This window comes from Molossus molossus, unplaced genomic scaffold (genome assembly GCF_014108415.1).
Source record: "Molossus molossus isolate mMolMol1 unplaced genomic scaffold, mMolMol1.p scaffold_m16_p_14, whole genome shotgun sequence".
Taxonomy (NCBI): Eukaryota; Metazoa; Chordata; class Mammalia; order Chiroptera; family Molossidae; genus Molossus; species Molossus molossus.
Window position 1 is genome coordinate 73,326,395 of NW_023425349.1, and position 72,089 is coordinate 73,398,483.

At 41.9% G+C, this 72,089-nt stretch overlaps 1 protein-coding gene and 2 pseudogenes across 1 annotated transcript; 2 read left to right on the forward strand and 1 right to left on the reverse strand.

The window, feature by feature from the left end:
* Positions 1-2,407: 2,407 nt before the first annotated feature.
* Positions 2,408-54,222, forward strand: LOC118630136 (methylthioadenosine phosphorylase). The gene is made up of 8 exons (XM_036261857.1): positions 2,408-2,526; positions 11,104-11,190; positions 12,483-12,541; positions 13,678-13,845; positions 36,409-36,511; positions 45,495-45,734; positions 49,873-49,995; positions 52,961-54,222. Exons 1-8 carry the CDS (start codon positions 2,494-2,496, stop codon positions 52,997-52,999), a joined length of 852 nt encoding a protein of 283 aa, XP_036117750.1. The 5' UTR covers positions 2,408-2,493; the 3' UTR covers positions 53,000-54,222.
* LOC118629335 lies at positions 53,732-58,647 on the reverse strand (annotated as a pseudogene).
* A 4,685-nt stretch (positions 58,648-63,332) lies between these two features.
* Positions 63,333-64,461, forward strand: LOC118630274 (annotated as a pseudogene).
* Positions 64,462-72,089: the final 7,628 nt, after the last annotated feature.

Here is a 72,089-nt window from a genome sequence, read left to right on the forward strand (position 1 = left end):
TTTTAACATATTTTCTTTCATTTTTAAGTATTTCAAATTCCTGACAGGAAAAATTTACAATACCTATAAGCAAAACAATTCTAAGAACTCAAATAATTTTTGGAAGAACATTATTTATATATTGACAGAATTATCTATGTTATTCACAACTATAGCAAATAATTTTCCACAGCTTACTGTTAGGACAGCAAGAGGATGCAAGGACTCCCATAACAGTAGCCACTTTCATACCCAGATATTTCCTACTCTATATATCCATCCCATCAGAAAAATTATTACTTTCGGACCATGAATAGTTACAAGAACCAAGAGTTACAAAAACTCTTAATTTCTAACTGGCTCATGTGGCAGTGTTTAAATTCATCCAAAGCAGTATATAAAATCATTGATAATCCTGAGATTATTTCTTAGGAAATCTGATTATCTGATAATTGTTGTCAAAAATAGTGTGGTTACCACTAATGAGTCAAAGCACTCCACCAAGTTAATGGAACAGCCCCAGGGTATGCCAACACAAAGGGCACTCAACTATCATGACAGAAATCCAAATATTTATGTAAATCACTCTGTAAATGTTTTATGAAAACTGTGCAGTCTTGCCATTTGAACTGTAAATTACCATATCTGAAGTAAAGTGACCAAGTGATTAGTTTATTGCTTATAACTGGGCATCTTGAACCTACAAAAGCTCCCCCTTGAAGACAATGACAGTAAGACAGACTCAGGAATATACTTGGCACCCTTTCCTTTGATCATGACTCCCTTCCTCAAATCCTACTTGTCCAACTCCCCTGTCTCTGCACTGTAAATTTACTAGTCAATGATCACATTGAGGTTTTTAAACCTGAATTTATATCAAGTTAGACACCTCTGAGGATTTTATCCCTGCCTGGGCTTGCCTGTCTGGAAATTAAAAAGGGGTAACATTTTTAAAAATTTATTATTATTACTATTAATTTTCTTGTTACCCTCTTAACATATTTTTTCACAATGTTCTGCTATATCCAGAGTGGCTGCTTGTTAATAGAACTTCTGGCTTTCCCCTAAGCTTCCAATGCCAGATTCTAATCCACTGACAAAATAGTGGCCAAAATGTTCCTACCCATTGTATCTGTGATAAGGAGTAGTGTGTGTGTGTGTGTGTGTGTGTGTGTGTGTGTTAGGGAGTGACCAGCCAAAGTGAAATGATGAAGATAGGAGTCTGGATTCCAGGTGTACTGGATGTTGCCCTGGGTGGGAGGGGTTAAGGATGGTCCTGGCCTTGTGGAGTCAGGTTGGGAGGTAGGCACTGCCTCATCGTATTAAAAGCCTCCCCTCAGCCCTGGCCAGTTTGGCTCAGTGGTTGGAGCGTTGCCCTGCAGTCCGGAGAGACCCGGGTTCAGTTCCCACTAAGGGCATGTACCTTGGTTGCAGTTTGTCCCCGGCCCTAGTTGGGTCGTGCTGGTGGCAACCACTCGTTTCACGTTGATATTTCTCTCTCTCTCTCCTTCCCACTCTATCTGTACAAAAAATGGAAAAATGTCCTCGGGTGAATATTAAAAAAATAAAATAAAAGCCTTCTTCAAGTTGGCGATAAACCATAGTTAGCTCCCTCTGGTGATGATTCACCCTCCCACCAGAACTGGAATGCAGACCAAATTTTATAGATAAGGCAGCAGTACTTGCCAGAGTGGGGAGTGCTGCTCTTCCTTGTAGGGTTTTTGTTAAAGTTAACAGAGCTGATTAAGGTGCAGAGCAGAGACTGGAATCATACAAGCACTTGTTGTAGACCGAGATGGACCAGATTCAGACTCCGAACTGGGTTCAAATTAAGAGAGCTTTATTAGCCATGTGGTGACTGTCCCACCCTACACAGAGGAGAGAGCAGCCCCCAGCTCAGGGGGTGGGTTGCTTACACAGTTTTCTTAGCCCCTGTTAAGAAATTGGGCTAAGGGTCTGTGAGGAAGCAAGCATGTACAGAAGCGAGTATCTGCGGTTAGCCATTATGTCTGAGGGGTAAGCCGTTCTATTTGCACAATGTAGTGGTCAGCTCCGGCTGATGCCTATCTCCCTCCTACCTAGTTCCTGTAATCCTCTTAGGGTCCAGGGCAAGATCTACCAAGTGGGAAATTTTTAACTATAAGTTTTCACAGTACTTTAGCTGTACGTTCTTTTTGTTTTATTGCCCTATTGTCTGTCTTTCACACACTCAATAACTGTCTCCATTATTATCAGTATCATGAACCCGTTAGTTATAACTGGGGGTGAGGAAGCAAACCAAACCAACGAAGAACCAAAACGGTCTACAAAAGGGGACGACCGGGAACCTCCATTTGAGGAGGGGGGTGGCGGGGGGAGCTCCCACGCCAGCAGCCAATCCAGCTGTCCCGGGGAGGAAGAGGAGGAGCCACAGCCACTCCGGGATCCGCACTGCTCAGTCCAGGGCTGCGCGCTCGAACCCGCTCCGTTTCTGCGCCGTGGGTGCCCACCCCGCAGCCTCTTCCCGACGCAGATATGGCCTCTGGTGCCACCCCCACAGCCGTAAAGGTGAGATCAGCTGTCCTGGCTGCGACTGTCCGCCCCTGCCCGGTGCCCTCTGCTCCCCCCCGCGGAGGACCGCGGCTCGGGCCGTGCGCCCGCCCGTGCGCCCCCGCCCGTGCGCCCCCGCCCAGTCAGGGAAAGTCTGGGGCATGGCACCAGGGCGGGGTCGCCCAGGGGCTGGGAGCCGGGCGAGGGGGGGAGCCTGCAAACTCGTCCCCTCCACTTTTGGTTTCAGCTGCACCCTCACCGCGTAGGGCGTGGGCAGGCCCTTTGGCAAGGGGCTGTGGGCCAGAGATCCGCCCGCGCTCCAGCCTTGCCCGAGCACTCGTCCTTCCCCGGGAGATGGGGCTGGTGAGACCGTCTCCCCTGCCCGGCTGGACTCACGCTTCCGCTCTCATTCCTCTCACTTCCCGCCGCCCACGTGGGAGACCCGCGTGCTTGCCCTTTTGCAGGCTTCCGGTTTGTTTGGTTGGTTTAAACGTAGGTCTTCTGAAGTTTTCCTCTGCGGCACGGTGCTTCAGGCGTTCTGAGACTTGCAGCACCGAAGTCTAGTACTGGCAGCTCCTTGTTTGGGGCTTCTGGGTTTAAACTACTTTGTTTGCGGTCTTGAAAGATTAGTTTCACTGTGGTCTGGGACTTAGAGGTCTCAGTGGAAGAGATCTTTGTAGCCAGGGGAGGGCACGAGTTCAGAAGGGTGCCCCTGAATTTCCCTGGGTCTTTTAAACACTTTCTTGCTGGTTAGTGCCCTAGAAGAGAGTGTAGAATCACAGTGCATAAGGAAAACTTGATAAAACGCAAGATCTCTTCTCTGTTTATGATTGGCTCAGTCGGTTAACTTTAGAAATTCTTGGCTATGGGATAGGGAGGAGGCTTGCTTCCTCGCTTTGTGTTTATTTCTCTGGGGAGGCCAATCTCTGCGGTCTGCGTGTAATCAGCCAGAGTAATTATTAGTTTATTAGACCCTTACAGTTTTTAATGAGACAGTTATGAAAGGGAATGAGGTGGGACTGTTGCAGTCACACTTAGATTTGAAACTCCTTTGGTCATTTTGAGGAGAATTGTTCTCCCTTGCCAGTTATGGAGAACAAGGCAGAAAGAGTTTTTATGAAGCTCATGTGCAAAGCAAGTTCCTTAAGGTGCCCATCTATAAAGTGGTGATTTTACTGCAGGGTTTGCTCGGGCGTTTAGACTTATATTGTCTGTCTAGCACATAGTTGAAACCTATTCATTGGTAGTGCTTTTAAATGGGGGAGCTGAGATTAATTTTGAATATCTTTTCTCCAACAGTTAATGAATGATGTTATAAATACCCAAATGGCCTTCAGCAGAGGAAAGTTTCCCCACCCCTTACAGTAAGGCTTACAGGAATAAACACAGTAATATTAAAAACAGAGAGGGATGGTGTTTAAAACAATCTCATTTTAGACTGTTTTATTATTCTCCTTGCCACACAACCTCCTGTAAAATTGGTGCACTGCATTTAAGTGCAGACTGGCCACTGTGATTGGAGCCTGATATAAATATTGAATGATGTGTAGTTTTGGTCCTGGTGAGCTGCTGAATATAAACTTAAGAAATACAAATAGTGCTAGGCCTGCCTGCTGCTTTCTGTTTTTGAGGTTAGAAAGGTAATGCCATTGCTTTTGAGAATCCGTGATGCCAACACCAAGTTCCCCAGACTGCGGAGGCACCATCCTGTATAGAAAACATGAGGTGCTAGTGTCCAGAGCAAAATAGGCTAATAAAAATTATGTTCTGTCCCCTGATCATGGAGTGTTGCGCTGGAACGTTCTTGAACATCAGAGAGCCACACAAACTCTTTTTTGTGGATATGAAGCTGAGGCCCAGAAAGTCAACTAAGGTGTCCAGCATTGTATAATAGGACCTAAATAGTGAGAACTGGGCTAGAGCCTGACATTCCACCAACTAGATGTGAGGCATTTCTGAACCTGACATGTTCTTATTGTGTGAGTAAAGATATCATGCAGCCTGGCTGATGAGCGTCGATCCATGCACCAAGAGGTCACCAGTTTGATTCCCAGTCAGGGCACATGCCCAGGTTGTGGGCTAAATCCCTAGTGAGGGGCATGCAGGAAGCAGCCAATCGATGTTTCTTTCTCTCTCTCCCTCTCCCTTTCTCTCTAAAATGAATAAAGAAAAAAAAAAAAAAAGATATCATGCAGCTTTAAGGAGGAGGGATTATAGAGTGAGTGCAAGAAGTCAGCTACCTTCCTGTGCCCACTGGATGCTCGTACTAATAACAGCCATTGTCTGGGAGAACGTCCAGCATCGGCCATGAGCAGGAGGTATGCTTGACCATGCAAAGGGCTGAGCAGATCTTTGGCATCCAGACAGAGCATTCTGGAGGCCTCCTTCAGTGGTGGGAGTGTGTGGGTCCCCCAGGCAGCTTCCTAGCTTTTGCTCTGGGGGATTAAAAATAAGTCTTGTTTATCATGATTGCTATGACAGGGAGGGGATGTGGTCGCATTGTAGGTGGGTAGTGGGCTGTTCACAACATGCTATTAAGGGGAATGGGTAAGTCATGGAATCTAGACTGGATTATGCTTACCTCTTAGCTGTCTGAATATGGGTAGCAAAGGCCTTCAAACTGAAGGTCCTTGAGTGACTCAGAAATGGGGACAACCCACATGCCCCAGTTGGAAATGACCAGTGAACCTTTCTTCATTTTTTGCTTAGGGACACGGGGCATTTTGGTGAGGACAATTCCTCCTTTGTAGGACTGTCCTTAGCATCGCAGGACAGAGGGTACTTATTGGGTCCTCCCATGAAGTGCCAGTAGCATTCCTTCAGGTCATTGTGGCAGCCTGAAATGTCCCCTGGGTTCTCAGGCACCCTCAGGAGAGCCAGTTCACACTTGGCTGAGGGACCCTGAACTAAATCCCTGAGACAGATTGCCTGGTGAGGAGATGGAGGAGCAGCCATCCGAGCTGCAAAGAAAAATGAGGTAAGAGGCTTTTTTGTTGCTTTGAGGAAGTTTATTTTGATTTTGTTTGTTTTTGCTGAAGGTGGGAAGGTGTACAGGGACAATGACATATTAGTGCATTATTTCCATTTGATTGTCATAATTCTTCAGATTTCTTACCCTCCCTTATACAGACAGAGATATTGCGGGTTTGGGTCCAGACTACCGCAATAAAGTGAGTTGTAATCTTTTGGCTGGTGGAAGGTCTTGCCTTCTATTTGTTTAAAAAAAAAACAAAACACCCACAATATCTGTGAAGTGCAATAGAGTGAAGCACAATAAAAATGAGGTGTGGCCCAGCTGGTGTGGCTCACTGGTTGAGCATCCATCGACCCATGCACTAAGAGGTCGCCGGTTTGATTCCTGGTCAGGGGACATGCCCAGGTTGTGAGCCCGATCCCCAGTGGGAGGCATGCAGGAGGGGGCCAGTTGATGTGTCTATCTCTCTCTCTCCCCCTTCCTCTCTCTCTAAAATCAATAAAGAACAAATATTTTAAAAATAAATAAAAAGAAGGTGTACCTGTGGGTACAGATGAAGAAATACATATGCAATGGACCCTAGATCCTTAACTATGACTACAATCATGGTTTTTAATCCGTGCTTCAGAAGCATCCAAAACAGTGGTTCTCAAAGGACTCGGTGTATCTGCACCCACCTGGGAATGTGTTAGAAATGCAGATTCTTGGGCCCCAACCCAGTCCTGCTGAATCAGAGGCTCTAAGGGGTATGACCCAGCCATTTAGGTTTAGAAGAGTCTAAGTCTATTCCTTTGCCCACTAAGGTGTGATAACACTGACCCAGGGAGCTTAGAAAGGGCTGAGCATCTGCATTTTAACAAGTTCTTCGGGCCATTCTTAGTGTACTGGTTTCCTGTGACCACTGAAAGAATAAGGACAGGCTGGGTGGCTTGAAACAATGCAGATGTACTTGCTTACGGTTCTGGAGGTCAGAAGACCAGAATGAATCCTGTGGAGCTCCCATCAAGGTGTCAGTAGGGCAGGGCAGGTGCTCTTGGAGCATCTAAGGAGGAATCCCTTTGTGTCCTTGCCTTTACCAGCTTCTAGAGGTCGCCGGCTGTTCCTTGGCTCTTGACCCGCCTCACATCGCCTTCTCCCTGGTGATCATCTTATAAGGACCCTCGTGTTATCGGGGATAATCTCCCCCTCCCCAAATCTTTAATCACACAAAGTAACGATCATAGCTTCTGGGCATTAGGACACAGGTGGGATCTTCTCAAGGGTCCTTATTCAGCCTGTGAAACTCAGCCCCTGACTTTAGAATTTCATGATCTGAGTACTAAAGCAGGTGCTCAGTTCTGGCTGCACGTTTGATCCACCTGAGCTTTAAGGAAACCAACTGTGCCTTGGCCGGCTCAGCAGAATCTCTGCAGTCTGTGGCCCGGGCGTTGGTATTGAAAGCTCCCCGGTGAGCAGCTGGTCCAGGAGGCACACTGCGAAGGATCCCGCTGTCCTCAAGTGAGGGAGAGCTTTAGAGAATGCAATTAGCTTTCAGGAAAATCTCAAAAAATAATTGACTTTCATGAGGGATGTCTACCTGCTAGGGGCAGTTGGTTAAATAAAAACCAGGATGTTCTGAGCCCTCAGTTATTCTGACCAAAAGATAGTATTACTCGTTTGTTTGCTAGGGCTGCATAAAAGTACCTCAGACTGGGTGGCTTAAGCAACAGAAATTTATTTCCTCACGGTGCTGGAGGCTGGGAGTTCAAGATCAAGGTGCCAGCAGGTTGATTTCACCTGAGGCCTCTCCACCTGGCTGGCGGATGGCCGTTTTCTTCCTGTGTCTTCACATGGTATTCCTTCTGCGTGTCTGTGAACTAGTCTCTTGTAAGGTCACCGGTCATAATGGATACCCTCCTCCCTCCAAAGACCTCATTTAACTTTATCTCTTCAAAGAACTTATTTTCAAAAATAGTCATTCTGAGGTATTGGGATTAGGACTTCAACATATAGGGTTGGGGGGCACAATTGAACCCATACACATCACCCACAGGGGGGCCTCACAGAGGGGTCATTTTGATAGAGATGGGCCACCAGCTGTCTCCGTGGACATTATTGCAGGTTTTGAATAGGCTTCCCAGACAGACATTTAGCCACTTTCTCCTCATACGACTGGATTTCTGGGGTTTTGCAAGGCCCCGGGAGACCTCAAAGCCAGTTTGGCTCACTGAGGAGAGCTTCTCTCTGCTGTGGCTGCCGAACATGTCGGGGGCAACCTGGGCTCGACTGAAAGGCTCGGGCCAGGGGCTGCCGCCCGCTCGCGCTCCAGCTCTCTTGCTTCGTGAACTTGAACACAGAGGCAGCCCACCTCCTGGCAGGAGCTAGTCTCAACTGCTCAGGGTTAGGGTGTTTTGAGAATGCATCCTGTAGGACTGGGTTCCTCAGGTCATATGTCCATTCCTCTAAGTGATGGTGAGTGGTCCTCGGAACCACGTGGGGTATGTGAAATCTTGTGGGTCCAGGTACCAAGGGAAACAGAGGGTAGGGGTTAGTGTGAACCCTTTCAACATTGCTGGAAGTAGCCATTCTGCCCAACTAAGCCAACATTTAAATAAAATGCTTTCATAGTCTCAGAAAGTCAGATCCCCTCCTCATGAGGAGACACTTGGTGCTGTGTCTGTGGGAGAGTGTGGGAAGACACTAGCTGTTAAAATTTGTCAATGGCCTTGATTGACCAGGGGTCCCTAGTGAGAACATTTACTTGTGTAATGAAATCCTGGCTGGACAGAATTGGCCCACACATTCCAACCATGTGCTAGAATACATTTCCTAGGCAGCCTGGGATTGCCTGGACTATGGGCTGATGCTTCTGGCCCAGGAGGCCTGGTAAGATCTTGTCGTTGCTTCCTGAGTGTGGATGAGGTCACTGATGGAGAGCCCCCCCACCCCCAGCTCTCCGAGGTGGTTCACTTAGATGCCCAGAATCACTGTTTCTAAGCTTACTCTGTGACCTTTGTCCAGAACTTGACTTCTTTGAGCATCAGTTTTCTCATAAGATGGAGACAAAAACTTTCTAAGGTACAGTGTTATAAAGAATCCCAGGGGATATTGAGAGGTAGCACATCATGGTGATTGAGTGTGAAAAACCTGGGTTCCTATTACAGCTTTGCTTCTTGTGACAAGTCTCTCAGTTTTTACACATTTTACACTTTCTCATTTTAATTTTGTAAAATGGGTATAATACTATAGGGTCTGTCCTGTAGGATAGTTAGATAGGGTCGCTGAGGCATCTAGCATAGTGCCTGTGACATGTAAGTGCTCAGACACAGTTCTGGTTTTTTTTCTGAGTTGAATGAAAAGTAGCAGGATTATGTCACCCTGTTTGGGCGTTTCATCCTAATGGAGCCAGCAGGTGGCGACATTGCCCCATCTTGGCACAGCTAGCCACAATGGGCCACTGCAGGAAAATGGTTAGAAACTCAGTTCCCTGGGGTGGCAGTACTCAGTTGCTACCTTTGTTCTGTATCTCTTGCAAGGTAAGTGTTTCCATAAACAACTAGAGCCAGTTGGGTGACTGGATGGACACTCCTGCACATATTTCCAGGGCCAAAGACCCTGCTTTCTGACTAGCAATAGCAGCTCTTGCTTTCATGCCCAGTACTATGTGTTCCTTGCTGAGGGCTGAATTACCAGCTACCTGATGCAGGGTTGTCACGGAGCCTAGGTGGTGTGGACTAAAGCTTGGGGCTGCTGAGGGTGGGCTCAAGGGCCCTGAACTTCAGCAGCCCCCCCATTAGCATTTCTTAGCTGCTTCTGTAACACTGGGCTAGCTTGCCTAAACTGAGAGCATGGTTTCAGAACAGTCAGGTTTGTTTTTACATACGACTCTGAGAGTCTGGAATGTGAGATGCTATGGCCCAGGGATCATCCAGAAGCAGCCAACTCAAAGTGCCACACGTTTTTTTAAAAAGTGAAAGTTTCATCAGTGCCAGAATCCATGAAGAACAGACAGAGGAATTTGAGTTGGCAGTTCAGTTCTGTGGGTGATGGCATGTGCCACACAGTTATTAGTCCCCTGTGATCTATAGGGCTTTAGAAGTACTTGCAATAAAAGATAAAATGGAAAAGCCAGCCAGACAAAGGGTTAGGATTGCACAAAACAGATATTTTAAAATTTCTGTTGAACTGGAATGATTTAAATATACTAAATTAAGTGAACATTTATGTTTATTTGAAAACTGTAAATGTGACAAATGTGATTTGAAACTGTAAGCGTAGCAAATGTTAGTCTTTGCATGGGGCGGGCAGAGAAAATGTAACCTGTGGTTTCAGTAATGTACCACAAGGTGGCACCAACTTCAAAAACTGTCTTAGCCACTTGAGTTGTGGGGACACAGAGTTCTAAATAAGGTAACAGGTAGTTCTTCAGCAAAATATCACCAGATTGCCCTTATTTTCTGCTTTGTTCACTATTTTCATTTTTAGGACACTGGGGGCCATGGAGGTAGCCATTTTTCCACATATTAATAATATAAATCAGCTTGCTGACATGATCTGAAAATTATTCAGATGTTCAGTTAACTCTTAACGAATTTTTTTCTCAAGGAGCACCTTTCTTCCATTTAGTGGAGATTCTACTTAAGTGACGATTTAAAGCTTTCACTGAAAAAAAAAAATGCCCAGGTCATTTTCCATTTGGTGTTTTAGTAAAGTGTCATCTCTCTTGTTGCCGACAATTAAATACTATTTCTCCTTTAGGAAGTATCATCCCAGGGAGAAACCTTCCCAACAATTACATTTGTCTAATTTTTAGTTAACTGACTAGTTACCATTTTATTTATCTTTGTAGTTGTTCTTGTTTGTGTTTCTTAGTCATCAAGTTGGATTGAGTCTAGACGGTAGTACCTGGTTTCTTTACCTCTAATTAGTCCCTGACAACAGGGACTGTTATTTTCTGGAAAATGCAGTACAACACTGGATTTTTTAAAAAAAACTTAGAACTACCTTTGAATTACCTATGTATGAATGACATTTGGAGTTCATAAATATACATGAGGCTAACTTTTCATGCTATCCTCGACTCTTCTATCTTTGGTCCCCTACAGCTCTGATTTTAGTGGCACAGGACAGAAAACCTGTCTTGTTTCTTTATCTAATGGGGTAATGAGAAGAAATCATTATGAAGTGGTTATATGGGATATTTTCTATCCCAGCAGTCTTTGGAACATTCTTTATTCTATAGCGCATTTAGTGGAGAACATAAAGTTGGTTAGAGGGTACTTTCTGCAACCATATTTGCCTATTTTTAGGTTTGGTTTTCTGATGAAGCAGAAATTAAAGTACCTTTCTGTGCTAATTTGTTATTCAAATTATCAAGAGTAAATGTGATGAAGTCCAGAAAGGTGACCCACGTTTTGGTTATTTCTGGAACGTAGATGGCCTTCAAATATTTGTTGAATGACTGTTTTTAAGTAATTTCTGATTTTAAGTAATGACTTTTTAAGTAATGACTGGTTTTAAAAAATAGCTAGGGCTTAGCGGGAATGGAGAAGAGCATATGAGTAAATGAATTTCCTTAAAATACTGATTTTGTTTCTATTGAAAACCGATCAAATATGGTACCTTTTTGTTGTCCCCCTTAGATTGGAATAATTGGTGGAACAGGCCTGGGTGATCCAGAAATCTTAGAAGGAAGAACTGAGAAATATGTGGATACTCCATTTGGCAAGGTTAGTACCTAATTAATGGAGATATACTAGCTTTTTCCTTTCTCCATGCTGACTTGATTTTTAAGTAAAAAAAAAAAAAAATTTAATTGCTTTTGTCTTGTCATCCGGGGCTGCCTGCTCTGGGCTGAGAGGGGCCAGGCTGAGTGGGTTCTGCCATCTGAGACAGTGTCCCTCAGGGCGCCTTGGACTTTCCTACATGGAAAGAATTACTTTTGAACATGTGCCAAGTACGTCTCAATTTCTGTTCTTAGAAGTCCCATACTCATTTTAGACATAGCAACTGTGACCTTCAGTTCTCTGCATTTAAAGTATTTTAATTAGCTTCTGATTTGGTGCACATTAGTCATGCCACACTAACTCAAGTCATAGACTGTCAACACATACAGTAAGCCCTAGCCCAAAGGGGGGGGATTTGGGGGATTCCTAATATGATCGCATAACTGAACTGGAAATAAAACCCTCCTTTTCTATTAAAAGGAGGCTGTTTGTTCTCCCAGCCCCCAGGTCACCAGCTAGGCTGAAGGTGGCTGCCTTCTAATTCCACAGCGCTCCTTCCAAACATCGCGGTTCTTTGATTCTATTGTGAAGATCCCTGCCTCTGACAATCCCGACCAAACTCTCTTTTTCAACCAAGGCCTTAGATTAACCTCATGTCCTCCAAGTCCTGCTATAAGCAAGGCTCACTTCTTAGCCATATGTTTTCTTAAGCCCCTAGATCCTCAGAACTTTTCCCTCTGTTACCTCCGGTCACCCATGGCTATTTTATAGTTGGCTAACAGAGCAAATCTTCAATGCTGAGTTCTTAAATCCCCTGAGAGTGGCCTCCTGTTCCTTCGTCATTTTACTCTCACACCTGACAGATACCAACACAGCTGTGTATGATCAGTCTACCATCAGAGTCCCCTGGGGTGCTTGCTTCAAATAGGTTTCGCTAAATGGGACCTACCCATCCACCTGAGGCAGTCTTCCAAGTCCTGTGAATCTCTGTGCTTATAGCAGGTTCAATAAATTTTTATTGAGTGATTATCCATCAAATCTAGACTCTTCTGCCCTGGCCGGTTTGGCTCAGTGGTTGGAGCATCGGCCTACAGACCAGAGAGTCCCGGGTTTGGTTGCTTCTAGGGGCACGTACCCCCCCCCCCCAAAAAAATCTAGACTCCTCTTTAAAGTGTATCATCAAACTCCAAGTTTCCATGAATCCTGTCATGGTTGAACAGTTGAAGTGGCAGCTTTCTAATTGTGTATATATGTTTTCAAATCACTGAGTTGTAACCATTATTCATTATATGCAGCCTTCTGATGCCTTAATTTCTGGGAAGATAAAGAATGTTGATTGTGTCCTCCTTGCAAGGTAAGGTATTTTAAGCTTTTCGAATGTTATTACTAAAGGAGAATTTAAATTTAATTTAAAATCAGAAAGAATAATGATGCAGGTATGTTGGAGCCAAAGCACCTTAGTCACTTTTATCTACTACTTCCTGTTTTTGGGCAAGTTAGAAGGACTTAGATCTCACCCACCCCCTCCTTTGTTTAGGAGAGTGGTTAGAACAATCCAGTGAGTGATAAGCTGAGTTTAACTAAAGTTAAAGCTCTGGTTTCCTCCATTTCTAGCTGCAAGAGGAAATGTTTTCATCTGTTTTTTGTTTGTTTGTTTGTTTTTTCTTTTTTCTAGTTAATGAGATAAAGAAAAAACTGCTTTATTCATCACCCCTTGTGAATGTTACTATAGTTCTAAGTTTGTGGGGAATGGGCTTTGGATCCCTGAAGTGAGTTCCCTATGATTTCCATGCCCGTTTCCTTGACAAGTCTACTGCTGTTCCAGGTTATAGAGGGAGAAAAGTCATTTGTATCACATCGTTGTTTACCCTGTTAAAGATCCTGTCTTCATATATGGTCACGTTCTGTTAGGACGAGGGGTCAGGAATTCAACATATGAAAGGGGGGCACAGTTCAGCCCATAACATGGGTTGTCCCTGAGGGGATCTGTTCTCAGACGAAACCTTCCAACAGTTGGGAACTCTCATATCTTAAATGTTTCACTAAATTATTTGGGTGATCAGGCAGAAGGCATGGAGAGACTCAACTGGAAACTTGAGTTTTCGTTTCTGTTTTGCGTCTTTCTTCATTGGCACCTCTTGTTTTCTGTGTCGTGACTCACATGAGGCCCGATGCCTCAGATTGGGGGGTTTGGTGCGCCGCAGGGTAGACCCAACACAGTGTCCTGGAGAGGGAAGTCTAAGTAAGCGAGTACCTACTCTTGGTAGGAACATAAATACACAGAACGTAAAGCTGGCCTGCCCTGTAAAACCGAATGGTTTACACTTAGAGTTGGCTGGTTACTTCCCAACCTCTTCTTTTCTCCTCTGCCAATGAAAGCACTGTGGTGGGAAGGGCTGGAAGGCGCTCCCGCTGGAAATTAGTTTCCTTTTCTGACACTGTTAAACCGTGCTGCTCACTCGGCTACCGTATTTGCTCCCCTTCCTGCAGGCATGGGAGGCAGCATTCCATCATGCCTTCCAAAGTCAACTACCAGGCCAACATCTGGGCCCTCAAAGAGGAGGGCTGTACCCACATCATAGTGACCACAGCTTGCGGCTCCCTGAAGGAAGAGATCCAGCCCGGAGATTTCGTCATCATTGACCAGTTCATCGACAGGTAGGCAGTCGTCTCTGCAGCCTTCGATGCCTGTAAGATCATTCCCAGCCCCGGTGGACCGCGTGTGGGCACTTGGGGGAGAGGGAGCGACAGGCCCAGAGACTTGCTCTAAACTTTTTATTGTGGGATTTTTTTTTTTAAACATATATAAAATAAAATAATAATCATAAACGCTCAGGTTCCTAATTCCCTGCTTCAGCATTTAAGTCACTACGGTTTGTAACTTTAAAAGGTAAAGACTCTTTAAAAAATAAAAAAAATTGCTTAATATTTCCTTAGTATTAGGCAGTGTTCTCCTTTTCCTGTTGTCTCACAGACTTTCTTAAGACCTGACCAGAACCAGGTTCAAATTCTTGGCAAGAGTCCTCCACATCATGTCAGAAGGGCATGTCATACCTGGCTGTCTTCTCCTGTCTTCTCAGGAGCGAGGAATTTTTGTTTACAAAAGTAATATATAATGTTTCTTTACTCCCAAATTAAGCAGTAATAGGCTGCCAAGGTCCTGAGCTTCTTCTGCCTTTAGAAGTAGTTGAAGAAATCACAAGGGAAGGTGAGGGTCTGGTGGGGTTCCTGGCCCTCCCCACCCCAACCCCATTCCTGGTGGAAGTAACCACCTCCCAGGATTCTCTGGATAGAGACAGGTGGCTGCACTCTGCACCTTGACCCAGAGTGGTGGGGAGAAGTGCCAAGGAGTGTAAACCATTTGGTTGTTCCTGCCAGGGTCCCCCATTTAGTCTCCTAGACCACCCCTCGGTCTTCCTGTTCCCTGCATCTGTTACCTCTGAGCTTACTCTACCCAGTGCCTCCCCCACATCTTCTGTTACAGGAGGAAGGCTTATGCAGGCCGGTTGAGTGCCTTCTGCCTCTCAGGGATTTGTTATAGTTTGTAGTCCATCAGGAGCAATCTTGATTGTTTCCATCTGAAACGAAGCTATCAGATTGCCCCATATGAAATTGGCCATTCTGTAAATTAGAAATGGTCGCAGAGCGGCAGCTTCGTGTGGCGCAACGTGATAAGTAATAGGAGTAGACTAAAATCATTACGTGCCCCTCCTCTGTCATTTTTCCTATCATTTTTTAGCACCTGACACTAAATGGGTATCGTCTGTCTTCCCCTCTAGAAAATAAACTATGTGCAAGTAAAGACCTTGTCTATCCTGTTGGCCACTTTATCCCAAACACCCACAATCCCTTCTGGCCTGTAGTGGCTCAGTCAGCGTTTGAGTGACTGAATGAATGTGATCATGTCAAAGGAGTGGGAGGCTGCAGTTTGTGTCGAGGGGACAGCTTCATCAAAATCGCTATGGCTGTCAAAATCCATGTGTTTGGAGATGAATAGTTTCAGAAAATAATTGGGCTACGGTTTAATAAAGCAGAGTATAAAACTTCATATTCAAAATGATCTGGATTTATAAAGTATTATAGATGATACTAGAAGGAAAAAGCTGACTTGGGGATTAAGTCTGGGGTTAATTTGTAACTTAAGTGTGTAACTTCACTGCCAAATTTCCCAGATCTTTTCCTCACGTGCCCCAAATGCAAGTTTTGAACGTACTGGCTCTTTTCAAGAAAGCAGTTGGGGCACAAAAGATAGAGAAAAGCGAACAGTCTTGCCATCAAATCTGGTCTCATTCTATCTTGGCATTTCGGGAACCGAACCCGGGTCTCTCCCGACCGCAGGCCGATGTTCTAACCGCTGAGCCAAACCGGCCAGGGCTGCTGTGTAACCCTAAAATCTGGTTATTTTTTTTCTCTCAGGCACCATGTGAATGACCGGTCTTCTTAGTCTTGCCTTGAAAGTTCAAAATTTCTAGCAAATGCCTTTTGTGGGAATCTGGCATATTATACCTGCCCAATACCTACCTGGGTGCCATTATTGTGAGTGGGGGCATGTTGGCTGGAGGGTCCATAATTAACATTACTTGACAACAGCAAATGAAAAGATCTGTTAAAAGGATCACTGCAGAAATATCCTTTAGAATGAAACTTCAAATTTTATATTGATTATATATTGCAATAATAACATTTTGAATATTTTAGGATAGATAAGATGTTAAAGCTGATATTACCTGTTTCTCTTTTACTTTTTCATGACATATGTAGCTTACACAATGTTGCTAGGAGACAGAGTCTTATAAATGATACTGCCACTGCTGAGCCTGTGGCTTCCAGTTAGCCAGGCTTGTGCACGTCTATGGCTCACTGTATGTTTGAATGTCTCGTAGGAGGAGAGACTCAGCTTTCTGCCTTGTGAGTAATGTGCTATGTGTGTTGTACTGATGGGACAGGACACTTTTTTTTTTTTTAATCCTCACCCGAGGATATTTTTTCCATATATCTTCAGATAGAGTGAGAGGGGAAGAGAGAGAGAGACATCGATGTGAGAGAAACATCGATTGGCTGCCTCCCGCACAACCCTGACCAGGGCTGGGAACTGAACTGTAACCAGAATCGAACCCGCAACTCTCTGGTCTGTGGGCCGATGCTCTAACCACTGAACCAAACCAGCCAGGGCTGGGACACTTTTCTAATGAAGTAAATTTTGGTGTGTCGAGGCAGGTGGCTGACACCTCCCCTTGGTGCTGTCAGCCAGCATGGAATGGCTGTGTTCTTTGTGGTCTGGGGTTCCCGTATGGCTGTACCCACTGCCTCAACTTCTTGGACAGAATTTCAGTGTTCTTCAAAGTTGCCCAGTGGATTATAGCCTAACCAGGGTAGCAGTAGCCCTGGGTTAGGTTTTATCTTGGCTCTGATTGGCCTTAGCCAAATCACTTTACCTGTGTGGCCCTTGGTCCTCTCTTGGGGTTGAACTCCACCATCATTAGCTCCTTTCCCCTACACTGCCCGTGAATTCTTCTCCAGGGACTGAGCTCGAAACACACACGTTTGCCTGTTGCTATAACTTTATCAGCACATCATTTTAGCAAAAATAGCCTTGTCCTAAAGCAGTCTTCAGAGGCTAAAGGGATTGTTTTAATCTCCCTAACATAAATTTGTGATAAGGAAAGAATCACAATAGAATAATACGGCATTACTTATTTAGTAGGTAGCAGAACCAAAGCATGTGGCTTTCTGTACCCTCAATGCCCAGCACCGGGGGAGAACACCAACCCAGCCTATCAGCTGTGCTGTGCGTACCATAGAGGTCGTAAGATCTAAGAGTGACAGGTGGCTCTGGTTTTTATGGTTGCTTTTCAAAACATTAGCTTTCTACTCTAAAAATGAAATATACCCTTGAAGGAGTCTGACAGGCTGGAAGCTCTTTTAAGAAAATCTTTCTTAAAATCTTTCTCCTGAAAATCTTTTCTTTAATTTTTCCTTCCTGCTACATACCAGCCTTTGAGAAGTTGAAAGGTCTGGGTATGAGAAAAGGGGATTCCTGGGTGTGCCTGACCTGAAGACAGCAGGACCACAGACAGGTGGGAGCAGAGTGGTTCCAGGTATTTCTGGGTGTGTTTAGTCAGTCCTGGCATCTGCTTCTCATACATGCAAGGAAATGCTTATCTTTTTTTATTTATTTTTCAGTTTTTTATCTTTATTGTTGGAAGTATTACACATGTCCCCCTATTTTTCCCCCATTGAACCCCTCCTCCCCACTCATCCCTCTCCCCACCTCCCCCACATTATTGTCTGTGTCCATTGGTTATGCATATTTATATATACATATAAGTTCTTTGGTTTATCTCTTCTCACGCCCCCACCCTCATCCCCTTCCCTCTGAGATTTGTTAGTCTGTTCTCTACTTCCACGTCTCTGAATCTGTTTTGATCGTCAGTTTATTTTGTTCATTATATTCCACAAATAAGTGAGATCATGTGATACTTGTCTTTATTTGACTGACTTGTTTCGCTCAGCATAATACTCCCCAGGTCATCTCCAAGGATAAGAGATCTTTCTTCCTCATAGCTGCATAGTATTCCATTGTGTAAATGTACCACAGCTTTTGTATCTACTTATCTACTGATTGGCACTTGGGCTGTTTCCAGATCTTAGCTATTGTAAATCACACTGCTGTGAACACAGGGTTGCATATATTCCTTCTGATTGGTATTTCAGGCTTCTTAGGATATATTCCTAGAGGTGGGATCACTGGGTTAAATGGCAGTTCCATCAATTTTTTGAGGAAACACCATACTGTTTCCATAGTGGCTGCATCAGTCTGCATTCCCACCTGCAGTGTACTACAGTCCCCTTTTCTCCACACCCTCGCCAACACTTGTTTGATGATTTGTTGATGGCGGCCATTTTGGCAAGTGTGAGGTGATACCTCATAGATGTTTTAATTTGCATCTCTCTGACGATTAGAGATGTTGAGCATTTTTTGTATGTCTCTGGGGCCATTTGTATGTCCTATTTGAAGAAGTGTTTGTTCAGGTCCTCTGTCAGTTTTAATTGGATTATTTGTCCGCCTTTCGTTAGGCCATATGAGTACTTTATATATTTTGGATATTAACCCCTTATCAAATGTAGCTTTGGCAAAAATATTCTCCCAAAGAGAAGGTTCCCTCTTCATTTTGATGCTGGTTTCTTTTGCCATGCAGAAACTTTTTAGTTTGATATAGTCCCACTTATTAATTTTTTTCCTTTGTGTTTCTTGCTCTAGGTGATGTATCAGTGAAAATTTGCTGTATATGTATGAGATTTTGCTACCTACATTTTCTTCTAGGATTTTTATGGTTTCACAGGTTACATTTAAGTCTTTTATCTATTTTGATTTTATTCTTGTGTATGGTCTAAGTTGGTGGTCTAGTTTCATTTTTTTTGCATGGACCTGTCCAGTTCTCCCATCACCATTTGTTGAAGACTCTCTTTTCTCCATTGTATGCTCTGGTCTCCTTTGTCAAGTATTAATTGTGCATAATGTCTTGGGTCAATTGCTGGGTTCTCTGTTCTGTGCCATTGATCTGTATGCCTGTTCTTGTGCCAGTATCAGGCTGTTTTGATTATGATGGCTTTGTAGTATAACCTGATACCTGGTACTGTGGTTTTTCCCAGTACTTTGTTCTTCTTTTTCAAGATTGATTGCTGTGGCTATTCGGGTTTTTGGTTTTTGTGGTTCCATATAAACTTTTGGAGAATTTGCTCTAGATTTGTGAATTATTCCATTAGTACTTTAGTAGGGATTCCATTGAATCTATAGATTGCTATGGGTAGTGTGGACATTTAAATTATGTTCATTCTTCCAATCCATGAACATGATAACATGCTTCCACATTTTTATATTTTCCTCTATTTCATTTTTCAATGTCCTATAGTTTTCTGAGAACAGGTCTTTTACCTCTTTGGTAAGTTTATTCCCAGGTATCTTAATTTTTTGCTGCAGTGGTAAATGGGATTGCTTTTTTAGGTTCCTTTTCTGTGTGTTCATTATTGGTGTATAAAAATGCCATCAATTTTTGGGTGTTAATTTTGGATCCTACTTTGCTGGATTCATTTTTTAAATCTAGCAGTGTTTTGCCCAGCTGGTGCGGCTCAGTGGATTGAGCATCGTCCCATGGACTGAGTGGTCCCAGTTTGATTCCCGGTCAGGGCACATGACGGGGTTGCAGTCCTGATCCCCAGTAGGGGGTATGCAGGAGGAAGCCAATCGATGTTTCTCTCTCACGTCAATGTTTCTCTCTCTTTCCTTTCCTCTTTTTCTAAAAAAATCAATAAAAACATTTTTTAAAAAAATCTAGTAGTTTTTTTGATGAAGATTTTAGGGTTTTCTATGTACAATATCATGTCATCTGCGAATAATGATAGTTTCACTTCCTCCTTTCCAGTTTGGATCCTTTTTATTTTTATTTTTTCTTGTCTAATTGCTGTGGCTAAGACTTCCAGTACTATGTCAAATAAGAGTCGTGAAAGAGGACATCCCTGTCTTGTTCCTGTTCTTAAGAGAAACACTTTTAGTTTTTGCCTGTTGAGTATGATGTTGGCTGTAGGTTTTTCATATATGGTCTTTGTTATGTTGAGATATAATCCCTCTATTCCTGCTTTGCTGAGTGTTTTTATCAGAAATGGGTGCTGGATTTTGTCAAATGCTTTTTCAACATCTATTGATATGACCATATCGTTTTTATCTTTAATTTTGTTTATGTGGTATATCACAGTTACTGATTTGTGAATATTGTACTAGCCTTGCATCTCTGGGATTAATCCCACTTGGTTGTGGTGAATAATTTTTTTTTAATGTATTGCTAGATCCGCTTTTCTAATATTTTGTTGAGGATTTTTGCATCAATGTTCATCAGGGATAATGGCCTGTAGTTTTCTTTCTTTGTAGTGTCTTTATCTGGTTTTGGAATTGGGATTAATTTCTGTGTTCCTTTCTCTCTGTATTCGTCCACCTCCTCCAATCCTCCCCCCCCCCCCCCGCCTTTAGTGTTTTTGCAGTGGTGGTAAACTTTTTTAGCCCTTTTTTGTCTGTGAAGCCCTTTATTTCCTCTTTAATTTTGAATGATAGCCTTGCTGGATAGAGTAGTTAGTCTTGGATTTAGTCCCTTGCTTTTCATTACTTTGAACACTTCATGCCACTCCCTTCTGGCCTGTAGTGTACCTGTTGAGAAATCAGCTGACAGTCTCATGGGAGCTCCCTTATGTTGGGTAACGTTTTTTTTGTTTTTTTTTTTGGTACGTGCCCCTAGGGGGAGCTGAACTCTGGTCCACAGGCCAGTGCTCCAACTGCTAAGCCAAACCGGTCAGGGCTTGGGTAACTTTTTAAATCTCTTTTGCTGCTTTTAAGATTCTTTCTTTGTCTTTAGCATTGGCTATTTTAATTATGATGTGTCTAGGTGTGTGTCTTTTTGGGTTCATCTTGTTTGGGACTATCTGTGTTTCCTAGGCTTGTATGACTTTTTCCTTCACCAGGGTAGGGAAGTTTTCTATTGTTATTTCTTCAAACAGGTTCTCTATTCCTTTCTTCGATTCTTCCCCTGTTGGAAACCCTATGATGCGAATGTTGTTATGTTTCGTATTGTCCCAAAGCTCCCTTAAACTCTTCTCCTGCTTTTTAAGTTTTTTTTTCTAGTTGCTACGCTATTTGGGTGGGTTTTTTCTCTACCTTTTCTTCCAATTCACTTAGTCAGTCTTCAGCTTCTTCTAACCTACTATTGACTCCTTCCAAAATATTTTTTATTTCAGCTATGTCATTCTTCATTTCCAATTGACTTTTGTTCATAGCTTCTACCTTTTTTCATGCCAATGTAGTTTTCACTGAGTTCTTTATCATTCTTATTGAGTTGCTTATAATTCTCACTAAGTTGTTTGAGCATTTTATAACCATTACTTTGAATTCTTTATCTGATAAATTGCTTGCCTTCATTTCATTTAGTTCCTTTTCTGGCAATTCCTCCTTTTCTTTCATTTGGGGGTTGTTTCTTTGTCTCACCATTTTATTGGTCCGGTGTTCTGGGGCCTAGTGGGGGCAGGTCGTGTATCCAGGGGCATGGAGTTGAGCAGTGACCCGGATCTGGGATCTGGTCCAGTGGTCTGGTGGCACTAACGGCTTTTAGCCTTGGCAGTGGGGCTGGTGGCTCTTTGCTTTAGCAGAGCCAGTAAGATGGTGGCTATCTGCTACTGGCAGTCCTATGGGGGCAGCAGGCCCCTCTGCTGCAGGTTGGGCCCACCAGGGCAGTGGGTTCCTCTGCTGCTGCTGCTGGAACCCCCAAGGGTGGTGGGCCTCTCTGCTGCTGCTGGTCCCATGGGGACTGCAGGCCCGTCTGCTGTTCATGGGTTGACTGGGGTGGCAGGGCACTCTGCTGCCAGGGAAGAGATGGTGGGGCTGGAAGTGTCTGTCTGTTGCCTAGGGTACTGGGTCTCTGCAGTTTCCTACAGCCTGCTCCCTAGGAGGACCCTATGGGTCTTTCAGAATGGCTATTCTCTGCTCCCCATTCAGAGAAGCACTGGGAGTGTTGCTGGCAGCTCCCCCTGGGTTCCCCACTGTAGGGCAGCTCTCACCCACGCTCTCTCCCACTCACACACACGCACCCATGGGCACTCGGCCCTGTCCACTGCCATGTTGGAATCTCACCAGGAGATGCTTATATTTAAAGTGAAAATCTTTCATTGTGTTTAGGGCAGAAGTGGAAAACAAAACATATCTTAATCTGGAATTCACATAGTAAAAGAAGGTGTTTTTGTCATTTTCACACTTTCATTGCACGATGATGTTTCTTGACTCTTCCCCAGCCCTGGGTTCTGGTCTCCATGTGCCATGTTCTTCACAAACCCCCAGTTAAGAATAGCGATTCATACCAAGAACAGGTAGCTCAGCCATGTCAGTTTCCTCAGAGCCTTCTGCTTCCCTTCATATTGGGTTTGATTCATTCACTTCTTGGTGGAATTCCCCCTCCTCCGAGCCACAAGTCATTGATTAAGAGGGGGGCTCGTTCCATTTCTTGACAGTCATTAAACAGTCCATTTGTACTGGGGAAAGAATATGCCTGAGCGTTCGTCTTTCCTAAGAGAACACTGGGAGGCTGTTTATAGTTTAAAAGGATCATCATAAGGGAGATGCTCTGAGATTCATAATTTGGGGGTTCCTCTCCTGTGGTACAAACCTTATCTGTGCAGGGTTCACCTGGCTCTCACAGTGTCACCTGTGGGGACTGGAGGCAGGCTGGGAGTGGGGGAGAGAAATAGACCTCCTAAGCCAGTCACTGGTGCTTCCCCTCCCCAGAATCACCTTGCTAGTCAGTTCTGCTGGTTCTGCTGTTAACCGTCTCTCCTGATGGTAACTGTTCTTTCTACAGAGGGCTCTGAGGAAACACCTCCCTGCCTGGGCATGGTGGGGCCCTTATCAAACTCTGAGACAATACTAAGAGAAATTTTGAAGCCTGACTGTGGATTTACTTAGCTTTTGTTTTTCTTTCTCAGCCTAACATTGGGAAGGTATGGCCATCTCTCCCGTCGCCATTACCCACCCCACTTTTAAAGCTTGACTTTACCCATGTAAAGTGAAGCGCAGAAGTGGTTTATAGGGAGGTGTTGGCTAGGCAAGGCTGCCCATTAGCTGCTTTTTTCACAGTATGAGGCATTTTGTTGTCTCTTCCTGTTTTCCTTCTGTTACACACACCCTCCATTGTTTAACCCAGTTACTGTTGAGATCATCTACAAATTTATTGTCTTGTGGGAAACCAGTTATATGGCCTTTCTTTCACCCAAACTACTGTCTGTGCCAGGCAAGATGCACGCGGGCAGAGAATTCCACCAATTTCCACTCATGACTTTTCTCACCTTCACCGTCAGTCATGATTATTATCACTGAAAGTAGTCCAGTTCACCATATTTATAATACATGTATTAACAGGAACAACTAGCCCTGGCTGGGTGACTCAGTTGGTGGAGCATTGCCCCTTACACCAAAAAGGTTACGGGTTCGATCCCTGCCAGGGCACTTATCAGAGGCAGCCGATCAATGTTTCTTTCTCACAGTGATGTTTCTCGCTCTCTCTCTCTCAAATCAATAAACGTATCCTCGGGGGAGGATTTAAAAGAAAAATAATTATGTTCTCCCATACAGTGGGTTCCATTTTGATGCCAATGATACATCAGATAAGGAGTTAATTTCCAAAATATATTGAGTACTCATACATCTCAACAAAAGGAAAGCAAAGAATCCAATTAAAAAGTGGGCAGAGGATCTAAATAGACACTTTTCCAAACAGGACATACAATGGCCAAGAAACATACAAAAAAATGCTCAACGTCACTAATCATCAGAGAGATGCAAATTGAAACCACTGTGAGGTATCATGTCATACCTGCCAGAATGGCTGCCATCAACAAATCATCAAACAACAAGTGCTGATGAGGGTGTGGAGAAGAGGGGACTCTAGTACACTGCTGGTGGGAATGCAGACTAGTGCAGCCACTGTGGAAAACAATATGGTGTTTCCTCAAAAAATTGAAAATGAAACTGCCATTTGACTCATTGATCCCACTTCTAGGAATACATCCCAAGAAGCCTAAAACACCAATAAGGAGGAATATATGTACCCCTATATGCATAGCAGCACTATGTACAATTGCTAAGATCTGCAAACAGCCCAAGTGTCCATCAGTAGATGAGTGGATAAAAAAGTTGTGGTACAGCACTGGCCGGTTTGGCTCAGCGGTTGGAGCGTTGGCCTGCGGTACAGAGAGACCCGGGTTCGGTTCCCGCTAAGGGCACGTACCTCGGTTGCAGTTTGTCCCCGGCCCTGGTTGGTCGTGCGGGTGGCAGCCACTCGATGTGTCACTTCGCATCGATGTTTCTCTCTCTCTCTCTTCCTCTCTTCCTCTCTCTCCCTCCCGCTCTATCTGAACAAAAAATGGAAAAATGTCCTCGGGTGAGGATAAAAAAAAAAAACTTGTGGTACATATATACAGTGGAATACTATACAGCTGTAAGAAAGAAAGATCTCTTGTCCTTTAAGATGACACGGAGGGACCTGGAGAGTATTATGCTAAGCGAAATAAGCCAGTCAGAAAAGATGAGTATCACATGATCTCACTTATTTGTGGAATATAATGAACAAAATAAGCTGATGAACAAAATAGACCCAGACACATAAAAGGATTCAGACTGACAAACCTCAGAAGAGGGAGGTGGGGTGGAAGGGAAGAGATCAACCAAGGAACTTCTATATATAAGTATAACCAATGGACACAGACAACAATACTGTGGGGTGAGGAGGGTGAGATTGGAAGGAGGGTGTCAATGGGAGAAAAGGAGAAACATCTGTAACAAAAATAAATTTAAAAAATGTAAACACAAAAAAAATAATTATAATAAATAAAAGAAACAACTAGATCTATAAACTGGAAAGGTGCCCCCATTACATTAAGTTTTTAAAAAAAAGATGCAGACCAGTGATAGGATCTCTTAAACTGCTTCTGTCATTATCAGACATAATCTCAAGGTGAAGCTAGCAAACAAACACCAGTCAGGATATGAGGATGAGAAATTTTCTTTTGAACTGTGGCCTTTATCAGGAATGCTTTGCCGAAAGGGATTTTTTTGTTTACAATGAGAAAAATACAACCAAAAAATTAAGATTTCAAAAAAGGAGAGTATAATTCTTAGTACAAATGTTTTCCGCAAAATGCTGTCATCGGGGTGGCCTCTTGTGTCTGAGGCCCCCGATTTGATTATGCTTGAAGAATGAGGACATCCGCACTTTTTCCTGGGTCTGCCCCTAATTTTCTTTGTCACTTGGTGTTCTCATCTGCTAAATGCGGGTATTGCATTGATCCCTAGGAGTTCAGCTGTCCACCCTCTGGAGAGAATTATTTTCTCGCTGGAATTGGGTGGGGTTGGGGGCCGGGGTGAGTTTTGCTGGTGATGCACGATTACTCATCAGGAAAGTCCCGAGGTAAACAAAGTGCTGAAGAATTATGTCAGGTTATTCCCCCTCCCGAAGGCTCCGCCCTGCCTTGGGCTTCCCCTCCAGTATTGTGAGTGCATAAGTGGAGTTATCCTTTCCCACCCCTTAAAGCACCAGCAACAGTGTGGGGGGTGCGGTGTGGGGGTGCAGGTGTGACCTGATACCAGATACATCATCACCTCCAGCCTCTTGGGCAGGGCATGGATTTTTTTTCTTTCTTTTTTTTATTGATTTTTTAGAGAGAGATAAAAACATCCATGAGAGAGCACATGAATTATCCGCCTCCTGCATGACCCCCACTGGGGATCAGGCCCACAACCTGGGCATGTATCCTTACCGGGAATCGAACCAGTGACCTCTTGGTGCTTGATTCGATGCTCAGCCACTGAGCCACACTGGCCAGACCTGGATTCTTAGTGAAGATGGGAGTTTACGGCGAAGATCACCCAGGATGCCTTTGCTGAGCATTCCTGTCAGCCACTATTTTAAACCCTTACCATTCTCTCGAAGCTTCTTGCCCATTTCTTTCCCTCTTAGTTGAGAGTGCACCTGTTTACAAGAAAGCAAATAGCTATTTCTTCACCCTGCCTTCGCCTGTCCTGATGGTAGCTACCCTGGCAGTCAGGACAGCCACTCCCCGCGGGAGGCAACTCCTCCAGGTTGTGCTTCGTGACTTTGTTCTGTTAACACTTCACCAATAACCTCCCTGTTCATGACAAGGCTGGTGAGCTCCCAGTGTTTGAAGTGGGTAGGTACCACTAATCAATCCCATTTGCCACATACTAGGGTAGATTTCCCCAGTTTATAGTTGAAGAAACTTCAGCTGAGAAATATTGGTCCTTGGCTAGTAAGTGGAACCTGAGGGCTTTGAATTCGAGTTAGTCGCCAAAGCTGATGTCTTCATCCACCACTCACACACAGACTTCCAGTTTCGCCTTTTCCCTCAAGAGCCACACTGCCTATAGGAGAAGGTCCTAAAGATACCTCATACTTTGTATTTAAGATTAAAATGTTCCCCTCGATTGTCTTCTGACCCCACACTCCTTCCTGTCCCAAGCTCCTCATTCTTTACCTGGTGAGTTGCTAAGTTGGTGACCCCAGCCCTGCTGTGCACCCCCTGGTCATTTCTTTGGAGCTGTCGTCCTCCATTCAATCGGTCTCTTGAGTCCTGCATATCTCACCCTCTCTACTCTATCACTGTCTTCATTTGAGTCAGTTCTTTACTTAACATCCTTTCTTCTCCCTAATTTGACTCCCCTTAAAGCCAGTTTCTATAATACTCCCTAGAACTCTAACAGAAACAAAGATACAGTCAGGAGGATGCTGGAAAAGAAACCAAGTGTCTGCTACCCTCTGTGGGTAGATCAAATCTGATCCTTGGGGTGTAACTGCGCAGTGAATGAGCACCAGCTAAAGCCAGACTTCTGAATTAACTGTAGTTGCGGAGGAGGGATGTCCTAATTCTTTATATATAATACCTCACTCAGCTCTTCCTGTCATTTGATGTCATTTTTTCCTAGTTCCTTTTTTCATTGATACCGGTGATCTTTGTCATGTACTTAAAAATATCTTGTCACCTTTGTGGTGCTTTCTTCTATTGCATTTGTACTTCCTATTCCTACTCATTTTCCTGTGCCCAGTAAAATATTAATATTTATTATCTGATTACATTTGCTCTTCTGAACATGAAGATGTTATTTCTAGATAATTCTGAAATAAAAGGAAAATTGAGCTCTTCCCACATGTGAGGTGTTGTTAGGCCCTGGATAATTAACATTCGTATACCTATTGCTGCTGGTGATAGTCAGAACTGTTTTTTAAAGGCAGTCTGGCTCATTAATATTTAAAGTATGCATGCTTTGGACAGCCACATGCAGAAAAATGAAACTAGACCACCAACTTACAACATACACAAGAATAAATACAAAATGGATTTAAAAGACTTAAATGTCACTCATGAAACCATAAAAATCCTAGAAGAAAATGTGGGCAGCAAAATCTCAGACATTACATATAGCAGAAGTTTCACCAATACAACACCTAGGGCAAGAGAAGCAAAGGAAAAAAATTAATAAATGGGACTACATCAAACTAAAAAGCTTCTCCACAGTAAAAGAAACAAGAATCAAATGGAAAGGGAACCCATTGTGTGGGAGAACATATTTGCCAATGATACATTAGATAAGGGGTTAATTTCCAAAATATATAGAATACTCATACAACTCAACAAAAGGAAGACAAAAAAAATTTTTTTTTTAAATGGGTAGAGTTACCAGGCTGGTCTGGCTCTGGTTGAGCGTCAGCCCGTGCACTAAGAGGTCCCTATTCCTGTTTAGGCCACCTGCCCAGGTTGTGGGCCAAATCCCCAGTGGTGGGCATGCGGGAGGTGGCCATTCGATGTTCTCTCTCATTGATATTCCTATCTCTCTCTCCCTCTACCTTCTTCTCTCTTAAAAATTAAAAAGACCTAAATAGACACCTTCTCCAAACAGGACATACAAATGGCCAAGAGACATGAAAAAATGCTCATCATCACTAATCGTCAGAGAGATGCAAATTAAAATTACTGTGAGGTATCACCTCACACCTGTCATCAACAAATCCTCAAATGGCAAGTGTTGGCGAGGGTGTGGAGAAAAGGGGACTCTAGTGCACTGCTGGTGGGAATGCAGACTGGTGCAGCCACTATGGAAAACACTATGGAGTTTCCTCAGAAAATTAAAAATGAAACTTCCATTAACCCAGTGATCCCACTTCTACGAATATATTTATCCTAAGAAGCCTGAAACACCAGTCAGAAAGAATATATGCACCCCTATGTTCAGAGCAGCGCTATTTACAATCGCTAAAATCTGCAAACAGCCCAAGTGTCCATCAGTAGATGAGTGGATAAAAAAGTTGTGGTACATATATATACACAAGGAAAACTATGCAGCTATAAGGCAGAAAGATCTCTTACCCTTTGAGACAACATGGAGGGACCTGGAGAGTATTATGCTAAGCAAAATAAGCCAGTCAGAGAAAGATGAGTATCACATGATCTCATTTATTTGTGGAATATAATGAACAAAATAAGCTGATGAACAAAGTAGAACCAGAGACATGGAACTAGGGAACAGACTGACAAACCTCAGAGGGAAGGAGATGGGGGTGGGGGAGTGGGAATATATAAACTAAAGAACTTATATGTATATATGCATAACCAAAGAACACAGACAATAAAATGTGGGGAAAAGGGGGCCATCTGTAAATACTTCCAATAAAGATAAAAAAATAAAAAATAAATTTAAAAATATAAGCATTTTCTTGCATGTGTGAGGGTGTCAATGGGGGAAAAAGAAGAAACATTTGTAACAAAAATCAACTAATTAAAAATAAATAAATAATAAAAGAAAAAAAATTGTTTTAAAGGACAATAAAATATACATGTCTTTCCAACCAGCCTTCTTTTGCACTTTGCAGTCTTATAAAAAGCACCCAGCAGTGCATTTTTCTAGGCACAGGTATACTGTTAACTGAGTAAGCAGCCTGAGGCAGTGGTTGAAGTCATCCTGTAGGGTGTTGTGCACATGTAAGTAGGATTTTTTGAAGCTTCATTGATCATCTGGAATGGTGTCCATGTCACTTTACAGTGATAACAGAACTGATACCAGTAAGTTCTTTTACAGTCTGTGCTACGATCCTCGTGCTAATTATCACAACACTACGCCATGTCCCGCGTCCATACCTTATCAACCTCATATACAGGCAAGAAAACTGAGGCCCACAGAGATTATTACTCACCAAAGGGCCAAGTTTGTGTTGTACTACTGCTCTGCATGCTGTTTTTACCGAGACATGATGAAAAATAGACAATATGAGTGGGAAACTATTTTACCTGTTTGTTGAGCAGTGTTGCCTCGTTGGGAAATAAACATTGGTTTTTCTTCTTTCCTATCACAGGGAGTGGGAGGATCTTAATGATATTGGTCCAAATTAATAACCTTTCAGTTAATTCTGGTTAACAGAACAGACTCATTCCATTTCTTAATTTGTTGCTGTTCATGCCAGAACTCCTTCTTTCCCCACTGTGGTTTTAAACTCTTCTCCTTTCCCTAAGTGCCCTTTGTACCCTGACTTTCTGACCTGAATCTTCTAGTATTTGACCCTTCACTTACATACTTGCTCTTGACAGCACTGTCCATAAGTGTGTGTGTGCACACCCACACAAATATACACCTAGAAACTTAGACGGCTTCTTCTTGATCCGGTTCATCTTGAAGTTCTACAGATGATTGCCTATAGTATAAAAATCCTTTTCTAACCAATTGGTGACTTAGCCTTAAACTTCTTTGCCATCTTGACCGATTTATATGCTTAAAAAAAACTTTGGTGTTCTGACTGAAATGATATCCAGCACGTCATCTGTGTTTTAAAGTATTTTAAGGGTAGTACATGATTGCAATAAAATAAAATGAAAATAGTATAGAAGGATACATGGTGAAAAGCAAAACTCTGCTATGTTCCAAGTAGGTATGTGCCTTGCTGCAGCCCACTGAAGGGAAATGTGGTGAGGTCGATCTGTTAAACTTACTCATGTATGTGGTCATTGACCCAAACATGTTCCTTTTCTTGTTTTTTTTGAGAAGCACATGCATGAAGGAGCTCATGCAGAGAAACTGGTGGTAACATTTTTAATTACCTTTATAGTATAATAAAAGACTGGTTTATCCATGGCAATCTATACAGTACTTCAAACAAATCAAGTAGGTTTATACATGCCGATATACAGACGTCTCCAAAATACATCATTAACTAAATCAAGCTCATTGTGAAACAGCCCATATTGTATACCACTTACATATTTTTAACACAAAGAAAAATGATATGTTTGTGTGACTATGTAGGAATTTTAGAAAACTTGCTGTCTTCCCTTTTAATCGTATCTCTTAGCTTTTCACACCACAGTCAGATGCCCGCCATGATGTTCCTTAGAGCCACACACTGTTCTATTGTTGGATATCAGATTTATTTCAGCTGGCCCCTAAGTGGGAAATTCAATTGCTTTCAGCTTCCTGTTAGTATTAACTGTACTACAGTTAATATTTGTGTGCCCTGTTATCTTTGTGTGAACATACCTGTTGGGTAAATGGCCAGCAATAGAACCACTGGGCAGCAAGGTGCGGTGACAAATTTGCTACTGACTGCACCCTTTTTCTCAGAGCTCAGGCTGTAATGTCAAGAGGGCTTGAAAAGTTTATTTATTTAGGTGATGTGGGTAGAATCAGTTCTCCTAAATTGCTGTCTTATGAGCAGCCAGCTGTTGGCCCCGCTTGCTGGCGAGCTTGCTCCTGCTCCTGCACGCGAGGCTTCTGGACAACAGGTGTATGGCCGTTTTTGCCTCGGCTGTGGGGCAAGTGTTTTCTCTCCCCTTTGCACCTCAGAATCTCCCCAAAGGAAAGAGGTTAACAAATGGCTACCACTGAGTCAGTTCAAGAGTCTTGATTTAGAACCAACCTACCAGTTTGTCTTTCTCTGGGCTTTCTTTCCCCTCTGTCTATAAGTGCCCAGTGTTCTCTCCTGGATCTTGAACTCAATTTCACCTTCCAGCACATCATTTTGTCTTCTTCACTCTTCCATAGGCAGTTCTTTGTTTGTACACTAACTTTTCTTAGCACACATCCTTGTCTGACAACCTTGAGCAGTTTGTTGGGTACCCTTGAGTTGGCCCAGACGTGTCATGCTCTGAGGTTAGCAGGTTTACTTACTGTAAACGGTCGTTAAAAGCGCTGAGCACTTGCTTCATATAAGCTTATTCATTCTTCACGTCGACCACAGAAAGTGGCTGGTATTAATTTCTCATTTTAAATATGAGAAAACTGGCCCTAGTTGGTTTTGCTCAGTGGTTAGAATGTCAGTCTGCAGACCAAAGGATCATGGGTTCTCGATTCTGGTCAAGGGCACATAACGTGGGTTGCAGGTTTGGTCCCTGGCTTCAGTTGGGGTTGTGTGGGAGGCAACCAATTGATGTCTCTTTCACATTGATCTCTCTCTCTCCCTCCCTCCCTCCCTCCCTCCCTCCCTCTCTCCCTCTCCCTCTCCCTCTCCCTCTCCTCTCCCTCCCATCCACTCTTTGTAAAAAAAAAGGAAAGAAACAAAATCAATGGAAAAATATCCTTGGGTGAGAATTAAAAATATATAAATAAATAAATATGAGAAAACTGGTATGAACTGGGGTGTAGAGAGATCAGAATGACTTTCTAGAGGTACACAGCTGGTGATTAGGCAGTAAAGCCAGCCACATCAACCAGTCCTTCAAGTCTGTTTTCCAGTGGATGTCCCAAGCTAATGGGGAGGTGAAATTAGCAGTCTCCTTACTGGGCTGGAAGGGTCAGGAATAAAGCAAGAATTGGGGGCAGACCTTCATCACTAATTTTTTATTACTGCAGAATCCATAACTGAATTAACTATATCTTAAACCACATACGCATGTGTATTCGTTTCTTATTGCTGTTATAACAAATTATCACAGCCCTGGCCGGTTTGGCTCAGCGGTTAGAGCGTCGGCCTGCGGTCCTGAGAGACCCGGGTTCGGTTCCCGCTAAGGGCATGTACCTCGGTTGCAGTTTGTCCCCGGCCCTGGTCGGTTGTGCGGGTGGCAGCCACTCGATGTGTCCCTTCATGTCGATGTTTCTCTCTCTCTCTCCCTCCCACTCTACCTGAACAAAAAATGGAAAAAATGTCCTCGGGTGAGGATAAAAAAAAACAAAAAAACAAATTATCACAAAATTAGTGACCTAAACAACACAAACTTATTATCTTATAATCCTGTAGGACTCTCACTAAGTCTCACTGACTAAAATCAAGGTGTCGGCACGGCTGCATCATCTTCAGTGCCAGCAGGGGTAGGTTGAGTGCCCCTCACATCTCTTCACTCTGACCTTGACTCCTCTGCTTCCTTTATTCACATGTCAGGTCTCTTGTGATGACATTGAGCCCCTGAGTTAATCCAGGATACTTTTTCCATTTTATTGTCAGCCAGTTAGCAACCCTAATTCCATCTGTAGCCTTAGTTCCCTGTTGCCATGTAACATAACATAGTCACAGGTTCTGGGCATGAGGATGTAGATATCTGTGGGGCAGGGATGGGGGCGCATTCTGCCTGCCACCTTGTGCCACTTTCACAAGTCAGTAGGACAACCACCACTCTTAAACTTTTCTTGTCCTTGGTCTGGGTTGCTTCTGGGAGGAATGGGATCCTTCTCATGCTTGTCACCCACAGCTGGAACACGGCTTCCCCTTAGGTCCAGCCAGTTTGACATTGTCTGAGACGAATTTAGCCATGGGCCCAGGAATAGGTTTCAGTTCTGTTTCTTGATGGAAGGAAGAACAGATCCCATTAAGCCCCCTCCCCCCTTTTTAATATGTTTTTATTGATTTTGGTGGGGAGAGAGGAGAAAGAGATAGAAACATTGATGTGAGAGATAGAAGGGGATGAAAAAAAAAATTGCCCAGCTGGTGTAGCTCAATGGTTGAGCGCCGACCTGTGCACCTGAGCATGGGGCGCATGCAGAAGGCAGCCAGTTGATAGTCTCTCTTATCGATGTTTCTATCTTTCTCTCCCTCTCCCTTCCTCTCTCTTTAAAATCAATAAAGAAAAAAATTTTTAAAAAGAAACATTGATATGAGAGAGATACGTCAATCAGCTGCCTTCTGCACATCCCTTTGAAGGATCGAGCCTGCACCCTGGGCATGTGCCCTGACCGGGAATTGAACCAGGATTTCTCAGTCCACGGGATGACTCTCAATCCACTGAGCCACATCGGCCAGGCTTAAGGGCCCCCTTTATCAGGAAAAGGTGCCCACCCAGGCACTGTTGCAGACCTCGTTTCTTCCTTCAAGAAACTATGTGCAGAGTGCTTCCATTGACCCACTCCATGTACTTGCTTCTGCTGCACCTGGGTCCGTGTCTAATGTGATTTGAGTGAATACTGTGTGCCCAGTGCTGGGTCATTTTCAAAGCAATAGTAGCAATAGCTCTTTGCACCAGTTATTACTGATCCCCAAATACACACATCTGCCATATCAAATAGAGATGTTATTGCATCCAAGTCTATTGGGATGTAACTGCTGGAGGTTTTGGGGGCTCTGATTTCATGTTTATACAAGGGCGTTAGTATAGATGTTGCTATTACTTGCCTTATGAAGAAGGGACTCAGGGAGGTTATTTGTTTAAGACCACACACAAATTAGTAACAAGATCAAATGAGTTACAAAATTACATTTCCTATGTTTTCTCCATATCACTGTGAAAATAGCATGAGAGTGAACTGTTCTGCTGGAAGAGTTGTGTTGGCTGGAGATTGGCCGTCAGCAGGCAGGCCATGTTAACACAGGCTCCACCAACTGACGGTCCCTACTGTGTGGGACTTGTCTGACAAGTGTATTCTTGGAAATTTGCTTATTTTTTGAAACTCGAACTTCTGTAATTAAAAACCAGCAGAGGGGGCGAGTAAGAGTTCTTAAAATTATACACACTAGCATTAGTCACTCTAGCATTTCCTTTGAGTGGTGTTCTCCACTCACTGCATCTGTGATTGTGAACCCCGTTGCTGAATTTTATTCATCATTAATCATGCCTCGTCATTTTTTTTTTTTTTATCCTCACTCGAGGACATTTTTGCATTTATCTTCAGATAGAGTGGGAGGGAGGGAGGGAGGAAGAAAGAGAAACATCAACGTGAGAGAGACACATCGAATGGTTGCCAGCCACACAGCCCCAACCAGGGTCGGGGACAAACTGCAACCGAGGTACATGCCCTTAGCAGGAACCGAACCCAGCACTCTCTGGTCCATGGGTGACGCTCTGACTGCTGAGCCATACTGACCAGGGCATGCTTCATCATTTTATACTGTACAGGAGTATTACTGTGTATAGTGATTTAACTTTAGATCACTAAGCATTTCATCAAATGTCTTGACACTTAAATTAGTCATGCAAAACACCACTAATAAGTGGAGAGGCTATGCAAAGAGGGGTTTCTCACCTGCAGCTTCCTTTCCAGTATTTTGACAGCATGGTCAACCCTGAAACCATTGCAAATGTTGATTTTTAAAGTCTTCATTTTCTCCAGGGGCTACCCGCTTCACTTGCCCTTACAAGGTGGGGTGTTCTGATACCCCATCCTCAGCCACAGCTTATCCTTGGTACTGGCTTCCAATTCTGTCTCTAGCCCATACTTCAGTTCTAAGCTGTAGTCCTCATAAAGCCCTTATAAGTGTGTGGATAATCACTATATTTTATTAATGGAAAATAGAGAACAAGAAGATATGATAGTAATTTGTTATAAGTCATATAGCTAATAGTTAGGGAGCTTTGTTTAAAGAGAAAAATGTAAAATGTTCCACTTGAAGGGATTAAAACTAGTCGAGTAGTATCACTTACTTATAGCCTAATAAAGTGTGAATAATGCATGTTATATCTTATGGTAAAAGAACAAAGAGGAGCGATAAGGCAAAGAAGGGATGGAGATAGAAGAGAGGATAGAGATAGATAAGATGGGGGAGTTCCCGCTTGGGGGACTAACGCTTTCGGTCACGGTTACTAATATAAGTAGAAATGTTATGGATATGTCACTCATTGAAGGCTGAAACCAAGCCAGAGCTAGAGTACGTGGCACCATTTATTGATCAGTTTTACACAAAGAGAAGGCCCCTGATAATACGGGCTGGAACAGTCGCTTGACTTTTCTTCTGCCCAAGTAGAATTGCTTCATGGTTAAGTTAGCCTGGGCTTTAAAACACTGACAGGGTCGTCATTCATCCACAGCACTGAGACTTTGTCTTTGAGCAAGGTGGCTTTGGTCTGCTAGTGTCAGGGTTCGGTAGGTGACAAAAGGTGGAAGTAACAGGATAATTTTGTTAGGTAGACATGCCTGTTTCTCAGTGCCATTTCCCACCTTCCCCTGCACTCCCCTGCAGGAAAGAGGAGGACTCCCTTTTCTGTGTTACTCATGAGTTCAAGTTAGAACAATGTGGTGGGCTCAAAAGTGGCTTATTCTGAAAATTTCTGGTGAGACCTTGCTGGGTGACTTGGCACGGGGTTAGTTTTAGCCTCTTTTTGTGTATTCAAAAATGTTTTATGAAAAAGTGGTCCTAAGAGACTTCAGAAAGAATCACGGCAGGTAGAGGAACAAGCCAAACAAGGCAGCAGAGAGCTAGATTCCTGGGTGTGCAGCAGGACAGTCTGCTCTCTTCGATCCAAGGCGTGGAAAATAAGATTGGGGATGGAGAGGAGGGATTACTCTCAATTTAAAAACATGACAATCAAATGCAAGACGAGGGCTTTTTATGGACCCAAAACTAAGAAAGCAACTGTTTTTTCAAAAAGGACATTTTTTAGGACATCAGGGGAATTTGCATGTGGTCTATGTATTAGCTGATATTGAGGAATTAATGTTATTTGTATTAATGTGGTAATGGCACTGCAGTGGAAATAAGCAGTATAGTTTGGTCCATCTGAAGTAGGGGTGAAATGACAAAGTCTGGGATTTGCAACCAAGGAAATGCTAACAGATAAGCACATTTGACACATTTTTGGAAATTGTTGAATCTAGGTGATACATATAAATGGGTTTCACTATGCAGTCTTCTACCTTCAAAATGATTGGGAATTTTCATGTTGACTTCCTAAGTGTTTTACTTGCCCTCTTGGGCCCAGGGTTGAGTTGTACCTGTAATGCGTTGTAGTTATCCTGTCATGGCCACCAGACCACAGACACTTTCCTGTTGGAAAGTAAACTGCCACCAGCCCAGAGCCAGGGAAGCCAAATACCATCCTGGAGCTGCTTTTTTACCAGTTGCCTTCAGCTTATCCAGAGCTATTGATTCTGGAGTGAGGACTAAGATGTTGACCTAGATACAGTTGATTTGCCAGCCCCCAGGGAATAGAGAGATGGCCTTTTTTATTATTTGTTTTGAAATACATTTTTATTGATTTTAGAGAGAGAAGAAGGGAGAGAGAGAGAGAGAGAGAGAGGAGAAACATTGATCAGTTGCCTCTGGTATATACCGCAACCAGGGATCAAACCCACAACCTGGGTATGTGCCCTGACTGGGAATTGAACCAGCGACCTTTTGGTGCACAGGACAATGCACAACCAACTGAGCCACCTGGCCAGGGCAAGATGGCCTTCTTTAAAACAAAACAAACCCTTTTCCCTTTATTTTGTAGGACCACCATGAGGCCTCAGACCTTCTATGATGGGAGTCACTCCTGTGCCAGAGGAGTGTGCCATATCTCAGTGGCCGAGCCGTTCTGCCCCAAAACGAGAGAGGTTTGTAATCTTTCTGGAAAGTACACCAAAATAAATCATGGCTTGGGGTGGCATCTAGAGTTAGATTAATTGGTTAATAAGAACGTGGTCTCTCTTCCCCTCCCAAGTTTACTCCTTTGCAAGGTTTTGTGAAGAGTCGTTTCCCTTGGCTAATAATTCCTCCATTACTGTCAGTCATTTTTAAGCTGAATCACTCGAAGTTACAATCTACCTTTTCTATAAGTTTTGATTTTACTATCAGGATACCTTTTAAGTAATTTACTATAGACTAGCATATTAGTCAAGAGTAAGATAGTCTGGAACCAGACTATGTGGGATCACATCTTTGCTCTTCAGCTTAATAGCTGTACGCCATTGGACAAAATACTTAACACCGCTGGGCTTCAGTTTCCTCATTTGTAAAATAAAGGTAATGATTACATGTTCATCGTGGAACTGTGTGAAGGATAAAAGAGTTAATATCTCCAAAGTGCTTTGAATGCCTATTAGTACTGAAACATCCAATGACTGCTGACTGCTTTTATGAATTAAATTATTGTTATTGATATTCTGTAAATTGTCAGATTCTCATCATTTGCCTTGGAGCTGAGTTTGGCCATTTCTCTCTGAGATTAGAGTAAAATCTCAGAACAAGGGGGGCAGCCCCACAGAGGTCGGAATCACAACCTTAGCTCTCAGAGAATAAAAATGGCTGCCACAATTCAAAGGTCCATCTCTTGGCCCACGCGTGGCACTTTTCATATAATCCCATCTTTGAAAGTTAGGTGCCACACAACAGGTTAGAAACATTATCAGTGGTGAACGACCTAATGAAACCAACTTTTGAATTAATTTGTGGAATATGAATACCTAAACATGTTAGTCCTTCAGCTCATTTTAACACCTGCATGTGAAAAGCAGACTTTTTATAGCTTTATATTCACCCCTGTATAACCATGTAAAACCAGCTTTCTTATAGTCAACAGCAAGGGAGCCTGAACCTCACCCTGGTCTCAAAAACAAAATCTAGAATGCAAAGTCAGGAGCTGCAGGGAGCCATTAGAGGTGTACCACTGTGCGCGTTCTCTCGGAGTTCAGTGAAAAGTACATGTTTTGCTTGTTTAAAAAAATGGCAGATTCAGTGTGTGTAAGTATTTAGATGTATATGTTTCTGGGTAGTTATCAGCAAAATGGATCAGAATGCTGCCAGTCTTCCCTCTGAAACACAGATCTGCCCACATGGTAAGTTTGCTCTCTAGAAGAAACTAGATGTGCATAAAATTCTTGTCCATTTCAAAATGGGGGCAGTTTATGAAGAAATAGACTAGGGAGAGAACATCATGTTAGTAAGAAACTGAAGATCTTGTGCTAGGCAGAAAATAGCGACTTACAGTATGAGAGGTAGAGGTGGACGATGGCAGTGCAGGGATGTGTACAGAGTCCTTGTAAATGTGGTGGTACGTGAGAACTGCCAGTAATAGAACTTGGCCTCCCTTGATGAACCATGTTTGTACCATATCCTTCCATTTGTATTAAAATACGTGTGCATGTATAAAGAGATGAATATGAGAAATATTTATGTGCAAAAAGAGTGTTTTGGGAAAGTTGACAGAAAACTCTGGTTTCCCTTGGGAAGGTGAACTGCATCGCTAGGACACAGGTAGGAGAATAATATCATTTTGTACCCTGCAACTTTTACCTATTCCAAAAATAGTGTCACTTCTAGTCATCTTAGGAAGTAATTTGATATACACCCTTTGGGAGTTCTGACTTATAAAATATATTTAGCCAAGTGATGTAGTATTGCCAATATATTTATGATAATGGGGGTAGAGTCAGGAGTTCCCTTATAATTACTCAAGACATGGAAATGCAGGCAGCTTAGCCTCAGACTCAGAAATCTCTCACCCTGTTTGTGTTTGTGTTTCTGATACCTAATCTATTCTCATGGTGGCGCAAAGTGCTGGTTCAAATGGAGAGACCCCAGAGCCCATCACTGTGGCCAGTCTACATCCAGGAGCCTCTGCTTCCTTCTCCTCCCATCATGGCCCCCAGAGCAATGGTGAGGACTTCCATACCACAGGCCATTGGCACAGAGTAGCTGTGATCTTCCTTCATTCATCTCTAGAAGCACTCTGATGGTTGACTGAGACATATAGCTCGGTTATTTGGGACTTTTAAAGACATTTAATGAAGACAGGACTAGGCTGGTTATATATTCATTTTTTTATTGTCACCCGAGCATATGTTTTTATTGATTTTAGAGAGGAAGTGAGAGGTAGGGGGAGAAAGAGAAGAAAGAAAGAGAAACATCGATGTGAGAGAGAAACATCACTTGGTTGCCTCCTGTGTGCACCTGAACCAGGGATCGAACACACAACCTACGTATGTGCCCTGGCCAGGAATCAAATCGGCAACCTTTTAGTGCATGGGACGACACTCCAACCAACTAAGCTACTCCAGCTGGGCTCACTCCATTTTTTTATATATATATAAAATGGGTCGATGCTCAGCCACTGAGCCACACCGGATGGGCTAGTTTGTACTTCTTAATTCCTTCACCTTTTTTAACCATCCTCTAAGCCCCTTCCCACCTGGCAGCCAACAAACAGTTCTCTCTATCTGAGTCTGTTTCTGTTCTGCTTGCTCATTATGTTTGTAGATTCAATTGTTGGTAGATAACTGTTTATTGCCATTTTATTGTTCATGTTTTTGTTCTTTTTCTTCAAGAAGACCTGTCAACATTACATATATTACATATGATACTGGTTTGGTGGGGATGAACTCCTTTAGCTTTTTCTTGTCTGGGAAACTCTTGATATGTCCATCAATTCTAAATGATAGCTTTGCAGGAGAGAGTAATCTTGGTTGTAGGTTGTTGCTTTTCATCACCTTAAATATCTCTTGCCACTCCTTTCTGGCCTGCAAAGTTTCTTGTGAGATATCTGCTGACAGTCTTATGGGAGCTCTTTTGTAGTAACTAACTGCTTTTCTCTTGCTGCTTTTAAGATTCTTTCTTTGTCTTTAACCTTTTGCATTTTGATGATGATATGTCTTGGTGTGAACCTCTTGGGGTTCATCTCATTTGGGACTCCTTGTGCTTCCTGGACTTGTATGTCTGTTTCCTTCACCAAGTTAGGGAAGTTTTCTGTCATTATTTTTTCAAATAGGTTTTCAATTTCTTGCTCTCTCTTTTCTCTTTCTGGAACTCCATGATATGAATATTGGCATGCTTGAACTTGTCCCAGAGGTTTTTTACACTATCCTCATTTTTTTTTTTTTTATTCTTTGTTCTGATTGAGTGTTTTTGGCTTCTTTATATTCCAAATCAATGGTTTGCTTGTTGACTTTACCTACTCTACCTATTGATTCCCTGTAAATTATTCTTTATTTTAGTAAGTGCATCCTTCATTTCTGACTAGTCATATTTTATGTTCTTGAGGTCCTCACTAAGTTACTTGAGCATCCTGATAACCAGTGTCTTGAACTCTGCATCTGTTAGATTTTTTTATCTCCACTTTGTTTATTTCTTTTCCAGGAGGTTTTTTGTTGTTGTTGTTCTTTCATTTGGGACATGTTTCTTTGTCTCCTCATTTTGGCTGCCTCCCTGTGTTTATTTCTATGTATTAGGTAGAGTTTCTGTGTCTCCTAGGCTTCCTAGGGTGGCCTATTTTAGTAGGTGTCCTGTAGCATCCAGTGGCACAGTCTCCCTGGGCACCCCAGCTGGGCCCTCAAGGTGCACCCCTCGTGTGGACTGTCCACCCTTCTGTTGTAATTGAGTCTTGATTGCTGTTGGCACATCAATTGTGTGCCCCCAAAATACATATGTTGAAGCCCTAGCCTCAGGTACCTCAAAATGTGCCCTTCTTTGGAAATAGGATCATTGCAGATATAATTAAAGATAATGATTAATACAATATCACTGTGGTCCTTATAAAAAAGGAAGATTTAAATACAAAAAAAACTGTACACAGAGAGAATGCCAATTGAAGATGTAAACAGAGGTTTACAATCCAAGAAATACAGACGATTGCCAGCAAACAACCAGAAGAATCTGGAGGAGAGGCAAGGAACAGTTTTCCCTCACCACTCTCAGAAGAAACCAATCTTACTGACTGACAGCTTGATTTCAGACTTCTAGCCTTCAGAACTGTGAGACAATATATTTCTGTTGTTTAAGCCACCCAGTTTGTGACACTTTCTATGGCAGCCCTAGGAAACTAACATAACCACCCTCTATTAAATCCTGTTTAAAGCTCAAATCATTCAACCCAACCAATCCTTCAGATCTCAGTTTAATGCTTAATGCTTTGAGGATACTTCCTTGATCAGGTTCTTTGACATAAACTCTATAGAATAATTTTTCTTCTCCTTGGTTCCCTCATTTACCTCAGTTTGCAATTGTATAACTGCAAGTGTTGTTTGATCAATATCTGGCTTTACCTCCACCTCCTAAACTTCATGACCCCAGCAGAATTTCCTGTTTTTCTCACCATCATATCCCCACAGTAGGTGCTCAGCAAATATTTGTTAAGTGAATGAAAACATTTTATTGTTTCAGAAGTTAATTCATTTTTGAAATGCAAGTAACCTTTGGTAAATATAATCTGCCACACTTCATCGGTCATCCCATACTTAATATGTACATATGTTAGGCCTAAGGGGGCTCTGAGTTCTGATATCAGATAATTGCTTCCTAAATATGACACTTGGCCTTTTTTTTTTTTTTTTTTAGTCCTATTTCTTGCTTTGTCTACTTTGATCATGATTTAGAAAAAAAAATTTTTTTTCCATATTGATTTAGAGAGAGAGGAAGGGAGAGGGAGAAAGAGATAGAAACATCGATGAGAGAGAACATCTATTGGCTGCCTCCTACATGCCCCCCTCCCCCACCCCCCATTTGGGGATTTGGCCTACAACCTGGGCATGTGCCTGACCGGGAATCAAACTGGTGACCTCTTGGTATATGAGTCGACACTCAACCACTGAGTCACACCGGCCGGGCTACTTTGATCATCATTTTATTGACTGTTTTCTGCTTATTTATTTGAACATTTTATTGACAGTCTTGTAGCCTCCAGAATCTTCTTCATAATTTTTTAGCAGCAGTTGCCTCAGATACTTTTGGGAGAATTTGGGGGCAAAAATTGCCACATTTTAATTTGTTGCAGCCATTACATGGCATTTTTACCATCCTCTTATGTTTGACCATATTTGTCTTCCAGTCAAGGTGTTAAACATTAAGGGGCAGACTTTACCTAACGTTATTTTTAGCCCCAGGTAGAGGAAAGTTACTTTCTTAAATGGTTATCAAAGACAGCTAGTACTCTCTTAAATGTAGTTAAGGATGCACCATTGTGCAGTTCCTCAGTTGTAAGTTGTGGATGCAAGGGAATGACAACCTATGAGGGGGTTTTTTTCTTTACACTTTATTAACTCATCTTTATTGTTGAATGTATTACAGATGTCCCCTCTTTTTTTACCTATTGATCCCTTCCTTCCCAATCCTGCCCCCCTCCTGCCTTTCCCACACTGTTGTCAGTGTCCATTTGTTATGCATAGACGTTCTTTGGTTTATCTCATCCTGACTCCCCTACCCCCTTCCCTTTGAGGTTTATCAGTCTAACAACCAATTTGTATTTCTTAATTCCTTCATCTTTTTCACCCATCCCCCCAGCTCCCGTCCATCTGGCAAGCAACAAAAAGTTCTCTGTATCTATGAGTCTGTTTCTGTTTTGCTTGCTCGTTTTGTTTGTAGATTCAATTGTTGATAGATATATATTAATTGCCATTTTATTGTTCATATTTTTGTTCTTCTTCCAGAAAACCTTTCAACATTTCATATAATATTGGTTTGGTGGTGATCAATTCCTTTAGCTTTTTCTTGTCTGGGAAACTCGCTATGTCCATTGATTCTAAATGACAGCTTTGCAGGATAGAGTAATCTTGGTTGTAGGTTCTTGCTTTTCATCACCTTGAATATCTCTTGCCACTCCCTTCTGGCCTGCAAAGTTTCTTTTGAGAAATCAGCTGACAGTCTTATGGGAGCTTCTTTGTAGGTAACAAACTCCTTTTCTCTTGCTGCTTTTAAGATTCTCTCTTTGTCTTTAACCTTTTGCATTTTGATGATGATGTGTCTTGGTGTAGACCTCTTTGGGTTCATCTCGTTTGGGACTCCCTGTGCTTCTTGGACTTGTATGTCTATTTCCTTCACCACGTTAGGGAGGTTTTCTGTCATTATTTTTTCAAATAGGTTTTCAATTTCTTGCTCTCTCTCTCTTCTCCTTCTGGCACCCCCATGATGTGAATGTTGGCACGCTTGATGTTGTCCCAGAGGCTCCTTACACTATTCTCATTTTTTTGGATTCTTTTTTCTTTTTGCTGTTCTGATTGGGTGTTTTTTGCTTCCTTATATTCCAAATCAGTGGTTTGCTTCTTGGCTTTACCCACTCTTCTATTGATTCCCTGTAAATTATTCTTTATTTCAGTTAGTGCATCCTTCATTTCTCACTGGTTCTTTTTTATGTTGTTGATGTTCTCACTAAGTTCCTTGGAGTTCTCCTTAAGTTCCTTGAATGTGTCATTAAGTTCCCTGAGCATCCTTATAACCAGTGTTGTAAACTCTGCATCTGTTAGGTTACTTGTCCCCATTTTGTGTAGTTCTTTTCCCGGAGTTTTTTTCTTTTCTTTCATTTGGGACATGTTTCTTTGTCTCCTGATTTTGGCTGCTTCCCTGTGTTTTTTTCTGTGTATTAGATAGAGTTGCTATGTCTCCTAGGTTTCATAGGGTGGCCTACTGTTGTAGGTGTCCTGTAGGATCCAGTGGCACAGCCTCCCTGATCACCACAGCTGAGCCCTTGATGTGCACCCCTAGTGTGGACTGTACATCCTTGTGTTGTAATTGCGTCTTGATTTCTGTTGGCACATCAATGGGAGGGATTTACTTGGGCTAATGAGCTTCAAAGACTGGCTATGCCCACTAACCACTGGCCTCTGACTACCTTGGAGGATCATCTCTGTAGGGCCCACCACACAGAGCAAGACTTACTTCAGCAGGGCTCTGGTACCCACTGAGTCCACTCATTGAGTGTGTCACTTGTGGAGGTGGTTGGGTGGTGGTGTTTTGATGTGGTCTGAAGCTGTCCACTGGGTGTGCTGGCTCTGGGGCAAGGTCAGCCACTGCTTATGTTTTAACCGGGGCCACCAGGCATAAGCTACCAAGTGATCTGCAGATGGCTGCTTCTTGTGCTGGTCTTGGAGGTGCCCAAGGAAAGCCAAGCTGTGAACCAAGGCTGACTGCTTCTAGTGCCAGGCCTGGGGCCAGTTAGCGAGAGGCATGGAGCTCTCTGAGGCCTGATGCTGTTTGTTTTAGAGAATTTAGGAAAATCTAAAGACTGGCCAATCCTGTGGTAAAGCCAACTGGAAATAGCTTAGATGGGCCTGAAAGTTGGATGCTGCACGGCCTTAGGGAATCACCAGGGCGGGGCAAAAACTGTGAACCAGATTGCTGGAGCCCCAGGTATGGGGGCTGTCTGCCTGCCTGTGGGGGAAGGGCTCACCAAGGAAACAAAGGCCTCTGCCAGCACATCTGTCCAAGAGAAAGCCGCCTCTCTAGCTCTCGTCCCAGTGCCAAACAAGTCAGTTGTTCCCCGTATGTCTCTGGTGCCTTTCAAGCCGCCTCCCCATGCTGGAGCCTGGAGGGAGCAGGTCCACGGAAGTCCATCCACGAGCCCTTTAAGAGGAGCTGCCTGGGACTCTAGAAGCCTCAGCCTTTCTCAGCCTTAGTTCCAAGTGGTTTTTACATCCAGAAGTTATGGGTCTTCTCTTCCTGGCACTGGAACACTGAGCTGGGTATCTGGTGTGGGATGGGGACTCCTCACTCTTCAAGGAGGACCTTTACAGTGGAGGTATTTTGATTTTTATCCTCCACATATGGGTGTGGGACCAGCCTGTTTGCACCTCCACCCCTTTTACCTGCCTTGATGTGGCTGCTTCTTTAATTTTATAGTTGGAGGACTTCCATTCAGCTTGATTTCAGGATGGTTGTTCTGTAGCTTGGTTGTTCTGTAGCTTGGTTGTAATTTTGATGTGGTTGTGGGAAGAGGAGCGACCATGTTTCCTACCTGCCATCTTGACTGGTACCAGATTTTATTTATTTATTTATCTATTCATTTATTTAATCCTCACCTGCGGACATTTTTCCATTTTTTGTTCAGATAGAGTGGGAGGGAGAGAGAGGAAGAGAGAGAGAGAAACATGGATGTGAAAGGGACACATCGAGTGGCTGCCACCCGCACAGCCAACCAGGGCCGGGGACAAACTGCAACCGAGGTACGTGCCCTTAGCGGGAACTGAACCAGGGTCTCTCTGGACCGCAGGCTGAAGCTCGAACTGCTGTGCCAAACCGGCCAGGGCTGGTACCAGATTTTAAAAAGCCCGTCTCATTTTTATTGTATGTTCTTGGAGAGGCAACAGGCAAAAGAGATTGTGAAGTAATTATTTTCTAACCTAAATAAATAAATAAATGAAAGGCTTTTACAGAAGTCTTCGGACATTTTACAAAAGAGCTATAAGAGTGCATTTCCCAGGAGCTTGGAAACAGTTGTGAGCGCCTCTCTCTGAATGAGGAGCACCACCTGAGCTGAGCCTGGAGGTGAAGAGCTTGGACCCAGGTCCTTGTTCACCACCCAACTTAGTCTCTTCAAGTTGTTAAGAAGTAGATGAGATCAAAGCATGGAATCAAATTCCTGGTGCTTAGAGAAAGCTCTCTGTTCGCTCTTGTAGCCGTGGGCTATATGTGCAGGGCTGGGAAACAGGATGTGTAAGTGTGTGAGGATCTTGGACACTGATCCTCCCAGGTTCTCTCTGAGGACCTGCAGCTACTAGGCTTTTATACTAAAAATCGTTAACTAATCAACTTCTTTGAATTTCAGGGGGAGAAATAAAATAGGAAGCTGTACTTAACGTTTTTGTATGCTTAAGTTTATGGTTCTTTCTCTTCTAGGTCCTCATAGAGACCGCTAAGAAGCTCGGACTTCGATGCCACTCAAAAGGGACAATGCTCACAATCGAAGGACCTCGGTTTAGTTCACGGGCAGAAAGCTTAATGTTTCGAACCTGGGGGGCGGATGTTATCAACATGACCACAGTTCCAGAGGTGATTCTAGCTAAGGAGGCTGGACTTTGCTATGCAAGTATCGCTATGGCAACAGATTACGATTGCTGGAAGGAGCATGAGGAAGTGGTAGGTGGCATTCTCTCCAGAGCACATATGGCCTGAGTTTCCAGGTATTAATTGCCAGTAAGAGAGGATCTTAACTATTTGTTTCCATTGCACTAGTTCCAGAAAGTATCTTTCCACCAGATTTTAAAGTCAATTTTTAATACATTGTCATTAGATATTACCCGAAATTTCCTATAGTTGCCTTTGGAAAGTAAGAATCAAGATCTTTATAGGAAAGAAAAAAGACACTTTTATGCAAGGATTAGCAGTGAACAGTACATTGTAGTCATGTAGGTGTGTTGGAAATCATATTAAGACTTGGGTTTTACTGTAAGGATAAAAGTCTTGGTTATAATTTTCTTGTGCTGTGCTACTGTTCTGGTTTTGTTTTGTTTTTCCAAACTGTTTCTTATCTCTTTTTCTGGTTAAGTGGACTCTTCATATTTTCTGTTTAGGATACTGTGCTTGGTGTAAGAGCATGACAGCAAACAAAACAAGTTTGTAATGAGCTAACATTCTGGGTTTTTTTGGGGGGTAGGGGATGATTAGAGATTAAGCAATCCAACGTGAGAAAGCTCAGGATAGTGAAGAAGTAGTGGGGTGAGATACAGGAGTCTGAGTCCAGTTGACTCAGCCAACTGCAGTCTGGGAAGCTTCCTCACCTGATGGGAAAGGTGGGCACGCTTGAGTGGAGTGGAGAGGAGGGAGTGAGACCGTGTGTTTCAGGTGGGAAGTCAGTGAGGGGTTTTAGGCAGGAAAGTCAAGGTCCAGCTTATATTTGAGGATACTGGACTGCTGAGGTCAGGCTTCCAGAACAAATGCTTTCTTTGTGGAAAACTTTGAACACTTGCAAAAGTAGAGAATCTAATATAATGAACCCAATTACCCACCACCCAGCCCCTCAACTTTGTGTCATATATACATCCGCACCCCCTTCTCTCCCTGCCTTCATTATTCTGAAGTAAATATTTTTCTGAAAGGTCTTTCTTTTTTTTTTTTAGAATAGTTTATTGAGCCCAGCTAGTGTTGCTCAGTGGATTGTGCGTCATCCCATAGACCAAGAGGTCACCGGTTGGATTCCTGGTCAGGGCACATGCCTGGGTTGCAGGCTCGATCCCTAGTAGGGGGCGTGCAGGAGGCAGGCAGTCAGTGCTTGTCGATGTTTCTGTCTCTCCCTCTCCCTCTCCCTCTCCCTTTCTCTCTCTATAAATCAATGAAATCATTTTTTTAAAAAAAGAATAGTTTACTGATTTTTAAAGAGAGAGGAAGTGAAAGAAACATCAATGTGAGAGGAGAACATTGATCAGCTGCCTCCTGCATGCCCCCTACCAGGAATCGAGCCTGCAACATGGGCATGTGCCCCTGACTGGAATGGAATTGGTGACTAGTCGGTGCATGAGAGCCACACCGGCCAGGGTGGCCTCTTAAAAAAAGAAAAGAAAAAAAAATTTCATGAAAATAACCACAGGACCATTGTATCAAGAAATATTGATATTAATATAATCAAATATCCATGCTGTTCACATTTTCTCTTTATTATCATCTTCAACTATTCAAATCAAGGTCCCTTATAATCTACACATTGCATTTGAACTATGTGTCTCTTTCGTCTCTTTTAACCTAATATTCCCCTCTCTTTGCATGCCTTGCATTTTACTTGAAGAAACCAGATCATTTGTCTTATTTTAACAGAAAGGGACAGAACTACAGTCAAGGAATTTTGAAGTAAGAAGAAAGTGTAGGGAGCACATTTAGAACAGGAGACATCTTCTGCAAGGGGACCTTGACCACCAGCTCAGAGCTAGTTGTCTCACCATCTGTTTCATGTAAAACAGGGTAGGATATTCTTGCTGTCTGTCCATCCATTTATATGGATTTTGCGTCATAGATGGACACAGGTTCTTTGTTTTGCGCGATTCCTTATCCTGACTCCTCCGTGTAATTAGCTACAAGGATGCTTTTTAATGTAAGAGGTTTGTAAATCCTGGCACAATATAATCCCTGACTTGGCAGCTTTGGTCACCAAAGGGACTGCGCATCCTTATGGTGTTAGGAAGCTGCTTCTAATGAGTAGACTTCAGTGTCTGCCGTTTCCTGAGAACACATTGTTTTCTGACACTGACTTTCTGCCCAATCTGAGAACATATCTCACCTCTGCAGAGCTAACAGTGCTTTCCTTTAGTGGACCACATGAGGTTTGGAAACCAGTCAGGTGGAACTACTTCAGTTAAAAGTAGAGAACCTAGCCCTGATCGGTTTGGCTCAGCGTTTGGAGCGTTGGCCTGCGGACCAGAGAGTACCGGGTTCAGTTTCCGCTAGGGGCGTGTACCAAAAAAAAAAAAAAAAAAAAGTAGAGAAACTAAGTTCTGTGTGAAGGCAAATAATATTAAATGCTACTAGGAAAGTATAACACAGATGTCATCTCAGCCAGCTATGTATATTGGGCTTCAAACCAAATGTACAGTCTGGCGTGGGTTGCCAACCCACATTCAACTTTCTGTTCCTCCATTTACTTGTGGCACTTGGCATGTTATTTAACACATTACTCTTCTGAAGGATGGAGCCAGGGCTTTGGAGTGAGGGTTGCAAGTTGTTCACTTACACTTCTGGTCTTGCTGGGTTACTAGGGGAATTAAGGCCAAATGGTATGTGTAGAGCAACTAGTACAGCGCTGGCTCCTAGGAGGGTGGTCATCTAATGGTAGCCATGAGGGAGTTGGGAGTGGAGAGACCACAAAAAAGTTTGTGAAGGAAACTTTTGAGACTTGAGCTGGTCCTTAAACAGAGGGTTCAATTTGATTGTGAGGAGGTGGATAGAAAGGCATTTTGGGTGGATTCCAACAGCAGGAACAAAGAGGTCAGTCTGCATAGAAGTATCAGTCACAGGAAAAGTGCAAGGAAAAGAGTAAATATAAGGTGAATCTCTTGCGTGCTTTATGCCCCTGCATTCTAAGACTCCACTTAACTTGTGTCCATCGTGTGCCTGACGGGCACCCAGCTGGTCACCACTTTGTGTTCCCGAAGTAATGGGACTCCCTCTGCTGCGGTACTGATCATTCTTTCTAAACACATGTTGGTGTCTGTGGGAGGGGTCTGGACTATATACTCCAGGAAAGAGAACGAAAGCTGTAATCATTGCTCCTGAATCTTGGATTTCTGCTAAGTATAGTGAAATGTGACAAGCACTCTAACTTTGATCGTCCAGTTTATATTCACAGCTTTGTCCACCTTTTCCTTATGAAGCAACTTTAGTTACAAAAGTAGACAATACTATGGGTTTCTGGGAACCAACTTCACATAAATTATCATATCAACTTGGAATCATATTTCATCTGTACTCTGATCCATAACTGTGTCCATAAACATGTTAGGAGCTTTCTGGCCTAGCCACATTGTTGTTATCACACTCCAGCCATATGCCTTACTATTCCTAGGCAAAGTTCAAGTTCCTAGTGCTCTCAAATATCGTCCAAGTTTCCCAGAAAGAAACCAAGTGATTTGACCTGTAGTTTCCCACAGTCTGAATTGCTGAAATCATCTCCTCAGGGTAGTTTAACCAGATTCTCTGTCCTCTGTATTTTATGTAAATTGGCAGCTGGATCTAGAGATTTGATCAGATTCAGATATTATACATAGTGTTCAGTTTTCCATCAGAAAAGTGGGTAGCTTATTTGGTATAGGGTTTATTTTGTTTTGTGGTGTTAGCAGTACATCCATTAATTCATTGAGAGCTGTTAAAAGAAAAAAAAAATGATACTTTGATTCCATCATTTTTAATTAGCTGGAAGACTTCTCTAAAGAAAAAATGTTTTTCTTCTGACTGGTTGGTTATCCACTCACTGTCGCAGCAGTTTTATGACTGGAATCCTTTCTGTGGACATGGAAAGCCACAGCTTTCTAGACCCTGCTAACACATTATGCACCTGAGATAGTATGTCAGATACCATATTAAAAATGGTACTTTTTAGAGTTACTGTTGGGTTTCTCTAAGACCTCCTCCGTGGGACCAAGACCATCTTGATAAATGCAAAACTTGGGCTCAGGGGATTGAAACTTGAATAAACTGACTTCACAGATCAGGAAGGAACTTAGAGAAATGTTCCACAAAAAGCAGTGCAATTGTTCATTGCTGACTACATCCTGTGCTGTTGTTTCTCTAGGTTTCGGTGGACCGGGTTTTAAAGACTCTGAAAGAAAATGCCAATAAAGCCAAAAGTTTACTCCTCACTACCATACCTCAGATAGGGTCCATGGAATGGTCAGAAACCCTCCATAATCTAAAGGTAAGTGTCCTGAGCCACCTGCAAGTAGACACTTCCATAGATCTCAACTGTCTTTCTCGCTATTTGCATTTCACCTTTGGTCCATCCCTTCATGTATTCTATACTAGCCTAGATATTTTCTACAAATTTTAATTCCATTTACTTCTAAAGTAACCATTTGTTAAATGGTGTAGTCATATCTGACTGGTAATGTAAAACCTTTGGAAGCTGAGGTAGGGAGAGTTTTGTTTTGTTTTTAATCTTCATCCGAGGATATTTTTTTCTTTTATCTTCAGATAGAGTGGAAGGGGGAGAGAGAGAGAGAAACATGAAGTGACAGAGACACATCAACTGGTTGCCTCCAGTACAACCTGACCAAGGCCAGGGACAAACCACAACCGAGGTACCTGCCCTTGACTGGAATTGAACTCGTGACCCCATTGGTCCTCAGGCCAATGCTCTACTGATGCTCTAATCACTGAGCCAAGCCGGCTAGGGCGAGGTGGGAGAGTTTTATTACCTGGTCAATGAGGTTCTTGACATTGTTTTGCTCTGCAGCGTATCTCTGTCTTCCTTCAGAAGATGGGTAGTGCTGGCTCTGCATGAGGCCTCCATTGCCGAGCAAGCTGTTCTTTCTTTGGCAGGTCCACGCAAAGTGTGGCAGCCTTTAAAGCTAAAACTGACTTAGCAGTAACAAAGCTGTGCCGAGGAATATCTACTTACTCTTAATGTTGCATCACACCAAGACAGTAATTAATAATAAAACATCAGGTGGGTTACAGATTGGTCACTTTTCAACTCCAGTATTTAAACTCCCAGCATATGTAGGTTGAGGCAAAAGTAGGTTTGCAGCTGCTCATGGAAAATAACAGAATAACTATTAAGTCATAATACAAGAGTAAACTCTGTTTCGCATACTCACAACTGTAAGCTTACTTTTGCACCATCCTGTAATTTAAACTGACTGCCAAGCTCAAAGAGGCATGATTTTATTTGGACATTTTGTGACTTTTTTTTTTATCCTCACCCGAGGACATTTTTTTGATATTTTGTTCAGATAGAGTGGGCGGGAGAGAGAGAGAAAGAGAAACATCAACATGAAAGGGACACATTGAGTGGTTGCCACCCACACCACCAACCAGGGCCGGGCACAAACTGCAACCGAGGTACGTGCCCTTAGCGGGAACTGAACCCGGGTCTCTCCAGACCACAGGCCAACGCTCTAACCGCTGAGCCAAACCAGCCAGGGACATTTTGTGACTTTGGATTAACCATATGGAGTTGCCTCAAACTGATCAAATATTACATTCACTTAATATCCAAAGAGGGTAACCAGTATATCTTAAGGTCTTCTAGGAAATACCTATACTCTTAGGTCTTATGCCGATCGTTGAGAGGGGATTCGAAAGGTTTATAAGCCCTCCCGACCCTGATTACCACTGAGGAGCCCTGGAATGACAGCCACAATTTTAGTGTGATGACCCAATATGGTAGTGAATGATTGACAACTGCAAGGCGTGGAGAAGCCGTGATTTTATAGTATTTGCCAGTTTAATCGGTGTAAATGCTCCAGCACAGCTGATTCAAGATACCAACATGAAGCCACTGATAAGTTGGGACAGGGTGCACATAGATGGTTCCTGTAATCTGGCATGAGCAACCTCCCGCACATGTAACGAGGTGCCGTTAGGACTGGTCAAGTCGGGAATGTGGGAATTTGTAATCTCTCTTTCCTGCTAGACTTTTAAGTTCATAAAGAGCAACATCAGTTGGTTTCAACTTACATACCTAGGAGACATAAATGTCTTTTAATGAATAAATAATAATCCCTTTTCTCCACAAAGTGTTTCATCATAATTAAAATATAGAAAGCCCTTATTATCATTATGAAGAAAAGGGGACTGGAAATATTAAGATTGGGGAATGTCCATTTAGAAATTGTTATATTCACCTAAGTGTGGTGAATGAGTATAATGCAGTGGAGTTGCACCACCTGAGCATGGTTAAGTGCGCATGCGTACGTTTCTCCAAGATGTAACTCAGACTTTTGCCTTAGCTGACGTTAACGTTACCTGCAGGATGTGAGTGAGTTTTGTGTTTTAGGTTTTAGGTTTCTCAACTGACCCCCTTTGACCATAGTCTCTTGAACTTAGATAATTTGTCAACAATAAATTTGTTATTTCAGCTTCATTTTTAAGTAAAAATGTTGGATATTAAAAATCGGTGTTTTCCTGTTCTTCACTGAAGCTTCTGAAAGTGTGTGTAAAACTGTTTTCAATGTATACATTTTTAAAGAGGGTGTGTGTCGCTTTCATCAGATTCTCAAAGGAATATGTGACCTGAAGAGAGAAAATGAAGAATCATGGCCTTTGTCCTACAGCATTAAGGAACACCTTACAATAATTTCTTATTCTGGGGAGTGTTTCTCAGTTCTCTCAACATTGAAGTGTGTATCATTCATTCAGTCACTAATTTATTTCAGAAATAATGAGTGCCCACGATACGGCAAGTTGTGGTTTGCAAAGATACGTACAACTTGCTGTCATGAAGAAAATCCTATTCTCTTTGGAGAGAGTAACATATTAAAATTCCAATGATTTTTTTTCAGTGGGATAAGGTGAAAAATGGAGGTTGCATAAACAAAAGTCCAGGCTGAGGGGTTGTGTATAAAATGTGTCCTAGTGCATATATGAAGGGTTGGAGATAAGTGAGAATCAGGGCAATCCCTGAGATAAGCATCATAAACCTCGTTTTACAGGAAAGGAGAGTGAGGAATTGGAAGTGATGCACAAAGTCCACATCTGGTTATGGTTTTTACTTTGATGAACATGGGGATTTTCTGGAGAGTTTAATAAAAATGTATGTCTCGTGAGTCCACACCCTAAAATCAAAATAGGGTTTTTTAACAGCATTTCTAGGTAAAATCATGCATAAAAATTAGTAAGTGCTTGGAAAATTGTAATCTGTGTTACTCTTTTGCTTTCAGAACATGGCCCAGTTCTCTGTATTATTACCAAGACATTAAAATAGCACAGCTTCCTAGAAGACAAGAAGACTTGAATTCTGATCATTTGGGGAATTCCTGCTTAATTTAAAATTTGAAAAGTTTTCATGCCCTTATCCACTAAGGAAGAACCTGTGATAAGACCATGCCAATGTGAAAGATGCCTTCTGAAAGACATGGACTGCTTCAAAAAATATGGAAAGCAAATGCAGTAAATGTGGGAAAATCCCTACACTTTAGAAAAAAGACAAGAAAACACCATTCACCCTTCCCCCATTAAATTCATAACAATAAAGTCTGGGGGTAACATTCAGTTTCCTATGGCAGCAAGGAATTGGAGAACTCTTAGACTGTTTATTGGTGTTGCGGTAAATTGGTACAATCTTTCTGAGAGCAGTTTGGTAGAAATGTATTAAAAGGGTTAAAAATACTTACACCCTTTGTGCTGGGTACTCCTTTTATCTTTACATTTTTATCCTTAAAAAGTTAGAAATGCATATAAAGAATAACGTATAAAAAGGGATGTTTAATGTAGTGTTCGTTTTAATAGCAAATTTTCAAAACAATCTGAATTATCCAAAAATTGGAGATAAGTTATGGTTTAGCTCTAATTAGATTTTGAAGCAGCCAACTGAAGATAATGTTTTTATATAATATTTAATGTCCTAAAGAATTGGTGGTTCTATAATATAAAGTGAAAACAGGATATGGAAGCATTTTACAATACTAATTTTGTTTTATTTTTTTATTTTTTCAGTGTCCCATACAATTGTATTTTCTGCCTTCAATCATAATAATGTGATATCCAAATTTGGTCTTAACTGATGGGTCTGTAAACACAGGCTTATCCAGCCCACTTACAGGCAAAGCAAATGCTTCTTCTTGAAACGGTCCCACGATGGACCCTCTGGTCATCCAATCCAAGCTGCCCCCTTGCCTGGCTTTATCTTCACTATGTTGTATGGCCACTTCATTGAATCTCATTCCAGCCTTTAACTTTTTCAAGGCTTCCATGATTTTTTTCCTGTTTTTCACACAAAATGTATCTGACCTTTCTGCAGTTGCCACCACCTTTGGGCCCTGAGACTCCTTGTCAGAACTGTCACTCCCAGATGCTGTTCCCCCTTTTCTTTATTTTCCAGAACCGCTTTTTTCTTTGGGAGGTATCTAGGAAACTTCTTAATTTTGTTTTAAAATTCTACATAAATGTACAAAGAGACTAGGAAGAAATATATTTTGTTATTGTATTTGGGAGGGGGTATACTGAATCATTTTCATTTTCTTTATATTTTTCTTCACATTTTTTTCTACATGAATATAATTAATTTTTAAAAATAAAAGTTAGAAATATCCGGTTGTTAAACACATTGTTTCTGGTAATGAATCAAGATTTAAGTTGGTAATAATAACAATACTTCTTTTTGATTCATCTTTATTAGTTTTTTTTGAAGGGTCATTAATGACTTCAACAATCATCTCAATAGTTGGGTTTGCAACAACTTTTTTTTGTTGTTACAGATGTTTTTCCTTTCCCCCTCTAGACACCTTCCTCCCAATCCCGCCCCCCACCCAAGCATTGTTAATGTCCATTGGTTACGCAAACATGCACATAAGTTATTTGCTTTATCTCATCCCTCCCCCCAACCCCTTCCGCTGAGGTTTTTCAGTCTGAACTGTACTCCTTCTATGTCTTTGCGTCTATTTTGTTCATCAGCTTATTTTGTTCATTATATTGCACAAATAAGTGAGATCATGTATTTGTCTTTCTCCAACTGGCTTATTTCACTTAGCATGATACTCTCCAGGTTCCTCCATGTTATCTCAAAGGATAAGATATCTCTCTTTCTTACAGCTGCATAGTGTTCCATTGTGTAAATGTACCACAGCTTTTTTATCCACTCATCTATTGATGGACACTTGGGTTGTTTTCAGATCTTACCTATTGTAAATAGTGCTGCTATGAACATAGGGTTACGTATGTTCTTTCTGATTGGTGTTTCAGGCTTCTTAGGATATATTCCTAGAAGTGGGATCACTGGGTCAAATGGCAGTTCAATTTTTAGTTTCTTGAAGAAACATCATATTGTTTTCCATGGTGGCTGCACCAGTCTCCATTCCCACCAGCAGTGTACTAGAGTCCCTTTTCTCCACACCCTCACCAACACTTGTTGTTTGATGATTTGTTGATGGCGGCCATTCTGGCAGGTGTGAGGTGATACCTCATAGTTGTTTATTTTGTTTTTGTTTTTGTTTTTTTTATCCTCACCTGAGGACATTTTTTCATTTTTTGTTCAGATTGAGTGGGAGGAAGAGAGAAGAAGAGAAAGAGAGAGAAACATCGACGTGAAAGGGACACATCGAGTGGCTGCCACCCGCACAACCCAACCAGGGCCGGGGACAAACTGCAATCGAGGTACACACCCTTAGCAGGAACCAAACCCGGGTCTCTCTGGACCACAGGCCGATGCTCTAACCACTGAGCAAAACTGGCCAGGGCCTCATAGTTGTTTTTATTTGCATCTCTCTGATGATTAGTGACATTGAGCATTTTTTCATATGTCTCTGGTCATTTGTATGTTTTTTGTGTTTTTTTTGGAGAGATGTCTATTTCAGTCCTCTACCCATTTTTTAATTGAGTTCTTTGTCTTCCTTTTGTTGAGTTATATGAGTACTCTATATATTTTGGAAATAAACCCGTTAGCTGATTGATGTATCATTGGCATTTATACTCTCCCATATAGTGGGTTTCCTTTTCATTTTGATGTTTGTTTTTTTTGCTGTGCAGAAGCTTTTTAGTTTGATGTAGTCCCATGTGTTCATTTTTCCCTTTGTTTCTTTGTCTTAGGCATTGTATCAGTGAAAATTTTGCTGTGTGGTGTCTGAAATTTTGTTGCCTACATTTTCTTCTAGGAATTTTATGGATTCACAAGTCACATTTAAGTCTTTTATCCATTTTGAGTTTATTCTTATGTATGGTGTAAGTTGGTGGTCTAGTTTCATTTCTTTGCATGTAGCTGTCCAATTTTCCCAACACCATTTATTAAAGAAGTTGTCTTTACTCCATCGTGTGCTCTTGCCACCTTTGTCAAATATTAATTGAGCATAGTGTCTTGGGTCAATTTCCAGGTTCTCTGTTCTGTTGCATTGATCTTTATGCCTGTTCTTGTGCCAGTACCAGGCTGTTTTGATTATAATAGCTTTGTAGTATAACCTGATATCTGGTATTGTGATCCCTCCTACTTTGTTCTTCTTTTTCAAGATTGCTGAGGCTATTTGGAGTCTTTTATGGTTCCATATAAACTTTTGAAGTAGTATTAATTGTAGTTCTGTGAAAAATCTCATTGGTATTTTAATGGGGATTGCATCGATTCTATATATAGCTTTAGGTAGAATGGACATTTTAATGATGTTAATTCTTCCAATCCATGAACAAGATATATACTTCCACTTTTTTATTTCTTCTTCTATTTCTTTTCCCAATGTTCTGTAGTTTTCATTTATTGATGTACGAATATTGTAACGGCCTTGCATTCCTGGAATGAATCCCACTTGGTCACGGTGAGTAATTTTTTTAATGTATTGCTGGATCCGACTTGCTAATACTTTGTTAAGGATTTTGGCATCTATGCTCATCAGAGATATTGGCCTGTAGTTTTTTTTTTTTTCTTTTTGTAGTGTCTTTATCTGGTTTTGGAATTAGAATTATGCTGGCCTCATAAAATGAGTTTGGAAGTCTTACTTCTTCAATAATTTGGAATAGTTTGAGGAGAATGGGTGTTAGTTCTTCTTTGAATGTTCAGTAAAACTCCCCCGTGAAGCAGTCCGGGCCCAGGCTTTTGTTCTGCTGGGGTGGGGGGAGGAACATGGATGTGAGAGAGACACATCGATTGGTTGCCACCCACATACCCCAGCCGGGCTGGGGACAAACTGCAACTGAGGTATGTGCCTTTAGTAGGAACCAAAGCCAGGACTCTTTGGTCTGCAGGCTGACTCTCTAACCACTGAGCAAAATCGTCCAGGGCTGCTGGGAGATTCTTGATTACATCTTCAATTTTCTTTGTTGTTACTGGTCTGTTCAAGTTTTCTATCTCTTCCCAGTTCAGTTTTGGGAGACTGTTTCTAGAAATTTGTCCATTTTGCCTAAATTGTTCAATTTGTTGGCGTATAATTGTTCATGGTATTTTTTAACGATCCTTTGTATTTCTGTGGTGTCAGTTGTTACTTCTTTGGTTTCTGATTTTGTTTATTTGGTTCCTCTTTCTTTGAGACTAGCTAAGTGTCCATCAATCTTATTTATCTTTTCAAAGAACTGACTTTTTGTTTCATTGATCTTTTGAATTTTTTTTTTAGTCTTTGTGTCATTTATTTCTGCTCTGATCTTTACTATTTCTTTTCTTCTGCTTGCTCCGGATTTTTCTTTTTGTTTGCTTTCTAGTTCTTTAAGTTGTGTTTAATTCTTTTAATTAAAGAATTAAAGTTCTTTAATTAGAAATTTTTCTTGTTTCTTGAGGTAGGCCTGTAGTGCTATGAACTTCCCTTTTAGAACTGCTTTCGCTGCTTCCCGTAGATTTTGTGTTGTGTGTTCATTTTCATTGGTTTCCAGGACATTTTTAATTTCTTCCTTAATCTCCTTGGTAACCCATTCTTTGTTAATAACATGCTATTTAGCCTCCATGTGTTTGAATGTTTTTACGCCACAGCTTATTTTTTTAAACTTTTTTTTCTTCATTGATTTTTAGAGATAGAGGAAGGGAGAAGGAGAGAGAGAATGAAACATCGATGAGAGACAATATTGATTGGCTGCCTGCTGCATGCCCCCCACTGGGGATCAGGCCCACAATCTGGGCATGTGCCCTGACCAGGAATCAAACTGGCGGTCCATGTTCAACCACTTGGCCACACCAGCCCGGCCCGCAACAATGTCTTGAGAAGAGCTGGGCAGTTAACACTGAGAGTCTTAAACTATCTGAGAAACGGCATACACACATTATAATGCTCCAGATAGTCTTAAAATTAACATTTTATTGTTAATTTTATAGGAATATGTTTTGTTTTCTTTCACAGGGAAATCTTTTTTTCTCAGAATCATTCATTTTCTTTTCACTGTGGTCTGTTATGGGGTCTTTTAATGATGTATCTTTCATGTGTTGAAGGAGTCGGTAAGGTCAGTGTGTTTGTGTTTATGAGATTGCCCTTATGATTTATAAGCTACTAACTATGAACAGTTAAATAACCAGTTTCCTCTAGCATTAATACTGAGCTGTTAGGTCTACATGTGATTATGTTTTGGAGTCTCTAATGCAGTGGTTTCAGCTCTGCTTGCCCATTAGAGACCCACAAAGGCCCCTGTGGATTTAAACCCAGGGTTCCCTGGCCTGTAACCCAAGATTGTTTTCACTACCCGGCAATATATACTATACCTTACTTTCCTTCATTCTTAGATGTCTGAAGATGTCAAGACAGAAACATGTGGGCATTTTTCTTGCTGCCTTCAAAAGTACTGTTCTCCTCCACTTTTAGAGAGGTGCTCGTCTTAATCCAATAGCCTTTTCTAGCAACCTCATTTCCAGACTTCAGTAATGGACTACACTCCTGTTTTGTGTTGCCCATCACTCACTCCTTATACAGGGCCAATACAGATTTCCTCATACCTCATTCTTGCGGGTCATTTTTGCTAACCATTTATTCCTGGAATGCTTCTCACCCCTCCACCCCCCTCCCAGAATTAAGTGAACACTGTGATCAGTCTTGAGCATTCAGAGTTTTCCCTAGTGGGTTATGGACATAATGGAAGAGTTCTAGCTTAGTGACTTAGGCACTTTGAAGAGTGTCCAGTTACTGATTATTAGTACATTTGCATTTAGGTAGAAAATTTGACTGCCATTATGAGCTGCTTATTATTGTTTTCCTGATTTTGAAGATGAGATGATCAGAATAGTATATGCAGAGTGTTAACCAAAAGAGTGGAGAAGGCTGGAACAGCAGAGTTATATCTGAGACCTAAAAATGTTTTTACAAATTAGCCTCAGTACATCTCGGAGTTGTTTGTACTAGGCAACTGAAAAATGTGTCATAGATATTTTGCTGGAGAGCACATGTTTACAGAACAAAAAGCAAAAGCATTTGATGATTTCATTTAGGGAAGATTAAAAGGAAATTGTCAGTGTTTTCAAACTATTCCCTCAGTTTTATAGATGATCAGGCTTAAAAAGTCTACACATTGGAATGTGATGACGCATTCATGAGCTGCCCTCTTTGACCTCACTAGTTTACAAATCACCCCCACACACATACGAATCAAGATGCCAAAGCAGTAATAAGAAAGCCAATTCTAAATATAAACAAAAAATACAAAGAACAGTGATGAGCCCCTATCTATCACCCAGCTTCAAGAATTATCTCAGCCAATGTCCCTTCCAAACTCCTACTTCCTAGCCTCCTCCCATGTTATTTTGAAGCATTTCTTATATCACATAATTTAATCCATGAATATTTTACTGTTACTTCTAAACAATAAGTATTTTTTAAGATAGCCTCAAAACCATTAGCACACAAAAATTGAATAAGAATTCCTTAATGTAATCCACTATGCAGTGATTATTTAGAAGTTCCAGTGTTTCATAAATGCTATTTTTTTTTTTTATCCTCACCCGAGGATATTTTTCCATTTTTTGTACAGATAGAGTGGGAGGGAGAGAGAGGAAGGGAGAGAGAGACAGAAACATCGACGTGAAGGGACACATCAAGTGGCTGCCACCCGCACGACCAACCAGGGCCGGGGACAAACTGCAACCGAAGTTCATGCCCTTAGCGGGAACTGAACCCGGGTCTCTCAGGACCGCAGGCCAACGCTCTAACCGCTGAGCTAAACCGGCCAGGGCCATAAATGCTATTTTTTACACATTGTTTATTTGAATCAGGATCCAGTTAAAGTTCATACATTGCAAGTTGATTGATATGTATCATTTATTTTCATCTCTGTTCACTCTCCCTCTCTCTGATTCTCCCTTTCTCACCTCTCTTTATTTTAAATCTTTTTTATTTTTATTTATTTTTTTCTTTATTGATTTTTAGAGAGAGAGGAAGGGAGAGGGAGATAGAAACATCGATGAGACCTTGATTGGCCACCTCCTGCATACCCCCCACTGGGGATTTGGCCCACAACCTGGGCATGTGCTCTAACCAGGAATCAAACCAGTGACTTCTTGGTGCATGGGTCAGTGCTCAACCACTGAGCCACACCGGCCGGGCTTTTTCTTTTAAATACTCACCTGAGGATATTTTTCTATTTATCTTAGAGTGGGAGGGAGAGACAGAGAGAAACATCGATTGGCTGCCTCCCACATGACCCCAACCAGGGCTGGGGATGAACCATAACCAAGGTACATGCCCTTGACGAGAATCAAACCTGCAACTCTGGTCCACGGGCTGATGCTCCAACCGCTGAACCAAATTGGCCCGGGCTATTTTTTATCTTTCATGTTTTCTTTCTCTATGTCTCTCTCCTTCTCTCCTGACAGTTTATTTGGTGAAGAAACCCAGTCTGTCCTTGAGAGTTTCATATATTTCAAATTCTTGTACTGCATCTCCATAGTGTACTTTAGCATAACACTTTGTCCTCTGTATTAAATCTAAATTGATTAATTGAATCTAGACAGATTTTTATTTCAAGACTACTTCATATGAGGTAGTGTGTTCTTCCATTAGGAGGTTCATAATGTCTCATCTCTTGGATGTTAGCAGCCATCAGCTTTTGATGCCTTTATCCAATAATTTAATGAGTTGCAAAAAATTATTTTCTAATTCAAAGTTACCTTCACTTAAACACATGAAAAGTAAGGTGATAACCTCCCTGTTTGATTAAGATTAAAAACAATATACACAGCCTGGCCGGTATGGCTCGTGTGGCTCATTGTATTGACATTGTCCCATGCACCTAGAGGTCACTGGTTCGATTCCTGGTCAGGGCATATGCCCAGGTTGCAGGCTTGATCCCCAGTAGGTGGTGTGCAGAGGCAGCCCTTTGATGTTCCTATCTCTCCCTCTCCCTTCCTCTTTCTCTAAAAAATAAAAACATATAAATATATATATATATATACACAGAATGAGTATTTCATACAATTTAACAGTTGATAGCAAACAAGCATAGTAAACAATCAAAATTCCTTAGAATTTAAGAATGGAGTCTGGTCGATGTGGCTCAGTGGTTGAGTGTCGACCCATGCACCAAGAGGTCACCAGTTCGATTCCTGGTTCGGACACATGTCCAGGTTGTGGGCCCAATCCCCAGTGGGTGACATGCAGGAGGCGGCCAGTCGATATTCTCTCTCATCAATGTTTCTGTCTCTCCCTCTCCCTTCTTCTCTCTCTAGAATCAATAAAGGGGCTAAAAAAAGAATGGATCAAATATACACTATGAAATACATATTTGATAAATGACCAGGAACAAAACCACTGGAAGAAAAAATGAGACTATCTTAAAATACTAGGAAAAATTTTTAAAAAACTAAATAGTCCATAGCTGATGTGGCTCAGTTGGTTGGGCATCGTCCTGTACACCAAAAGGTTGCCAGTTCTAAAGGTTGCAGGTTCAAAAAGTAGCCAGTTTGATTCCTGTTAGGGGGATAGCAGGAGGCAGCCGATTAATGTTCCACTCTCATTGATGTTTCTCTCTCCCTCTCCCTTCCTTTCTAAAATAAAAATGTAAAGAGTCCAGCCTGTGTGGTTCAGTGATTGAGCGTCAACCCATGCACCAGGAGTCGCCAGTTTGATTCCCGGTCAGGGCACATGCCCAGGTTGTGGGCCTGATCCCCAGAGCAGGGCATGCAGGAGGCAGCCATTCGATGTTCTCTCTCATCGATGTTTCTACCTCTTGCTCCCTCTCCCTTCCTCTCTCTCTAAAATCAATAAAGAAAAAATAAAATAAAATAAAAGGTATTTTTAAAAATGTAAAAAAAAACAACAACTAAATAATGCTGATGGAAATTTAAAATGTAGTCAATAAAATTCGAAACTCAGAGAGTTATTCAGAATATTAGAGTTGGAGAGAAAATTTGTGAGGTGGGTTATGAACTCAAGGAAAAAGCTAGGATGTATAGAGAGATGGGAAATATGATAGCCTGAAATGTAAAATATAGCACAAATTCTAACAAATCTTATTAAAGAGAATACATGTTCCAGAGGAAGTAAAGAAAGTGAGGAATGTGAATGACTTCAAGCATGATAGCATGAGGAACTCTGGGCTCACCAGCAAAACTAGTGAAAATTATTTTAAAACAGCCAGTTAAAATCTTGGTATGGTTGATTGATATACAGCAAACAAAGAAACATATTCAAGAAAATTTATTAAAGCTTGATAAGAACAGTGAAAGTCTGTGCAATTTGAACTGAAATTGATTTTCCCAACTCAGCAAGATAAAACTCCAGACTCATGCAGCTAAGAACATGGCCCCATCTCTGTCAGCCCCTCATTGGAGGGCTGTCATCCCAGGAGGAGCAGGATGTCAGTATTTCTCATCCTGCTCCCACCTGTCTGTTATTAAAACTAAGGTATGGGCAAGTGTAGATGAGAGGTGGGGTTTCTCTTCTGCCCAGCCTCCAAAGAGGTTCTACCCAGAGTGTGGTGCTACTAGGAATATTGGGGCCCCAATCATCTTTCTGCTGGTTGGTTAGGCAGTGATTCCATCCTGGGAGAGTCAAGCAAAAAAGAGCTAAAGGTACTGTCTCCCACCACCACCACTGAGCACTCAGCTCCCAAACTGGAAGTGTTATTCAGAGAGTAGCTTGCCACTGGCCCCACCTCCATCTCTGTGCAGAGATGTCGCCTGGAGGGAGAGCAGGTCATAATCCAGAGAGCTCCTATTTTTTTCCTAAAGGAACTGACTTCATCTGAAATAGTGTGAAGTTTAGGACTGAGGGTGCTCTCAAAAACAGCAGAGATTGCAGTGAAGGGCAATTCGTATGATATTGGTAGAATCATTGGATGTATAAGCTAATCTGTAGGCTGGCTAGTTTACATGAGAGAGCCTGGGGAGGACATGACTGGGAGGAAACTGTCTGGGGCCAGAACACATCTCAGTAACTCATTTTCAGGAGTATCCCTTTAAAGGAGTCTGAATTTTATTGGTTTATTGGTGAGCAAATTATGCTTCAGGGCATTATTTAAAGCAATAAAGCAATCACCCAGCAATTAGTAAAGCTTAACAGCTGGGTATGGTCAGGGAAAGAGACAACCAAAGAGAACCCTGTAAAAACCAGTGTCCCCCCCACCCTGTACGTAGGGCCCACCGCACTACGTACAGAGGGGCCCATATGGCCTTGTTCTCAGTTCCCACATAACTTGATACTTTTCACAATGTCCAGAGCCCTTGATGTCCTGCAAATGAAGGAGGAAGATGCCTCAATTTCCTTGCAGCAGGAACCCACTTAGGTGGTACCAACCTTGACTTTCAAATGGAACAGGTACATCTGCAAAAGAAAATTAATGGCATGTACATCATAAATCTGAAGAGAACCTGGGAGAAGCTTCTGCTGGTAGCTTGTGCCTCTGCTGCCTTTGAAAAAAGACCATTGACACCCTGGCCAGTTTGGCTCAGTGGTAGGAGCGTTGACGCGCGAACCAATGAGTCACAGGTTTGATTCCAGTCAAAGGAACATACCTTGCTTGTGGTTTGTCCTGGCCTTGGTCAGGTTGTGTGAGAGGCAACCAGTTGATGTGTCTCTCTCATGTCAATGTTTCTCTCTCTCCCTCCCACTCTATCAGATGATAAATGGAAAAATATCCTTAGGTGAGGATTAAAAATTTTAAAGAAGAAGTAGCAGCAGCCTGCTGATGTCTTCCATCGTCCAGGAACACTGGCCAGCTGAAGTTTGCTGCTGCTCCTGGAGCCACTTCTATTGCTGCCACTTCACTCCTAGAACCTTCACTAACCAGATCCAGGCAGCTTTCTGGGAGCCAAGACTTCTGGCGGTTACTGAACCCGGGGCTGACTACCAGCTTCTCATGGAGACATATATGTTACTCTGCCTACCATTGCTCCATGTAACACAGACTCTCCTCTGCGCTCTGTGGACATTGCCATCTGTTGCAACAATAAGGGAGGCTCACTCAGTGGGTTGATGTGGATGCTGGTCGGGAAGTTCTGCGCATGTGTGGCACTATCTCCTGTGAACACCCATGGTATGTCATGCCTCTCTTCTACAGAGATCCTGAAGAGAATGAAAAGGAGGAGCAGGCCACAGCTATGCTCCAAGGAGGACTGTGACCAAAGGAATTTCAGGGCAAATGGACTGCTCCAGCTGCCAAGTTCACTGCTGCTCGACCTGAGGTTGCAGACTGGTCAGAAGGCTTGCAGGTGCCTTCTGTGCCCATGAAGGAGTTTCCTACTGAACATTGAAGCACTTAGTCAGCCACTGAAGACTGGTCTGCAGCCCCCACGGCACAGGCCACTGAATGGGAAGGAACAACCTCTGAGTGGTCTTAAGCTGTTCTTCCACAAACTCAAGCAAAATAGAAACAAGTTCGATGGAAAATATAATTTCTAAAAATTAAAAACAAAAACAAAAAAAACACTGTGTAACCAGGATGACAGTGGACATAACCCAAAGATGTGCTCCCTAGAAGCTTACCAGTGCAGGAAAGAAATAGACTCTGCTAAAATGATCCAGCCAGTTGCTAAACAACCAAAAACAAACCAAAACCTAGCAAATAACATGCACCAGAGGGGAGGCACCATTACCCCTACTTGCTACCACATAGTATCTAAAAATATCCAGTTTTCCCCTGACTGTTGTGGCTCAGTGGTTGAGCTTTGACCCGTGCACCAAGAAGTCACTGGTTTGATTTCCGCTCAGAGCACATGCCCAGAGTCAAATCCCCAGTGGGGGGCATGCAGGAGGCAACCAATCAATGTTCTCTCTCATTGATATTTCTATCTCCCTCTCCCTTCCTCTTTCTCTAAAAATCAATAAAGAAAAATAAAATAAAATAAAAATATCCAGTTTTCAACAAAAATTATTATTCAGTACAAGAAAACAGGAAAGTATGATCCATACATTGGTGGGTGGAAAATGGCAACAGAAACTGCCTATAAGAGCAAACAGATGTCAAATGTAACAATCTTCAAAGTAGCCATTACAAATATGTTCAAAGAACAGAAGGAAACCAATGATTAAAGAGTAGAAAAGGTATGATGAAAATGTCACAGCAAATAGAAAATATCAATAAAAAGATGGGAATTATTTAAAAAGTGAAAGTGGAAATTCTAGAGTTGAAAAGTATAATTGAAGTGAAAACTTGTTAAAGTGGCTCAACAGTAGATTTGAATTAGGAGAAAAAATTAGCAAACTGGAAGAAAGATCAATAGTGATTAAGCAACCCAAAAACAAAAAGAATTTTAAAAAATGAACAGGGCCCTGGCTGGTTTGGCTCAGCAGTAAGAGCATTGGCGTGTGGTCCAGAGAGACCTGGGTTTGGTTCCCACTAAGGGTGCATACCTTGGTTGCAGTTTGTCCCCGGCCCTGGTTGGTAGTGTGGGTGGCAGCCACTCGATGTGTCCCTTTCACATCAATGTTTCTCTCTCTCTCTCTCTTTCTTCCTCTCTCTCCCTCCCACTCTATCTGAACAAACAAACAAAAAATGAACAGGGCTTCACAGAAATGTGGAACACTAAGTGCAGGAATATTTGAAGAAATGGCTGACAACTTCTCAAATGTACTGAAAAGCAGTAATTACACTGCAGGAAGTGCAACAGACTCTAGGATAAGTGAAAAGAAGTCTACAAACAGAAACATCATAGTAAAAATACTGAAAGCCAAAGACAAGGAGAAAATCTTGACAGGGGCAAGAAAAAAAATGACATCACTTACAAGGGGACCCCAACCATAGTAAAATCTGACTTTTCAGCAGAAACAACAGAGACCAGAAGCCAGTGAGGTAACATATTCAAAGCGCTCAAAGAAAGAGTTAATCAAGAACCTGTATTCAGCAAATTTATCTTTAAAAAATAAAAGCAAACTGAAATAGACTCATAGATAGAACAGGCTGTAGCCGAAGAGGGATGGGTGAAAATGGTGAAGGGATTAAGAAGTACAAATGGGTAGTTACATAACAGACACAGGGATATAAAGTACAGCATGGGGAAATATAGTCATTGATATTGTGGTGACTATGTATGGTGCCAGGCAGATGCTTGGAATAACGGGGGAGCATTTTGTAGGGTATGTGATTGACCACTAAGCTATACACCTGAAACTGGTACAAAATAGTATTGAATGTAAACTATATTTGAAAAATAATAAGTAAATAAATAAAAGCAAAATTAGCCCTGGCCGATTTGGCTCAACAGTTAGAGTGTCGGCCCCCGGACCAATGAGTTGCAGGTTTGGTTCCAGTCAAGGGCACGTGCCTTGGTTGTGGTTCGGCCCTGGCCCTGGTCAGGTTGTGTGGGAGGCAGCTGGTCAATGTGGCTCTGTCACATTGATGTTTCTCTCTGTCGCTCTCTCTCCCTCCCTCCCACTCTATCTGATGATAAATATATATAGAAAAGAAATAAAAGCAAAACTAAAGGTACTCCAAGATAAACAAAAACAGAACATTTGTTACTAGCAGACCCTTACAAGAAGTACTAAAGTACTATCTGAAGTCAAGACTGAAAGTAAGTGACCTTAAATGGTGATTCAATTCTTATGAAAAAACAAAGACACTAATAAAGGTAATTATATAATTATAAAAGACAGCATAAATGCATATTCTCTCCTTTCTTCTCATACCCAATATAAAACAATTATATAAAACAATCTGTGTACTGTATCTTGGAAGTTATATAGAAATGTAATATATTTGCTGATAGCACAAAGAAGGTTCATGATGCAAACAAGTGGAAGCATATACCATGTGCGTGGATTAGAAGAATTAACATTAAAATGTCCATACTACCCAAAGCAATCTATAGATTTAACACAATTCCTATTAAAATGCCAATGGCGCCCTGGCCAGTTTGGCTCAGCGGTTGAAGCGTCGGCCTGCGGTACAGAGAGACCCAGGTTCGGTTCCCGCTAAGGGCACATACCTCGGTTGCAGTTTGTCCCCGGCCCTGGTTGGTCGTGCGGGTGGCAGCCACTTGATGTGTCCCTTCACGTTGATGTTTCTCTCTCTCTCTCTTCCTCTCTCTCCCTCCCGCTCTAGCTGAACAAAAAAAAAAGGAAAAATGTCCTCGGGTGAGGATAAAAAAAAAAAAAAATGCCAATGGCATATTTGAAAGATCTAGAAAAATATATTCCAAAAATGTGTCTGGAACCACAAAAGACCACGAATACCCTCAGCAATCTTAAGAAAGAACAAAGTTGAAGGTATCACAATACTGAATATCAAACTATACCACAAAGCCATTATAATCAAAACAGCCTGGTGCTGGCACAAGAACAGGCACATAGATTAGTGAAACTAAACAGAGAGCTCAGAAATCAACCCATGCCTATATGGTCAATTAATATTTGACAAAAGAGGCAAGAACATACAATAGAGTAAAAACAGTCTCTTCAATAAGTAGTGTTGGGAAACTTGGATGGGTACATGTAAAACAATGCAATCGGACAACCAACTTGCACCATGCACAAAAATAAAATGAATGAAACACTTAATGTAAGTCACAAAACCATAAAAATCCTAAAAGAAAAGATAGGCAATAAAATCTCGTACATCTCCCAGAGCAATATTTCCTGATATGTCTCTGAGGGCAAGAAAACACAGGAAAAAGATAAACAAATGGAACTACATCAAACTAAAAAGCTTCTGCACACCAAAATAAACCATGAACAAAATGGAAAGGGAACCCAGGATACTGAACAACATATTCACCAATGATTCATCTGATAAGGGGATATTCTCCAAAATATATAAAGAACTAATACAACTCAACACCAGGAAGACAATCCAATTAAAAAATGGGCAAAGGACCTGAATAGACACTTCTCCAAAAAAGGCTAATAGGCATGACAAAATGTTCAACATCACTAATTGTCAGAAACATGCGATTAAAACCACAATGAGAAATCACCTCATTCATTCCAGAATGGCTACCATCAATAAATCAACAAACAAGTGTTGGCAAGTATATGGAGCAAAGTAAACCCTAGTGCACTGTTGGTGGGAATGTGGACTGGAGCAACTACTGTAGAATACAATATGAAGTTTAGTCAAAAAATTAAAAATGGAACTGCCTTTTGACACAGCAATCCTACTTCTGGCAATATATCCTAAGAATCCCAAAACATCAACTTGAAAAAATGTATGTGTCCTCATGTTCATTGCAACATTATTTACAATAGCCAAGATCTGGAAAGAGCCCAAATGTCCATCAGTAGATGAGTGGATAAAAAAATCTGTGGTACTCCCTGGCCAGTTTGGCTCAGCGGTTGGAGTGTCGGCCTGCGGTACAGAGAGACCTGGGTTCGGTTCCCGCTAAGGGCACGTACCTTGGTTGCAGTTTGTTCCTGGCCCTGGTTGGTCGTGCGATGTGCCCCTTCACGTCGATGTTTCTCTCTCTCTCTCTCTCTCTCTCTCTCTTCCTCTCTCTCCCTCCTGCTCTATCTGAACAAAAAATGGAAAAATGTCCTCGGGTGAGGATAAAAAAAAAAAAAAAAATCTGTGGTACAATTACAGAATGAATTACACTACATGACTGTTAAAAAGGAAATCTTACCTTTTTTAACAACATGGATGGGCCTGGAGATTATTACACTAAGTGAAATAAACCAGCCAGAGAAAGACAAATACCATGATCTCATTTATAAGTGGAATCTAATGAACAAAATAAACTGATGAACAAAATACAGAGACATGGATACATGGAACAGAATGACAGTTGTCAGAGTGGAAGGGGAGGAGGGGAATGGATGAAAGAAGGTGAAGCCCAGGCTGGTGTGGCTCAGTGGTTGAGCATCATTCCATTCACTGAAAGTTTGCCAGTTCGATTCCCAGTCAGGCCACATGCCCAGGTTGCAGGCTTGATCCCATTTGGGGGGCATGCAGGAGGAAACTGATTGATGTTTTGCTTTCACATCAGTGTTTCTCTCCCCGTCCCTTTTTCTCTAAAAATAAATTTTTAAAAACATATTTCTTAGAAAAAGAAGGCGAAGTGATTAGCCAAAGAATATATATTGCATAACCCATAAACACAGACAACAGTGTGATGATGGCCAGAGGGAAGGGGGTGGGGGGTGAAGGAGGGAGGGAGAAATGGGGATGTCTATAATTTAAAACAATAATAATAATAGTAGTAAAGACCTTTCTTTTTCCAATGTGAATTTTAAAAAGAATTTAAAAAGAAGAATCAAAACTATTAACAGAGGAAATGTGTAAATAGAAAATTCAAGCCCTGGCCAGTTTGGTTCAGTGGTTAGAGCATCGGCCTGTGGTCCAGAGAGACCCAGGTTCAGTTCCCGCTAAGGGCGCGTACCTCGGTTGCAGTTTGTCCCTGGCCCTGGTTGGTCATGCGGTGGCAGCCACTCGATGTATCCCTTTCACATCGATGTTTCTCTCTCTCTCTCTTCCTCTCTCTCCCTCCCACTCTGTCAGAACAAAAAATGGAAAAATGTTCTTGGGTGAGGATAAAAAAAATATTAAATAAATAATTCAAGATTAGATCTAAAGACAAATCATTAGAACTATGTGAGGTCAGTAAGTTTACTGGGTACATGATTTATATTTTTAAAATCTATTAAAAATCTAATATTTTTAAAATCTGTTCCTATATGCAACCAATAAACATTTAGATATTTACTTCTTTTTTATTTTTTAACTTTATTGTTGACACTACTACAGTTGTCCTCATATTTTTAAAGATCCTACTTATAATAGCAACAAAATAAGAACTCTAGGGAAAAAGCTTAGAAAAAATGTACAATAGAGTCATGGGAAAAAAAATGGCAAAGACTCAGTGGTGCAAAATAGTTCATTTTCCTCAAGGAAGACTAGCCAATGCAATTCTGATTTTTTAAAAAAATTAAACAAAGTTGAGCTTTAAGAAATTTTTTTGTATTTTACAATATTTTAAGTTTAAGTGTAATAGAGTAGGAGGAAGTTTAATGAAGCTTGAGAAGGTGGGAAGAGATTAACCAAAGAACATATATGCATATATGCATTACCCATGGACACAGAGGACAGGGTGGTGAGGGCCTGGGATAGGAAGGGAACAGGGAGGAAGGAGCAATAGGGAGAATGGGGTGGGGGAACATCTGTACTATCAGCAATAGTGATTAAAAAAAAAAAAGAGCCCTATCCAGTTTGGCTCAGTAGTTAGAGCATCGGCAAGTGGACCAGTTAGTCGTGGGTTCAATTCTGGTCAAGGACATGTACCTTGGTTGCTATTCATCCCCGGCCCTGGTTGGGGTCCTGCAGGAGGGACACTCAATGTGTCCCTTTCATATTGATATTTCTCTCTCTTCCTCTTTCTCCCTCCCACGCTATCTGAACAAAAGTGGAAAAATGTTCTTGGATGAGAATGAAAAAAAAAAAAGTTGATAATTCAAAAGGAGACAGAATCCTAACAGCACTTTGATTGAATATATCAGAAATAATCAGGCACACAAAATTGGAAAATTTTAGGATCTTGGCTGCTTATATTTTGCTGTAGCTCTTCCTATTGTTATTAACTATAAATCCTTAAATGAGCTTTTATTAGGAGTCAGAGATGAGAGTAAGGGGCTATGTCACTCACCCTTTGCCAGGTGTGGGGTGGAAAATGAAAGGGTAACCATGGCCAAAAGGGAAAGGAAAGAAGACCTAGACCTAGGGGCAAGTAAGAATCTAGGGAACCCATGTGGGCCTGAAAAGACCTGTGGAGTTTTCTGATAGACTGCTCACAACCAATGGCATAACAATACAAATAAAATTAATTTAAAATTGGGGGGGGGGCAAAGGGAATTAAGCTAATTGTGCTAGTTGTAAGAGTTATTCTCTGTACTATGATCAAGTTCCAAATTTGATTCTGAAATTTGTATCTGCCAGGGGGAAAAAAAGGAAAGTACGACTAATGTAGTGCTGATTACTAGAAATTACTTATGGATTAGGAAAAATTCCTAAGTAAAGTGTATAAGAAATAGCTGTCAGCCTGGCTGGTATGGCTCATGGACTGAGAGGTCCAGTCAGGGCACATGCCTGGGTTTCGGGCTCAATCCCCAGTATTGGGTGTGTAGGAGGCAGCTGATCAATGTTTCTCTCTCACATCAATGTTTGTCTTTCTTTCTTCCTTCCTCTCTCTAAAAAATCGATAAAAGCATATTTTTTAAAAATAGCTGTCGTTCTGGATTCTCACATGCAAGAAACAGATGCCATCTGCAGCAGAGTTAAGGAAGAACATAATTTACTAAATAGATATTGGATAGCTCACGGAATCCACCATGATGGATAGAGATACAGACTTAAGGCTAAGCAACTAGAGCAAGTGCACTGAAGTATATTTTAGAATTGTTCTTGAGATAAAACTGCTCCCACTAGTGCTGCAGATAACTGCCGCTTCCATCTGCAGAGCTAGTGGAGCTAGTTTCAAATCCTATATATCAGCTTCTGATTGGTGGAGACTAGACCACATGTCTATGCCCTCACTGCAAAAAAAGGAAGGGAAACTAAGTTTCTGGCATACAAACCAAATATTTATATTTCTAAGATTAAGAATTCGGCAAACAAAAAATTGTTCTGCTGCTGGGCAGGCAAAATAGATGACAAATGTCCTGACAATAATCATACATCATCCACTTCTCAGTTCATGTGTGTTCAAAGACATCAATTCTGGGAAGGACTTAAACTAGGATGCAAATTGTTACTTGTAACTAGCATATACAACCCAGAAATTCCACTTCTGGGTATTTGTCTGAGAAAACAAAAACATTAATTAGACAAGGTATATGCACCCCTGTGTTCATTACAGCATTACTTGCAATAGCTAAGATATGGAAGTAACTTAGGTGACCATTGATAGATGAATAGATAAAGATGTGGTTTATATATACATATATAATGAAGTATTACTCAACCATAAAAAATAATGAAATATTGCCATTTGTGACATAGATGGACCTTATAGGGTATTGTGCTAAGTGAAATAAGTCAAGC

Bases quoted from the DNA above. Each gene is read 5' to 3' on its own strand.
- LOC118630136 (XM_036261857.1), top strand. From the start codon at position 2,494: ATGGCCTCTGGTGCCACCCCCACAGCCGTAAAG. The intron at 45,735-49,872 runs GTAGGTGGCATT...TTGTTTCTCTAG, and splicing joins GGAAGGAGCATGAGGAAGTG to GTTTCGGTGGACCGGGTTTT. The intron at 49,996-52,960 runs GTAAGTGTCCTG...TTTTGCTTTCAG, and splicing joins AAACCCTCCATAATCTAAAG to AACATGGCCCAGTTCTCTGT.